The following is a 71795-nucleotide window of genomic DNA, read 5'->3' as shown; positions in this document are numbered from 1 at the left end:
ACCTCTCATTTTGAGACTGCTCCCGAGTGAGTACAGTGTTAGCTGTGGTACTCTGAGAAGCAGACACCAAGACAGGAAGAAAACATTTGTTAGAAGAAAGACCTGTGAGAGAAAATGGGGGAGGGAGCTGAAGAAAGCTGAAGAATTGTCAGACTGCCATGCAGATCTGACTGTGAGTGAAGAAGAGATGGGAGGAAGCAACATGGCATGGAGGCATCTTTGAGGCCAGTTCATTTCTAAGCAAGCCTATTGCAGAGTCCCCTAGCCACTGTCACCATCTCCCTGCAGATTGTGCACCCTCTTCCATTGCAGGCAGATTCTTTATCGCTGAGCCACCAGACCCACATTGATGTAGGGGGTGGTTAAAGCCTCCTTTCTCTTGGTTCTCTCTGCCTCTCTGTCTGATATAAACCTTCTGTTGGCTCCTTGTGCTTGGCAGGTATTCAGATGCTGCTGGTTTGTTATAAATATCCTTGTTATGAGAGAAATCTACACGCATACAGTCTTTGCTTAATAGTGTAAGAATTTCAAGTTTGGCTACTTCCTTGGTGTCCACTCGGCTCTCAGGATGTCCCCTTATCCTCACCACCCTTGCAGGCAGCAATATCTGCTTCTAAGTGTCACATCCTAGCACTCTTTCTCTTCACCCTACATCTACCTTCTCCTTCCTCCAGACACTAACCGTGACAAGTGGTCTCGGTGATGTTAAGACAATCATCATACATGACTCATTGTGGGATGTGTTTGGAGGACCCTCAATCTTGTAGGAATAAACAGAGACAAGCCAAATTCTCTCCTTCTTTCATCCCTCTCTTATACTGTCTGGAGAATGAGGTGGGGTGTTGCTTTTATTGCTGGTTCTAATGAAATGGTACCTTTCTGCCAGCCTGGTGGGGCTCCATGGTTGGCTCCAGCGATCCAGTGGTTCTCTGAATTTGAAATGCAGATTTGGCAGATTACTGCTATGGCTCATTCAAACCTCTGTCCTCCAACATTCAGTTGGTGCCCCTGTGCTCCCATGACACGTGCTATTTATGGGAACCAGAGTTAAGTTCCAGGGAGGAACTCTGAGAAGGAGTTATGACATCTAACGGCAGGGATCCACTGAAGGGGGCCACCAGACTCCATTTCTTCAGGCAGAGATAATACCTGTTGGGAGCATCAGGTCATCCCCACTTCAAACCAGCTCCCTCTACTCTCAGAACAGAAAACTGCTCCCATCCAGGGATGGCTTCTTTTCAAGCATTTTAGTTTTAGAGTGCATAAAGATCACCTGGCGAGATTGTTAAAAATGCAGATATCAGGCATCATTCCAGAGGTTTGAATTTGACTGGGTCCCAGGAATCCGCATTTTTAATGAGCTTGTGAAGGATTCTGATGCGCTGATCTGGTCTGTAGTCTCTATAGACATCCCTTTCCTATTACAATGGTCTCAGGTCCAGTGAGAAATGGGTGGGGAACAGTGAGGGTGTGGGGGGTTTGAGAGATGCCAGTCCCCCACCTAAGGGGATTGTTATCATTATCACAAATATGGGAGAAATGTCTGTCCCAGCAAGACACAAGCTCTTACAGGAAAATGAAAGGAAATCACTTAGAAGAGGATAGAGAAATATAAATAAAACATGAAGCTTGTAAGGAATAGTTTAAGATGAAAATGCATTATGGCTGCGTGAATGACCCGTGAACCTCCCGTAATAAGACTGGGAGAAAAGATGAGGTCATGCCTGAAGCAGAGAGAAAGAACTCGGTGAAAAGAAATAAAAAAAAATCAGATCCTGAGGATTAAAAATTAAATTAAAATTAAAAATTAAAATACAGCTAGAGCCTCTTTTTCCAAACCAAAACGAATTCTCAGATGAAAGATGTGATGGGAGACTTTGGAAACCCACTGGCAATCTAGGGACAAATCAGCTGCTGGAAAGAGCTGAAGATAGCACCCCTGGGTGACATGTTCCCTGTCACTAACGATGTTAGAGGCAAAGTAATTTAGTAACTACAGTAGGTAAATGAAAGGATGCGGTTGATGAATTGACTCCATCAAGGGGAATAATAACACAGAACAGCCCATATGAAAGAACTAGCAGAAACAAACTGCTGCATAAACGACCCCACACGAAGACACACAAATGATTAGACAGACATAAGTTAGACCGTGTTACAGGAAAATGCAGACGCTGTATGAGAAAGGTGGGAGCAAATGTGCTCAAAATATTGGATCAGATAAATTTTACTAATCACCTTTAAAACATTCTATTAACATTAAAAAAATATATAAGACGAACAAGGAAGTCTTCATAGCCTTGCTCTAAAACATCAATTGGTGGCTTTTACAAGAATTTATCACTAATAAGGAATTTTAGGAAAAGTTCAGGGAAAGTGAACAGCAAAGCCCGGATGAAATCTATCTATGAAACCTAGTATAATAGTGTATATAATGGGAAAGGATTTTAACTTGTTTAATTATAGATTTTTGGGGGTGGGGGGTTGGGGGGTGGGGTTGTGCCTCATGGCTTGAAGAAATCTTAGTTTCCTGACCAGGGATTGAACCTAGACCCATGGCAGTGAAAGCACTGAGTCCCCTGGACCTCCAGGGCATGCCATAGAATTTTCTACTAAGGAAGAGAGTTTCCAAAAAAGATAAAGGATAAGTTTCCAGCAGATATAAACAACTGGAATCTACTACAGGGATTCAGCAGTGATAAAATTATTATCTAAGATTTTAATTCAGTGACTTATGCTAGCCCATGTACACTAGGATGACTAGGCTGCAGAACTTGGAGCAGTTCAAACTAGTTTAAACTGACAAAAAAGGAGACATTTATTAAAAGGAGATAGGGGTCTATACAAAAAATTGATGAACAACAGAGCTTAATGTATAGCACAGGGAACTATATTCAATATCTTATAATAACCTATAACAAAAATATCTGAAAGACAAAGCTGAATCAATTTGCTGTACATCTGAAATTAATGCAATGTGGTAAGTCAACTACACTTCATAAAAATGAGGGAAAAAAAGAGACAGTGTTTCTCCTAGATTCAAAAGGAAGGGGATACAACTAGGCCAACAGTAAGACAGCAAATGTCATCAGGCCTTATGCCTATCTCTCACTTCTTCCTGCATTTCTCTGTATTTCTTTTCTCCCTGTTGTGTTGTGTCACTTCCTTATGGATATGTGAAGGCTTTTTGTTTGGTTTATTCTCTCTCTGAAGACCAGCTAAGCTGGTGTCAGCACCATTTTGTCTTCACTGCCTAGACCTTGAAGTGAATTTGGGTCCGTGAACTGTTTCCTTTGTCAGCTGGCATGATGTTAGGCTTTGTCAGTAGAGGGCGCAAGAGAGGCACTCCAAAAGGTAAAGGGGTTTCCTTTCTGGTACATCTGTGCAGGTTTTGTTGTCGTTCAGTGACTGTCATGTCGGACTCTGCGGTCCCATGGATTGCAGCACGCCAGCCTTCCGTGTCCTTCACTATTGCCTTGCGCAGGCTCGGCGAGCTCTTAGACCTCACTTGGAAAACCCTTGGAGCAGAGACACAGGCACTAGCTCCAGGCCATTTGAGGTTTTTCCTCATGAGGAGTTAACTGCTTGAAATAGAAAACTGGAATTCTGGCCATTCTCCTCAGAGAATCCCTGTCGGAGGGGAGAATCGGCAATTGGGCACTTTCCTCTGAGAGCTCTGTTTGAAAAAGGAGCTGGCATCTGGAAATTGATTCAGAGCGCCTTGTGTCTGAAGAAGCCTGGCTCTCCAGCACTTGACGTCCTACAGCGCTGTCTCTGACTAGATGGTAGGTCTCAGCCTCCTGCATTTCTCCTCAGAGAGCTACTTCTCCGTGTGAACCTCAAGGCTGCCTATTGAGCGTTTCTCCTATTTTTGTGGTTTGCTAAAGAAAATCAACCACCAAGCATTTCTCCTCTATCAGAGTTGCTCAAGCTGTGGAGGGGGGAGGGCAGAGCCTCTGGCACTTCACCCCAGAGAGAGCTGTCTCCCTGTACAAATAAAGGAGCTAGACATCTGTATTTTCTCCTCAGAGCAGTTTGTCTGTCTGAGAATTTGAGATTTCACCTCAGAAAGAGTTGTGTCCTTTTCTGAGGCAGAGTGCTGGCAATCTAGCGTTTCTCCTCAGATTATGGTCTGTCTGAGGTGGAGGACCAGTCACAGGCATTATCTCCTCAGAGAGGTCTGTCTCTCTGTTTGAAAAAACCTGCTGACTCTTCTGAATTTCATCTCATAGAGACCTGTCTCTGCCTGAAGTCTTACCGGTCAGCCCTTCACCTTCTGGAGGGCTGTCTCTGACTGTATGGTAGTTCTGAGCTTCCTGCCTTTCTCCTCAGAGAGCTGTGTTTCTGTGTCAGCTGGAAGGTTGACCATGGGGCTTTTTTCTTCCTGAAGGACTGTCTTGCTGTTTGATTAACAATACTGACCAACTAGCATATCTCCTCTGATGGGATGTCTGTCTATTCAAGGGGTAGGGCTGAGCCTCAGGATTTCACCTCAGAGCAGTCTCCCTGGCTGAATCAGAGAGCTGGACATCTTTCTTTCTGTCACAGAGCTCTTTATCCTTTTCGAATTAGAAGGCCAGCTATTTGAATAAATATGGTACTGCTGCTGCTGCTGCTGCTAAGTTGCTTCAGTCGTGTCTGACTCTGTGCGACCCTGTAGACGGCAGCCCACTAGGCTCCCCCGTCCCTGGGATTCTCCAGGAAAGAATACTGAAGTGGGTTGCCATTTCCTTCTCCAATGCATGAAAGTGAAAAGTGAAAGTAAAGTCGCTCAGTTGTGTCCGACTCTTCACGACCCCGTGGACTGCAGCCCACCAGGCTCCTCCGTCCATGGGATTTTCCAGGCAAGAGTACTGGAGTGGGGTGCCCTCGCCTTCTCTGAAATATGGTACAGATTATGTCAATATGCAGCACTCCCTTTTCCTAGAAGCTGTTTTCTCCCCTCTTTCTTCTATTAAAACACTACAAGAGAAAAGTAAAAGAATTGACAACAACAAAAGAGAAGGCCAGCTATTCCAGATTTCTCCTCAGAAAAGCTGTTGCCCTTTCTGAGGTAGTGTTGGCAATCTGGTGTTTCTTCTCAGAGTTCAGTCTCTCTTCGTGAGGTGGGGAATCAGCCATCAGGCCAGTTTCATCACAGAGCTCGGTCCCTCTGTTTGAAAGAATGAGGTGGCCATCCTGAATTTCTCTTCTCAGTGTGCTATGTATTTCTGAAGCCAAAGCCTGGCTCTTCCCGTTCTCTTATGTGTGCTCGACAAGCTCTCAAGCCTCACTGGGCAAACACTTGCTGCGCATGCGTTGGCTCCAGGTTTGGCTGCCCGAGTGCCGGCTGCTGTCTCGGCAGCGGATCCAGGCCTTGCCCGCAGTTTCTCTAGTGCCTGGGCCCGCGATGTGCCATGTCCAGGAGCACCCCTTTCCTACACCTGCTGCTTCGTCCCCTCAGGAGTTTCCCGTGAAGTGTGAAACTGGCACTGTCTACATGGAGCATGGGGAGAGATGGAAGAAAGAGGCAGACCTCTCCAGACTGGTAGGTGCAGGTTTAATATGCAAGGAAACTTAGGACGGTTATCTTGAGTGACCGCTAGAGAAGATCTCTGCACCCACCTGCTGGAACCTCAAAAGTGTATTGTTCTTGTTGTTGTTTAGTCGCTAAGTTGTGCTGGACTCTTTTGTGACCCCGTGGACGGTATGTGACCGCCATGTGACTCCATGCCAGGCTTCTCTGTCCCTGGAGTTTCCCAGGCAAGAATATGGCAGTGGGTAGTCACTTCCTTCTGTGGGGGTCTTCCCAACCCAGGAACTCAAACCTCTGTCTCCTGCCTTGGCTGGCATATTCTTTACCTCTGAACCATCAGGGAAGCTTAAAAGTGTATACAGAGGTCAGTTCAGTTCAGTTCAGTTGCTCAGTCATGTCCAACTCTTTGGGACCCAATGAATCGCAGCATGCCAGGCCTCCCTGTCCATTACCAACTCCTGGAGTTTACCCAAACTCATGTCCATAGAGTTGGTGATGCCATCCAGCCATCTCATCCTCTGTCGTCCCCTTCTTCTCCTGCCCCCAATCCCTCCCAGCATCAGGGGCCTTTCCAGTGAGTCAACTCTTCGCATGAGGTGGCCAAAGTACTGGAGTTTCAGCTTCAGCATCAGTCCTTCCAATGAACACCCAGGACTGATCACCTTTAGATGGACTGGTTGGATCTCCTTGCAGTCCAAGGGACTCTCAAGAGTCTTCTCCAACACCACAGGTCAAAAGCATCAGTTCTTTGGCACTCAGCTTTCTTTATAGTCCAACTCTCACATCCATACATGACTACTGGAAAAACCGTAGCCTTGACTAGACGGACCTCTGTTGGAAATGTAATGTCTCTGCTTTTGAATATGCTGTCTAGGTTGGTCATCACTTTTCTTCTAAGGAGTAAGTGTCTTTTAATTTCATGGCTGAAATCACCATCTGCAGTGATTTTGGAGCCCCTCCAAATTTAGCCTGACACTTGTTTCCACCGTTTCCCCATCTATTTGCCATGAAGTGATGGGACCAGATGCCATAACAGGTCAGATCTTTACTTTTACTTCTTTCCTTCTTTTTTCCCCGTATACTCAAACACAACACCTTCTATACACAAATATGCCTTTCTTCCAGTTACCTTACTGAATTCTTTAGTTTTTAGTGGATTTTTCTGGTTTTTCAAGTGTAAATCATTTTACCTGACCTAATTAATCATAGTTTCTTTTTTCTTGCCACTTAACTGCCCTGCCCTGTCTAAAGTCTTATAGCTTGGTCAGGCTCTTCTAAAACATTATACAAAATTGATGAGAGTAGGGGTATTAATATCCATTTAGACTTTAGCACGGAGAAGGTGATGGCACCCCACTCCAGTACTCTTTTCTGGAAACTCCCATGGACAGAGGAGCCTGGTAGGCTGCCGTCCATGCGGTCTCGAAGAGTCGGACACGACTGAGCGACTTCACTTTCACTTTTCACTTTCATGTATTGGAGAAGGAAATGGCAACCCACTCCAGTGTTCTCACTTGGAGAATCCCAGGGACGGGGATGGGGCCGTTTATGGGGTCACACAGAGTTGGACACGGCTGAAGTGACTTAGCAGCAGCAATAGCAGACTTTAGCAGGAATGCTTCTGGAGTATCATATCGTTTGTGATTCACTGTTGTCTTCTAAGTCTTTATTAAATTAATTAAGGTTTCTTTGAATCCCTAATTTGCTGAGAATTTTTTGTTTTTAAACTCAGTGATCAATGTTAAATTTTATCAAATGCCTTTGCTTAACTATCTGATTGTTGTCATTACACGTTGTTTAAAAAAATGTAATCTTAGACTTAGTCTGTTCATATTTCATTTAGAAACTTTGCATCAAATTTCTCGACAAAAGACAGAGCCAGGGCAGCGGGAGTGGGTGCTTGGTGCTGGTAGGAAAGAATTATTAGTTTCCTTGTGTGCTAAGTTCGTGTCCTACTTGTGTCAGACTGTTTGCAACCCTATGAACTGTAGCCTGCCAGGCTCCTCTGTCTGTGGAATTCTCCAGGCAAGAATACTGGAACGGGTTGCATGCCCTCCTCCAGGGGATCTTCCTGACCCAGGAGCAAACCTGGGTCTCCTCTGTCTCCTGCATGGGCAGGCAGGTTGTTTACCTCTAGTGCCACTTGGGAAGCCCATTCCTTAGTTTAAGGAAGGGTAAAAGGATCCAGGACTGTTTTGCTCCCCAGTGGACCTGGAGGGTTGGCAGGGACATCCTCTCCTCTGACTTGACCGAATACTATGCAAGAGTCGGACGTGGTTTAGTGACTACACCACCATGACCACAACGACCACTACAGAGATGGGAAACTAGATTTAAGTTTCTACAATGACACTTGCAGAGACATTACTTTGCTAACAAAGGTCCGTATAGTCAAAGCTATGGTTTTTCCAGTAGTCATGTATGGATGTGAAAGTTGGACCGTAAATAAGGCTGAGGGCTGAAGAATTGATGATTTTGAACTGTGCTGTTGGAGAAGACTTGAGAGTCCCTTGGACTGCCAGTCAATCCTAAAGGAAATCATCCCTGAATATTCATTGGAAGGACTGATGCTGAAGCCCCAATACTTTGTCCTCCTGATGGCGAAGAGACAGCTCACTAGAAAAGTCCCTTCTGTTGGGAAAGATTGAAGGCAGGAGAAGGGGACGACAAAGGATAAGATGGTTGGATGGCATCACCGACTCAATGGACATGAGTCTGAGCAAGCTCCGGGAGATGGTGAAGGACAGGGAAGCCGGGAGTGCTGCAGTCCATGGGGTCGCAAAGAGTCGGACACGACTGAGCGACTGAACAACGGTAATGACGCTGGAGATCTCTGCCCAGCCGCCACTGGAGGGCGCGCGCAACCAGCGGAACCAGCAGGCGTCGCTCCGCGGCGGTTGGGAAAGAACAGAGCGCCGACTTTTCGCGGCTTTTCATTAGCTGGTTCTGCGGGAGTCCCGCTTTTCTGACCTCTTCATTGGCTGTTGGCCGGGTGTCTTTGGTCAGCCCCTCCTGGGGGTTTGAAAGGGGTGGTTTACAAGGACCAATCAGTCAGGGCCTCCCATTGGTCTATCAAACAGGAGGCTCAACCCCTCCTCTGAAGACTTTCCAGTGGATGCTGCCTTACTCTGGCGGCTCTCGCTTTGGGGTGGCCAAGGTTCTCCTCGGCGCTTTAGCCGGCTTCTGTGGCCGAGCCGATGCACTCCGAGTGGCTGTCATCCTCTTTAGCGTTGTTTGCCTCAGATCCACGGCACGCAGGGCTGGATGAGCTTTGAGAGACAGGTGTTACCGGGGTGGATTTGGGGGGCTCAGCAGTGTCAACCCTATAGAAAACGGCTGGAGCATGGGAAGGGATGTCTTACCTTGAGCTAGAGATCTGGAGTGTGGGGTAGAATCCTGAATGGGGAAGGAGATCACTGTAGACAGCCCTTACCCTTTCCTGCCAGAGCTGGGCAGGAGGTATTCCCTTCAGCTGGGATCTCCCAAGGGGAGCATCATACCTTTGAGGGCCCCTTAGACATTTGTATTTGTAGACACTGAAAAAAAAAATTTAGTAATTTTAACTTTGAAGTTTTAGTATTTTGGCGTCAATAATACATTATATATATATGTGTGTGTATGTATGTATGTATGCTGCTACTGCTGCTGCTAAGTCGCCTCAGTCGTGTCCTACTCTGTGCGACCCCATAGACGGCAGCCCGCCAGGCTCCCCCGTCCCTGGGATTCTCCAGGCAAGAACACTGGAGTGGGTTGCCATTTCCTTCTCCATATGTATATATATATGCATATTAGGATTCAGTCATATTATTAGTCCTTGGAAAACTTGTAGGCCCAAGGCAGCATGCCTATAGTGGGTAGTGGAAAAATAATGGTGCTGTCCCACCTCCTCCAACACACACACAAACACACACACAAACACACACATGGTTTTCAGAGAAAAACTGGCTCCCCAGCTCTCTGCAGCCCAGGGCTTGGTGCTGCTGAATAGACGTTTGTAGATAAAAGGCTGAAGGAGCACACTAGAATGGGAACTGGGAGGATCCTTGCCAAACAATAAAATTGAATATGGAAAATGCTCTACAAGCCAGTCTGGCACTGATACTATGGCTTCCCTGATAGCTCAGTTGGTAAAGAATTTGCCTGCAAGGCAGGAGACCCCGGTTTGATTCCTGGGTTGGGAGGATCCACTGGATAAAGGATGGGCTACCCACTCCAGTATTCTTGGGCTTCCCTTGTGGCTCAGCTGGTAAAGAATCCGCCTGCAATATGGGAGACCTGGGTTTGATCCCTGCATTGGGAAGATCCCCTGGAGAATGGAAAGGCCACCCACTCCAGTATTCTGGCCTGGAGAATTCCATGGACTGTATAGTCCATGGGGTTGCAGAGTCGGACACTTAACGACTTTCACTTTCACAGAGTTAGTGGTCTAATCATGTGGGCTTGGGTCAGGAGGTAAGATGCTTATTGTAGTGGGCACTGCCACACTGGCAACCTGGCAAAAACCACTCCAGCAGCATTGGTCACTACCCGTCTGGGTCTCTCTTCTATTGCTCTAAACTTTGAACTACGAAGATAACACAGAGTCTTATTGCTGTGTCTAGGTAATTTTAAGTAGTTTGTTCCTATGTAGACATAGACAATTGTTGGATCAGCAAAATCTATGGAGGAAAGGATTAACTGTGGGTTACTCTTTGGATATCAAAGAAGATATGGGGGTGTGGAAGGAAGATTGCAGACTTATTTTTCATTTACTCTTGACAGTGTTTTTTTTTTAAAGTAACATAAACATGATAAAAAATAAAGCTGCAGAAACTAATAATTAGTGAAAAGTTTCTTTCTTACTCTGATGTCGCTATTTCCCTATCCAGAGGGAACTTCTAAGTTACCTGAATGTCCTTCACAACAGTTTGTGCAAAGAGGCATTTATGTATACAGAATAAAACCTGAACTTTCTAACTAGCTATAGGTGGCTGTCGAAGACAATGCCTCTGCATTGAAAAAATGGAGCTGTGCTTCCCAGATCCCCCTTCAGTGACACGCTTGCTTTCTAGCTGTGGAAAATGCAGCAGTCAGCAGAGAGCCTAGCTGTCAGCTCCTCAAGGGTTTTCTTCAGCTGCACATACCCTCCTTGTTTGCAGCTGCGTCCTTCCCAGGGTAGTCCACACCTGGTGGTTATAAAGCCTATCCATTTTGGCTTGCTGTGAGACAACTCTGATGGTCAGTGTTCACTCCAGATCTCCGTGCTGGGTTGGTCAACTCTTTGTGGCTTGCTTGTAATTTGATTTCCTCCTCTGCCTGATTGAGCTTCTTCACTTGTTCCTTCACGTACATCTATTCCTAACAAACACCTTGTACTCCAAACTCCATCTCAGCACCTGCTTCTGGAGAACCCAGGCTGTGATACTGTCTTGTGGCATCGTCGTCCACCACTCTCATTATTTCAGATTGATTAAATTCTTTGCATATACCCTCCCTGGCAGTGCATCTGGTAAGGGGCAGTTTGGCCTATGACACCTGTAGTGGGGCTAACACAAATCATTGTCTATAAATGGCTTGCAAGCCATTCTCCTAAGAGAAGGTCAGAGCTCAGAAATTTCAGTGAATGTATGTTAGCATGAGTGTATGAATGTATGTTAGCATTAGGCTATAACTGAATATATCTGGATGAGGCTTGGACTGTGGTCTTGTCTGACAAGTTGAAAGATTTCTTTGAGATTTCTTTGAATTTCTTCTGCTATTGATTAAAAGCAGACTCCTTCTGTTAGTCTTGCTGCTGCTGCTGCTAAGTCGCTTCAGTCATGTCCGACTCTGTGCAACCCCATAGACGGCAGCCCACCAGGCTTCCCCATCCCTGGGATTCTCCAGGCAAGAACACTGGAGTGGGTTGCCATTTCCTTCTCCAATGCATGAAAGTGAAAGTGAAGTCACTCAGTCGTGTCCGACTCTTAGTGACCCCGTGGACTGCAGCACACCAGGCTCCTCCATCCATGGGATTTTCCAGGCAAGAGTACTGGAGTTGGGTGCCATTGCCTTCTCCTCTGTTAGTCTTAAGTGTGCCCTTATATATTGCCAAGGCTGGTAAAGTCTAAGGGTCATTGGGTTACACATACATGTCTTTTCTTTACTATAAAGTAAAAAATTCATTCTGGACTGGATTTGTGTCTTAATTAACTCCTGTATCTCATACAGGATAATGCCTTGCACATGATGGAGGCAATTCCCAGACTCCACTTCCGTGCCTCAGTTTCCTTCCTGTCAACCTCTGGAAGGCTTTTCCTAAGAGGAGTCTTCCCAGTGCCCCATGCATGGCCTTGTTCCTCAGGCTGTAGATGAAAGGGTTCATCATGGGGGTCACCACAGCATACATCACTGTGGCTACTGAGTCCTTCATGGAGTAGGTGTCGAGAGGCTTCAGATATACCATACAAAGGGTCCCATAGAAGAGGGAGACCACAGCCAAGTGGGAGCCACAGGTGGAGAAAGCTTTGTGTTTGCTGGAGGCTGATGGCATTCGGAGGATGGCTCTGACAATCCAGACATAGGACATAATCATGATCCCTAAGGGGGTGAAGAAGATGAAGCAGCCTGTGGTAATCTGCACGGTGTGGATCACCTGGGTACTGGAACAGGCCAGCCTCAGCAGGACGGACATCTCACAGAAGATGTACTGGATTCTCCGGGACCCACAGAAGGTCACCTTGGTCATGAGGAGGGTGAGAAAGAGACCGTACAGGACAGAGAGTGCCCAACACAAGGTGAGGAGCAAAATGCAGAACCCAGGGCTCATGGCTGTGATGTAGTGGAGAGGGCGGCAGATGGCCACATAGCGGTCATATGCCATCGTGGCCAGGATGAGGTTGTCCAGGGTCACCAAGCAGATCAGGAAGTAGAGCTGGGTCAGACACCCTGCGTATGAGATGGCTTTGTTCTGGGACTGAAGGTTCACCAATGTCTTGGGGATCGTATTGGTGACAAAGAAGAGGTCGGTGAAGGAGAGGTTGGCCAAGAATAAGTACATGGGAGTGTGCAAGTGGGAATCAAAGCCGATGGCCAAGATGATGAGCATGTTTCCCATTACTGTGACCAGATACATGGACAGGAACATCCAAAACAGGATCTGCTGCTCTTCCGGACTCTCCGAGATCCCCAGGAGTAGGAAGTCAGAGACCCCACTTTGGTTGCCTCCATGCATTTTCCCAGCTGTCTGCAACATCAGCACCAACATATATTTACTAATTGCCTTTGATTGAGTAAGGACATTCAGATAAGCAAAATCAACTATTTTCTTAACAATAGAAATACTTCAGGCTGGATTTCAGAATTTTTTTTCCATAAGCAGCAAAGTAATACCAGAGAAAAAAACATAATGTAGAAAATCTTTATGCAGCCTAATCATTCCAGCAACTTCTAATCTGACATATTCAATATTATGGAAATAATGTCTATGTCTTATTTTAAGTCCTGTCATCTTACAATATCCTTGAAGTGCCTAAAGATTTAGTATGCTGTATTTTGATATTGCATACATTTGAAAATGATATTTGAAGCAGGTATATGCATTATAGCAAATGGATACTGTACAATTAGACAAAGAGGGGAAAAGTAAAAATATTGGAAGGGAAAAGAAAAATGTATTACTGTTTACTGATAAAATGATCTGGGAGGCCTAAAATAGTCAACCAAAATGCCATTGAAAATAAACAAAGGGATATGAGGTTGTGCAGTAAAAAGTACCCAGATCATGCTAGCCTTGTTAAGATTTTAAAAATTTTATACTGTGTAAAGAGTTCTAAGCAGAATGACCAATATAAACGGATTTAAGCAGCGATGTATGTATATATTAACAACTATCTTTCTTTGTGTTTTACCAATAGTGTTTCAAAAATCAGGTGTAGCTGTTGCGTTTTTAACCAGATACTTTTCAGTGCCTATCATGAGACACTATGTTAATAGCTTTTCTAATATTTAAAAATACTGCCAAGGGGCAACTAAGCCCACGCACCACAAACAGCACATGTACTACAATGAAGACCTAGAACAGTCAAAGAGCAGAAACAGAAAAATATGTTAACACTCCTGGTTTAAATTATTTATCATGTTTTATTTAGGCTTTTGTAGTTGTATTTATTAATATAAATGAGGTTTGTCTATAGTTTCTTTTTTTACATGTCATCTTTATCATCTTTTTGGTATGATTTGGTGTACATTAGATTTCAAATTAAACTTGATTTCATTTATTATCAATTCTAGTGTTAAAATTTGTTGGAATTTCTTCAACAGCTTAAGATATGAATTTTAAAATATATTACATGGAATTATTTTTCTAAATAAAAATAGCTTCTATACTCTGTTGGAATCTATTGATTAAAAGGAAAAAAATTCCAGTATGACTCATTCAAGCAATACAGAAAAATTAAAACTAAAATGAAAAATTAATTTAGCCAAGATGATTATTCAAGAAAAATGATTAAAAGTCATCTAAATTGGAAATGAGGAATTATAGTATCTATCTTCACAGATGACATGATCTTGCATATAGTAAACCTTAATAAATATTCCTACTAAAAAACTACAATAATAATGAAGTCAGAAAGATTGCAGGAGCAAGATCAATATAGAAAAATTGATTGCATTTTTTATACTTGCAATAAATAATCAGAAAATGAAATTAAGAAAATGGTTTTATTCATAATTGCACCAAACAGAAAATGATCTTTAGGAATAAATTTAACAAAAATTCAAAATTTATACTCTGAAAACTACAAATATTGTTGAAAGAAATTAAAGATCTAGATAATCAGAAAAAAAAAAAAACATGCTCATGGATTGGAAGACTTAATATTAAGATGGCATAGTCCCCAGCTAGATCTATAGACTAAATACAGCCTCTATCAGAATCCCAGCTGACTTCTTTTTCTAATTTAAATTTATTTATTTTAATTGGAGGCTAATTACTTTACAATATTGTATTGGTTTTGCCATACATCAACATGAATCTGCCACGAGGGTACATGTGTTCCCAATCCTGACCAGCTGACTTCTTTGTAGAACTTCATGTAAATTGATTCAAAAATCCATGTGACATTGCATGAGACCCAGAATAGCCAAAACCATTTTGAAAAACAAAAACAGATTTGGAGGATTGCACTTCCCAATTTCAAAACTTACTACAAAGCAATAAAGGTAGACTTATAGATCAATGGGATAGAATTGAGATTCCAGAAATAAACTCATATGTCTATGGTCAACTGATTTTCAACAAAGATGTCAAGATCAGTGGGGAAAAGATGTTTTCAACAAATAGTTCTGGGCCATTCTGGGCCACCAGGATAGCCATGTGCCAAAAAGGTGAATTCTTACCTTGCACTGTATGCAAAATTTAACTCAAAATTGATGAATGACACAGATATGAGAGCTAACATTATGAAAGGCTCAGAAAAAAATATAGGCAAATCTTCAAACCTTAGATTTGGCAAAGAGTTCTTAGATATGACACCAAAAGCAACAGAAGAAACAATAAATTCAATTTAACCAAAATTAAAAACGTTTGTTCTTCCAATGACAGTATCAAGAAAGTACAAATAATTCCACAGTGGTAGACAATATTTGTAAATTATATATCTGATAGGGTATTTACATGTAGAATATATAAAAAACTCTAATAACCAAATAACGAAAAGAAAAATGACCCAATTAAAAGCAGGCAAATATTCTGAAGGCATTTCTCCAAGGAAGATATACAAATGGCCAATAGGCACCCAGCAAGATGCTGAACATCATTAGTCATCAGGGAAATGCAAATGAAGGCCACCACTTCACACCCTCTAAGAACAATTCAGATAATAAACAGTTCAGAAAATAACAAGCCTTTGCAAGGAGGTGAAGAAATCAGAACACTTCTATACTGCCAATGGGAATGAAAAATGGTGCAGCCATTTTGGAAACAGTTTAGCAGTTCCTCAAAAGGCTAATCACAGAGTTACCAAAAGACTCAGCAGTTCCCCTCTAGGTATCTCCCAAGAGAAATGAAAACATAGGTCCACATACAAACTTGTACATGTTTATAGTAGCATTATAAGTTCAAACGATAAGGAATCTGCCTGCAATGCGGGAGACCATGGTTCCATCCCTGGGTCAGGAAGATCCTTGGAGGTCATGGCAACCCACCCCAGTATTCTTGCCTGGAGAATGGACAGAGGAGCCTGGTGGGGTACAGTCCATGGGGTCACAAAGAGTTGGACATGACTGAGCAACTAATACACATATAATGCTCCAAAGGCGGAAATAATCTATATGTCTGTTTCCTGGGCATGGATAAACAAAATGTGGCACGTCTGTACAACAGAACATTATTCAGCCCTAGAAAGGAATGAAGTACTAGTACATGCCGCAACATGGATGAACCTTGAAAGCATGAAAGAAGCCAGTCACCAAAGACCACATATGACATTATTCCATTCATATGGAAGGCCAGAATAGGGAAATCTATAGAGACAGGAAGTAAGTTCGTGATTGCTTACACGTGAGAGAAGGGTGAGGGTAAGAAGCAGACAGCTGAAGAATACAGGGATTTTTTTGGAGCTGATGGAAACATTCTAAATTTTTTTCTTCTTAATTATTTTATTAAATTTTTTTATTAGAGTAATTATATGATTTACAGTGTTGTGTTAATTTCAAGTACACAGCAAAGTGAATCAGTTATACATATACATATATCCACTCTCTTTTAGATTCTTTTTTCATCTTTTTCCTCAGCCTCCTATTGTCTTCATAAAAGGCACCCATGGGATTGAAGTTGTAGTCAGTGCCTTTTTGCTCTGAGCCCAGGGCAGTTGCTGACATATTTTAGGGTGTATTTCTTCGTGTCCCACTGACTGCTTCGTCCCCAGTCCTTGCTGTTCCTTACTTACTGATTTTTCAGGACCGCATTGAAGAGAATCACCACCCATTTGGCAAAAACTTTGCACTGAATCTGCTGGGTCTTTTGACACCTTACAGCTTGTCCCTCAATCCAAGCCCGTTGCTCCACCTCATGCAATGATTCCTCTTAAGTTCTTGATTTATGATGTCACCTGTTCTCCAGAGTGGTTTTCAATTTTTAAATTATTTTTTAAATTTGTTTATTTTGAAGTGGGATATTTGCAAAGGAGGGAAGTGAATATCGTTTCTATTTTTCTCTATTATGTTGTTTCATTAGAAAAAAAAAAGCTTTGATACGGGAACTGTCCTCACAAGAGTGGCATTGAAGGAGAAAAAATACAATGAAAAATTATGTCATATTTTATTTCATAAAAGTAAAAGACCTCCTTCACCAAAACACCATAATATAACAACAAAATGCGAACAAACAAGAATGTCAGAAAGGAAAAATTCTTGCCATGAATGTGATATGCAGAGGCTTTAAATGCTAAAAAGAGAAAGATCTAGTTAAGTCAGTAATAAAATTACCACACCCCTCCCCCACTGGAACAGACAGGAACATGCAATTCACAAAAGAAGAAATTCCAAGTCATTAAACACATGAACAAACATTACTTATCAAAAGATGGGATGAACAGGCAGTTTTATATCTGATGAAGTGAAGTGAAGTGAAGTCGCTCAGTTGTGTCCGACTCTTTGTGACCCTGTGAACTGTAGCCCACCAGGCTCCTCCGTCCTTGGGATTCTCCAGGCAAGAATACTGGAGTGGGTTGCCAGTTCCTTCTCCAGGGGAACTTCCCGACCCAGGGATCGAACCCAGGTCTCCCGCATTGCAGGCAGACGCTTTAACCTCTGAGCCACCAGGGAAGGATGAAAGGAAATAAGAACAATGTTCTAGAAGGAAACTTGGCATTCCATGTCATAGGTTCTTAAATAGGGTATCCCTTTGACCAGTCCCAGTAGTGGTAAAGAACCTGCTTGCCAGTGCAAGAGATACCAGAGATGTAGGTTCGATCCCTGGGTTGGGAAGAGCCCCTGGAGTAGGAAATGACAGCCCACTCCAGTATTCTTGCCTGGAAAATTCCATGGACAGAGGAGCCTGTGTGTGTTAGTCACTCAGTCATGTCCAACTCTTTGCGATCCCATGAACTGTAGTCATTCCCTTCTCCAAGGGATCCTCCCGATTGTTCAGACCCAGGGATTGAATCTGGGTTTTCTGCATTGCAGGCAGATTCTTTACCGTCTGAGCCACCAGGAAAACCCTTGCAACCTGTGCATGCGTGCTAAGTCACTTCAGTTGTGTCTAACTCTTTGTGACCTTGTGGACTGTAGTCTGCCAGGGCCTTCTGTTTGTGGGATTCTCCAGGCAAGAATACCGGATTGGGTTGCCATGCCCTCCTCCAGGGGATCTTCCCAACCCAGGGATGGAACCCCCATCTCTTACATCTCCTGCATTGAGTTACACATTGGAGGGATGATCATTTTTCTTTGACAGGTACACACCACTTTATTTTTCAGTTTATGAGTCTTCATTGCTGTATGTGGACTTTCTCTAGTTGGGCTACTCGCTAGTTGCTGTGTGTGGACTCTGGACTTCAGTGGTTGTGGTGCACAGCCTCGGTAGTTGCAGCTTGAGGATTCTAGAGCCCAGGCTCAGTAGTTGCAGTGCACTGGCCTAGCTGCCTCTTGGCATGTAGAATCTTCTTGGACCAGGGATCGAACCCATGTCCCCTGCATTGGCAGGCGGATCCTTAACCACTGGACCACCAGAGAAGTCCTGGAGGGATGATTACATTACCTTTAAATATGAAGTGGTGAGATTATATGAACACTTTCAAGTATGTGAGCATGTTTGTGTGAGAGAGAACATGGAGAAGAGAGATACAATAAGAAAGGGAGAAAAGAGAGAGCGTAAGCCAGAAATGACCAGGTCTTACCCACGGCTCTCTGCTGGTTTCAGAGTTCCCTGGTGCTGCCACTTACACTTTCACCCTATGTAGGGTGCAGTTTCAGTCAGGATGGATATAAAGGACCTAAGACATTGCTTTCTGGATAGCACTTGATGACTCTTCCTTTTGCCTAAAGGTGGGAAGCAGGGCAGTTGGTGTCTGGATAATCAGCCCATGCAAACGAGGAGAAAACAGGTAAGCAGTTCATGCCTTGATGAAGATGGGGAACCTAAAAACTGATGGTTGGATCCTTAGTTTATAAGTGAAGGGGCTGAACTGAGACCACATCAGTCTTATTTATCAGCTTTGGTGAGGCCTTGGGGAGGTAGTCCCAAGACGGCTTGTTGAGATGAAACTGGATAATTGCTTCAGTGTTAATATCTATAAGCAGAGATCTTGGGAAATGAATCTTATTTACAAAGAGTAAACCAATTCCACCTTGGGCAGAAATCTTAAAAGTTTTCTAGGATTGGATTAAGCCAGGAATAAAGAAGACTTCACATAGAGTGCAGCCTGGTTTTGAATCATCAGAGGTTCAGAAAGTCTCAAGAACTATATTTGGATTAAGATGATCCCAGATTGCTAGTGACTCCCAAGTATTGCATCAAAGAAATTTTAAAAAGTTGTATTTGGAGGAAAATAACATCACCTTAGACCTCAAATATTTCTCTTCATCACATTTTCAATCATAACATCAAGCACAAAACCAAAGATAAGCAGACACACAAAGAAATAAGATTCCTAAAGCAAGAACTAACAGCCGAAAGGCATACAGAGGCTCCTCTGTCCATGGAGTTCTCCAGACAGGAATACTGGAGTGGGTAGCCATTCCCTTTTCCAAGGAATCTTCCTGACTCAAGGACTGAATCCGGGTCTGCAGCATTGCAGGTGGATTCTTTACCATCTGAGTCAGCAGGGAAGCCCACAGAGACTCTAGATAATCTAGTAGTCAGACACAGAATGAGAAACAATGATGTTTATGATGTTTTAACATATAGAACCAAGAATGGGAAATTAGGCAGGGCTTTTTACAGACTGGACCAACATGAATAACCAGCAGTCAGACCACACACACATTACCAGCTCTGCAGGAATCCTGTCAAGCCCTCTGCTGGTCGCTGTTCCTACAGGGGCAATCACCTCCTTGACTCCTAAAAGGATGAGTTTTACCCATTTTTGCACCTATTTAAGCGAGTGCACCTTTTTAACTTTCTTGTCTACTTCTTTCACTCAACGTTATGTATGTGAGGTTCATCCACTTTGCGGTACGTGGTTGTAGACTTTTCATTTTCATTGCTGTATAGAGTTCTATTGTGTGAATAAAGCCATTAAAAAATCTATTCTACCATTGATGGGGATTTGTGGTTTCCAGTTTTGGCTGTTGTGAATAGTGAAGCTGCATATTCCTCTTGGGCATCCCTATGGAGGAGTGGGATTTGTGGATGATACTGTAGGTGTTTGTTTAGAAGACAGAGCTAACCAGGTTTCCATCACACTTGTAATGATTACCCTCCTAGTAGCAATGGATTCCTCCTGTTCCACATTAAAAATTTTTATTTATTAATTATTTTTTAAATTGGAATACAATTGCTTTACAATGTTGTATTAGTTTCTGCTGGAGAGCAGAGTGACTCAGCTATATGTATACGTATCTGTGTAGCTGCCAAGTTGTGTCCGACTCTTTGCAACCCCATGGACTGTATAACCTGCCAGGCTTCCCTGTCTATGGGATTCTCCAGGCAAGAATACTGGAGTGGGTTGCCATTTCCTCCTCCAGTGTATACGTATAGCCCTTCTTTTTTGGATTTCGTTCCCCTTTAGGAACTTTCAGTCTCGCTGTCCTCACCCCAATCTCTGGAAAAGGGTGAGGGGCTGAAGGTCGAATCAATAACCACTGGCGGGTGATTTAATGAGTCATGCCTATGTAATAAAGTCTGTGTAAATCCTGCAGAGGACAGGGTTCGGCCAGCTTCCGGGTTGGTGACACATGGAGGTTTAGGTAGAGTGCTGCACCCGGAGATGGTGTAGAAGCTCCCTGCCCCTTCCCACATACCTTGCCCTGTGAGTCTCTTCCACCTGACTGTTTCTGAGTTATGACTTTTTATAACAAACTGGTAGTCTGGTAAGTGAAATGTTTTCTCTGAGTTCTGTAAGCATCTCTAGCAAATTAATTGAGCCCAAAGAAGGCGTCTTAGGAACCTCCTGGCTGTAGCTGGTCAGAAGCACAGGTGACAGCCTGGACTTGAGATTGTCATCTGAAGTGGTGGGGTGGGGGTGGGGAGGTGAGCCCTTAACTTGTGGAATCCGATGACATCTCTGGGTAGATACTGTTTTAATTGAGGAACTATAGGACCCCTATCTGGTGTCAGAGAATTGCTTAGTGGTATGGACAGAACACACACACATTAGAACTGGCATCCGAATCATGGAAGCTAAACAGAGATTGGATCTCACAATGACCTCCTCCCTTTCTGCTCCCTCCACCACCACTCCTGTTTGTGAGCATGTGTTGAAATGTTTGAGAGTTTTGTTTTGAGGTAATGAAGAAGAGGTGGAAGGTGAAGAGCCGCAGAAATAAGGGGCAGGATGGGCTTCCTGAGGACAAAGTCTGATTTCTCTCAGAAGGAAAAAAAGTGCAGGAAAAAGGCAAGTGATGTAGTATGGCTTTGGAGTCCAAGGGATAAAAATCAGCCCAGAGCAAAACACAGAAATCTCTTTCTATTTCTGCCTGAACACCAGGGGCTGTGTCCAGAGGGACTGTGGGTCAGAACTGCAGCAGTGGGAGCTGTGTCTGACAGAGAGAGCATCAGGAAGGGGGCGGCCCCACTCAGAGTACCTACAGTGCGTATATTCTCAGGTGTATTCTATAAATGGCTGGAAGGGAGCAGGCTCCTTAAAGAAGTTCAGAGTTCAGAAGAACATGAGTGAATGCATGTTAGTGAACAGGTGAGATCCACTAAGCCGTAACTGGGTGTATCTGGATAAGGCTGGGACTGTAATCCTAGGTTAGCGCAAGTTGAAGGATTTGATCCTGCAAACTTCTACTATTGTTGTTGTTGTGTGTGTGTGTGTGTGTTAGTCACTCAGTTATGTCTGACTCTGTGCAACCTCATGGCCTGTAGCCCACCAGAATCCTCTGTCTCTGGAAGTTTTCAGGCAAGAATAATGGAGTAGGTTACCATTTTCAATGTCAGGGGAATCTTCCCAGCGATCGAACCTGCACTTTTTGTTAGTGGTACTTTATTTATTGTCAAAGCTGGTCAGGTTTGGTGGACACTGGGTTGTACTTTGTCTATTTTTTCATTATAGACATATGAGATTATATTGAGCTAAATCTATCCTATACCCCACATAGGATAATGCCTTGGACATGGTGAAGGAAATTTCTAATCTCCACTGTAATGCCCTTTCCAAATTTATGCTCAAGTCAACCTCTGAAAGACTTTCCTAAGAAGAATCTTCCCAGAGCTCCGTGTATGTCCTTGTTCCTCAGGCTGTAGATGAAAGGGTTCATCATGGGGGTCACCACAGCATACATCACTGTGGCTACTGAGTCCTTCATGGAGTAGGTGTCGAGAGGCTTCAGATATACCATACAAAGGGTCCCATAGAAGAGGGAAACCACAGCCAAATGGGAGGCACACGTGGAGAAGGCTTTGTACTTGCTAGAGGCTGAGGGTATTTGGAGGATGGCTCTGACAATCCAGACATAGGACATGGCCATGAACCCAAAGGGGGTGAGGAAGATAAAGGATCCTGTGGCAATCAGCACTGTGTGATTGATCTGGGTGTTGGAACATGCAAGTCTCAATAAGACATACATCTCACAAAAGATATAGTGAATCTTCCGGGACCCACAGAAGGTCACGTTGGTCATGAGGAGGGTGTGAATGAGGCCGTAGAGGACAGAGAGTGCCCAGCACAGGGCAAGTAGTGAAATACAGAGCCTGGGGCTCATGGCCGTGGTGTAGTGGAGTGGGCGGCATATGGCCACATAGCGGTCATATGCCATTGTGGCCAGGATGAGGTTGTCCAGAGCCACCAAGGAGACCAGGAAGTAGAGCTGGGTCAGACACCCTGCATATGAGATGGCTTTGTTCTGGGACTGAAGGTTCACCAGCATCTTGGGGATTGTGTTGGTGACGAAGAAGAGGTCAGTGAAGGAGAGGTTGGCCAGGAAGAAGTACATGGGAGTGTGCAGGCGGGAGTCAGAGCCAATGGCCAAGATGATGAGCACATTTCCCACCACTGTGACCAGGTACATGGACAGAAACATCCAGAACAGGACCCGCTGCTGCTCAGGACTCTCCGACAGCCCAAGGAGCAGGAACTCAGAGACTGTACTATGGTTGCTTCCATCCATTTCCCCAACTTACTGCAACACAACACAGATGTTTACTATATGCCCTCAATTGAATAAAAGCATTAAAATAAGCAAAATCAACTGTTTTCCTAACATGAACAGTATCTTAAGCTAAATTTTATACATTTTTTTGGGTATCAGAGACAATGTAACACACAAAAACAAGACATGGAAAATCTTCATGCAATTTAGTCATTCTGGCAAGTTCTAGCCTGGCATACTCAATATAATAGGAATAATGCCTACATCTTATTTTAAACCACATCTTGTTACAACTCTCTTGATGTCCTTAAAGATCAGTATGTTATGATATTCTGTAGATTTAATGATATTTAAAACAAGTATCTTCAGTAAAAAAAAGAAAACTGATGTTACACAATTGGAAAAAGGTAAAAATATTAGAAAGGAAATGTAAAAATTACCATTATTTGCTGATAAGATGATATATTCAGGAAATCTAAAATGATCAACTGAAATGCTACTAGAAATAAAAAGAGATTTTGAAACACTTGAAATTAAGTCTGGGCTCTGACACTTTCTAACTCTGAAACGTGAGGCAAGTTACCTGGCTCTTTAAGATCCCATTTCTTCATGTGAAAAATGGGTTAAGGTGAGAATAAAATGAATAAAGTGCTTAACATAGATAGCTGGCCTGCAGTGAATGCTCAAGAACTATTCCTTATTATTGTTGTACAATAACAATACTCATGAATAAAAAGATTAAAATATAATGTGAAATAATCCCATCCGCATCAACAACTGAAAAAAACCTGTGTGTTAAAATGTTAACAAGAATCAGGGCTTCCTTAGTGACTCAGTGGTAAAGAATCCGCCTGCCAATGCAGGAGACGGGTTTGATCCCTGACCCGGGAAGATCTCACATGCCACTGAGCAGCTCAGCCGGTGCACCGCAACTAGAGCCAGCACTCTGGAGTCTGGGAACCGCAACTACTGAAGCCCGCACAGCTGGAGCCGGTGCTCCACAGCAAGAGAAGCCCCCGCAAAGAGAAGTCTGTACACTGCAGCTAGAGAGTAGCCCCCACTCACCTCAACTCGAGGAAAGCCTGTGTAGCAACGAAGACCCTTCACTACCCCCCCAAATGTTAGCAAGGATCAGTCAAGGATCAGTCTTTAAATCCTCCAAAGAAGCATATGATAAAAATTCAATAAATGGGTAAGCATATTAAGATTCCAAAGATACATATTCTACTGAATTAATGTCAATTTTAACTCATTTGAAGTCAAAATTCTAACAGGTTTTTTGAGAAAGAAAATTCTCATCTAACTTTAATCTAAAAATAAGTGTGAGAATAAGGAAAATGCTGGGAAAGAGAATAATAAGGAGATTCTTCCTCTGCCAAATATGAAAGATTCTGAAATAGTGTGATACTGGTGGAATAAACAGGTTGATAGAATTGGACAGAAACTCAAATGCAGGCCAAATAACATGGAGGGTTTAGTTGATTATTATGGGAGCATTTTTACCAGGAGATACGTTTTGTATTAGTTAGTAAATGGCATTGAGACAACTGTCTATTTAGGGGGAAATGTGAGAGCAATGGACTTCCCAGGTGGTGCAGTGGTAAAGAATCTGCCTGTCAGTGCAGCAGATGCAAGTAATGTGGGTTTGATCCCTGGATTGGGAAGGTACCCTGGAGAAGGAAATGGCAACCACTCCAGTATTCTGGGAAATGGACAGTGGAGCCTGGTGGGCGACACTACAGTTCATGGGATTGCAAAAGGGTCGATCACAACTGAGTGAGCATACACACATGGGATCAATGTTTTGCTTCTTACCAAATACCTTTCAGGCATACAAATAGGATGAAAATAGCATAATGTGTATTTTTTCCTTTTGAAAACTTAATATGTAAGAAATAAAAATTTTTTAAATTCAAAAAATAAAAGAGTATGTAAATAAGATACATTGAATTATACTTTATGCTGATAGATAACAACTATTTATGTTTGATTATTTTTATTATTTGATATGTGAAGGGTGAAAAAAAGTCAGTCTATGAAATATTGAGAGCATTGCAGAAAGAGAGTTCTATGTGCAAAGGACCCAGGCTGTACTTTTGTTGTATTTAAGGAATTAAATATAGTTGGGGCTGGCTGGAGAGCAGCATGGTGAGATATGGGATTGTACAGGTAAGCAGGGAGTCAGGTCATTCAGAGCCTTATTATAAGTTTAAAAATTTATTCTAAGTGCAGTGAGGATCATTAAAATGTTTAAGCACAGGAGGATGTATATATCTGGTGACTGTTTTGGCTTGTGGGATCTTAGTTCCCTGACTAAGGATTGAACCCGTACCCATGCCCCTGCATTGGGAGTGGGGAGTCTTAACTGATGGCCCACCAGGGAAGTCCCTCACAACTGTTCTTTTATTTGTGTTTTGGTAACATTATTTTAATAATTATCTATGTATTTTCATTTCTGATCAAATGATTTTTCAGTGTCTGTTACATTAATAGCTCTGATACTATTGAAACACTTCCAATCCTGGTATAAAATACTGAAATTGATTTCCAGTTGTTTAATTTAGACTGTTGTAGCCACATTTATAAATGAGGTTTATCTGTTATTCTGTTATTTTTTTATATGCCATCCTTGTATGATTTGGGTTTTTTTGATATGATTTGTTTGCATTATCCTCCACCTTAAACTTATATTCACTTATTGTCTATTTCTGTTATCTGGAATTTGTTGAAATTTCTTCAATAATTTCAGATGTAAATTTTAAAAGAAGTCCCATGGGATTCATTTTCCCAAAATAGTTTCTAATACATTGCAGTCTATTGATTATAAACAAAAAATTCCAGTGTGAGTGAGTCAAGCAATACAGAAAAATTTAAATCAAAAGAAAGTAAACATCATCCCAAATTCTGCCATGCAACTACTGTTAATATTTTTAGTGAGCATACTTTTTTTTCTAGTCATCTTTATTCAGTCAACAATGAGATGAAGAGCTTTCTCCAATTCAGAATTGTAATTTGTTACCTATTTTTCCTCCTTAAATAAACTATATTTCTACCTGCATAATTTTTTCTTTATTCTTAAAGTTAAAATTAACCAACTCTGTTTAGGAACTACAGTGTATTCCACTATGGGAAGATAGATAACAACTATTCATATTTTGCTATTTTTAAAATTTGAAACGTGAAGGATGTTTCTCCTTCGTTGATTTATCTGACTTGTAATGTCTTTTCCAATTTAAAAATTATGTCTCACCTCATTTAGTGAGAACCTACTTTCATTTTATTTTTTTCTGCTGCACTTCTTGGAATTTATCCTACAAGTTCAGTTCAGTTCAGTTCAGTCGCTCAGTCGTGTCCGACTCTTTGCGTCCCCATGAATCGCAGCACGCCAGGCCTCCCTGTCCATCACCATCTCCCGGAGTTCACTCAGACTCATGTCCATCGAGTCCATGATGCCATCCAGCCATCTCATCCTCGGTCGTCCCTTTCTCCTCCTGCCCCCAATCCCTCCCAGCATCAGAGTCTTTTCAAATGAGTCAACTCTTCTCATGAGGTGGCCAAAATACTGGAGTTTCAGCTTCAGCATCATTCCTTCCAAAGAAATCCCAGGGCTGATCTCCTTCAGAATGGACTGGTTGGATCTCCTTGCAGTCCAAGGGACTCTCAAGAGTCTTCTCCAACACCACAGTTCAAAAACATCAATTCTTCCGTGCTCAGCCTTCTTCACAGTCCAACTTTCACATCCACACATGACCACAGGAAAAACCATAGCCTTGACTAGACGGACCTTAGTTGGCAAAGTAACGTCTCTGCTTTTGAATATGCTATCTAGGTTGACATAACTTTTCTTCCAAGGAGTAAGCGTCTTTTAATTTCATGGCTGCAGTCACCATCTGCAGTGATTTTGGAGCCCCCCCAAATAAAGTCTGACACTGTTTCCACTGTTTCCCCATCTATTTCCCATGAAGTGATGGGACCGGATGCCATGATCTTCATTTTCTGAATGTTGAGCTTTAAGCCAACTTTTTCGCTCTCCTCTTTCAGTGTCATAATTAGCATTTCATTTTGAGATTTTTTTAAATTTATTTTTTAATCGGAGGGAAATTGCTTTACAATGTTGCGATGGCTTCTGCCATACAGCAATGCAAATCAACACACACGTCACCTCCCTCTTGAGCCTCCCTCCCCTCCCCCACCCCACCCCTCTAGATCATCACAGAGCCCCTGGCTGGGCTTTCTGTGTTATATAGTAACTTCTCACCAGCTATCTATAAAATGGTATTTTTGAACCTATTTTCAGGGAAAGAAAGGAGACGCAGATCTAGAGAATGAACTTGCGGACACAGCGGGGGAAGGAGAGAAAATGGGCAAATGAAAAAATGAGACAAATGGAGAAAGTAGCATAGGCATACATACACTGTCATTTTGAGATGTTGAGTCAGAAGTTTATGTCTAAACCCCAAGTAACACGGACAACCTTTCTTTTTTAAAAAAACAAACAAACAAACCACTACCCTGTTTGCTCAGATAATGTGTTGTGACTATCTATCCATCCGTCTCTTCTATTTAGTCTGCACAACAATACTATTTGTTTTTACTACCCCATTTTGTGGATGAGGTGACTGAGACTTAGAAGGTTAATGAATTTCCCAAATTCCTTCTACTAGTCAGTGACAGAGTTGGGATTTGAGTCCCATTCTGTGTCTCTGGAGTCCACACCCTAGCCACTCTACCACACATTAAACAAGAGTAAAGATGCCTACCTCAGACTTTCCTGGTGGTCCAGTGGTTAAGAATCTGCCTGACAATGCAGGGGACACAGGTTCGATCCCTAATCCAGGAAGATCCCACATGCCAGGGAGCTACTAAGCCCTTGTGCCACAACTACTGAGCCAGCACTCTGGAGCTCGTGAGGCACAGCTACTGAGCTCACATACTGCAACTGCTGAAGCCTGTGTGCCTAGAGCCTGTGCTCTGCAACAAGAGCCCCAGCGATGACAAGCCTGCGCACTGCATCTAGAGAGTACCCCCTGCCTGCCTCAACTAGAGAAAGCCCACGTGCAGCGACAAAGGCTCAGAACAGCCAAAACAAAAAATGCTTACCTCTCTGTGCGTTTAGAAAAGATCTGAAATGCTAGATGTTGAAACATTCCGCCATCCTTAAAGCCCTGTGTAAGTGGATGGAGAGATGATGTTATTGGCGGGGGGTGGCGCTCAAAAGGAGTCCTATCCTTTACCATTTCTCAATGTTTCTGAGTAACACCTCCCATCCCCGCCCCGGCTCAGTAGGAAACCCTGCTCTCAGAACCAAGAAGAATCAGTGGCCCCAGTCTTGACTCTATCCTGGACATGGCTTTTCTCCCCACTCACCTAGGTACAGCCTCAGCCCACCTTGTCTGCAGGAAATGACCCAGAATGTCAAGGTGGAGACTCATGTGGAGCTGTCCTCTTGGTGCTATCTACATGGAGGAGAGAAAAGTAAAGAAGGTATTATTGTGGCCTTCACGTGCAAAGGGTTGTGGATTGTTCAGTTCAGAAAATAGAAAAGAGGCAGAAAGGTCAGGTTACATTCCAGAAGACTAAAGTGCTGTGCCTGCAAAGGGGTTGGCAGAGGGAAAGTAATTCACAGAAAGCTTTTGAACAGGCTGCATGATAGAGTGAGCTCAGTGATCATTTCAGAGGTGATTCAAACATTTGGTGGAGGTTCATTTCTCTTTTACCATTAAGATTCCAAATTATAGAGTAGTCATGTGGTGGTCCTTTGGTGTTTGAGTAAGGTGGGAGTAATCCTTAGGACATTCTCTAGAGACTTTTTTGCACGTACAGCTTCCCACATCTGCTGTTTGATACTCATGTCCTGCACCCATGGTTCTAAACTGTGAATAAGCTTATTTATCTTTCACAGTATGTAAGTGAGGCTTCAAGTTGAAGAGGATGCTTGTCTATCAGAAAACAGAGTTTTAGTGAGAAGGTGGGGGACTGATGGGCTCATCCCAAGACCCCCCAAATTGACGTGAGGATGAAAGGTGCACCATGGTGACTTCTCGGTGACCCCAACCCTAAGCACATCTGGCCACCACCTGTTTCTGCCATGAAGACAGAGGTCTTCCACCTCCTTAGACCTCATCAGAAACTGTTTCCTTTCGCAACCTGTTGCTTGGATTCAGGATCCTTTGGGGCATCTGCCTGATAGGAGAGAGGGAAGAAGGCAAGAATGAGGGCTGGGAAAGCTCAGAGGACCTGAGGAATTGCTACCTCTGCTTCAGCCCTCAACACAGGAGTCTCCTACACTTCAGTGTCCATTAGAGTCACCTGTGATGCTTTAAAACTAAATAAAAGCCTATTTTCTGGCTCCCTTCCTTGAAATACTGGCTTTTACTCTGTGAACAAAGTCCTTTTTGATGGTTCTGGTTGTACACTTTGGGAAACACTGTTCTTTTTGTAAAAGCCAGTGGATTTGGAGCATATGTGGGGTCAGCTGACTTTGGAGACATAAACTCCTCTGCAGTGTGGCCGGGTGGAGAGGGGAGATAGTTTGAGGTGTTACGGAAGAGGGCTCCAAACTCAAAGCTGTCCTTCTGTCCCTCCAGTGCTGCTTTTCAGCAGAAGTACCCCAAGGAGGGCATGAAACCTCCTTGAGCTCTTCATCTCACCTGTAAAGCCTTTCTTATACATTTCAGAATCATGTGCCACAGGGCTAGTGATAGCACTTTGAAAACTAGAGCGCTAGCAAGATAGGAGGGATTGTTAATTACCTTAAATACTAAGGAGTTAGACGATAATGAAGATTTTCAAAATATGTGAGTATATTTGTGAGAGAGACAGAGTAAATGGAGAAGAGAAGATAAGAAAGGGATGAGAGAGGCAGGGGATATGAATATTTCTGAAATGTGCAGACCTTTCCCACTGTTCTGTGTTGGTCACAGGGCTGCCTAGTCCTGCCGCTTCCACTTTCCTGCTAGGCAGATGAAAATTCAGTCAGGACGTGGCGGACACTAAGGCACTGTTTCTGAATAGAACTTGGTGATTCACTCCATTCGCTGAAGTTAGGAAGAATGGAATCAGTGCCTGGAACTTCAGTGCCTGCAGAAAAAGAGAAGGAGACTGTGGTTGTTCTGATGAGCTTGGGGAATCTGAGAGCCGACCCTTGGATACCGGGCTCATGAAGAGAGGAGCTGAACTGGAGCCACGTCAGATCTATTTATCAGTTTTGGAGACGGCTTGGGGAGGCAATCCCGAGACAGCTTGTAGAGATGAACCTGGATAATTGCTTCCAAAGTTGGTATCCATAAGCAAAGGTCTTGGGAAATGGGTCTTGTTTACAAGAAGTAAATCAACTTCACACCAGGCACTATAGGTGCCCTAGGTGTAAGAATAAACCATAATTGAAGAGAACAACACACATATGCTCTAGCCTGGGTTAGAGTCAGCAGAGGCCCACAGAATCTCAAGAACTAATTTGGATTGGGATGATTCCAGATTGCTGCTGACTCCAAGTACTAAGGAAAAACAATTGAAAAAAAATATTTGGAGAAAAATAATACCATCTTAGACTTCAAGTGCTTTCCTTTCAATACCCAGTATCTGGCATAAACCCAAAGATAAACAAACACATCAGGGAATAAGATTGTTAAAGCAGGAACCAGTAGCTGAAAGCCTACAGGAAGTCTCTGTGTGTGTGTGTGTGCTCAGTTGCTTCAGTCATGCTTGACCCTTTGTGACCCTATGGCCTGTAGCCTGCCAGGCTCCTCTGTCTATGGGATTTTCCCGACAGAAATAATGGATTGGTTTTCATGCCCTCCTCCAGAAGATCTTCCTGACCCAGGGGTTGAACCTGTGTCTCCTGCATTGCAGGCAGATTCTTTATCTGCTAAGTCATTGAGGACTCTAGATAGCATAATAATCAGACATGAACTGAAAAACCAAGGATGCTTAGGATGTTTTTGGATATAGAACCAAAGGTGAAGATTTTGGCAGGGCTTTTTATGAACTGAACAAACATGAGTAACCAGCAGTCAGATCAAAAACTTTACTAGCCCTGCAGGAATCTCTGCTAGTTGCTGTTCCTGCAGGGGTAGTCAGTCTCTTGCTATTAAATTAATAGCATTAATTTAATTTATGCCATTAAATAAGTTAATTTAATAATAATAATAAATATATTAGCTATCTAAATACTCATTTCAGTTTAGTTCAGTCGCTCAGTTGTGTCCGACTCTTTGTGACCCCATCAATTGCAGCACGCCAGGCCTCCCTGTCCATCACCATCTCCCGGAGTTCACTCAAACTCACGTCCATCGAGTCGGTGATGCCATCCAGCCATCTCATCCTCTGTTGTCCCCTTCTGCTCCTGCCCCCAATTCCCCACCCAGCATCAGAGTCTTCTGCAATGAGTCAACTCTTCGCATGACGTGGCCAAAGTACTGGAGTTTCAGCTTTAGCATCATTCCTTCCAAAGAACACCCAGGGCTGATCTCCTTTAGAATGGACTAGTTGGATCTCCTTGCAGTCCAAGGGACTCTCAAGAGTCTTCTCCAACACCACAGTTCAAAAGCATCAATTCTTCGGCACTCAGCTTTCTTCACAGTCCAACTCTCACATCCATACATGACCAATGGAAAAACCATAGCCTTGACTAGACGGACCTTTGTTGGCAAAGTAATGTCTCTGCTTTTCAATATGCTATCTAGGTTGGTCATAACTTTCCTTCCAAGGAGTAAGCGTCTTTTAATTTCATGGCTGCAATCACCATCTGCAGTGATTTTGAAGCCCAGAAAAATAAAGTCTGACACTGTTTCCACTGTTTCCCCATCTATTTTCCATGAAGTGATGGGCCCAGATGCCATGATCTTCATTTTCTGAATGTTGAGCTTTAAGTCAACTTTTTCACTCTCCTCTTTCACTGTCACCAAGAGGCTTTTTGGTTCCTCTTCACTTTCTGCCATAGGGTAGTCATCTGCATATCTGAGGTTATTGATGTTTCTCCTGGCAATCTTGATTCCAGTTTGTGCTTCATCCAGCCCAGCGTTTCTCATGATGTACTCTGCCTATAAGTTAAATAAGCAGGGTGACAATAAATAGCCTCAACGCACTCCTTTTCCTATTTGGAACCAGTCTGTTGTTCCATGTCCAGTTCTAACTGTTGCTTCCTGATCTGCATACAGATTTCTCAAGAGGCAGGTCAGGTGGTCTGGTATTCCCATCTCTTTCAGAATTTTCCACAGTTCATTGTGATCCACACAGTCAAAGGCTTTGGCATAGTCAATAAAGCAGAAATAGATGTTTTTCTGGAACTCTCTTGCTTTTTCCATGATCCAGAGAATGTTTGCAATTTGATCTGTGGTTCCTCTGGCTTTTCTAAAACCAGCTTGAACATCTGAAAGTTCACGGTTCCCGTATTGCTAAAGGCTGACTTGGAGAATTTTGAACATGACTACTAGTGTGTGAGATGAGTGCAATTGTGCAGTAGTTTGAGCCTTCTTTGGCATTGCCTTTCTTTGGAATTAGAATGAAAACTGACCTTGTCCAGTCCTGTGGCCACTGCTGAGCTTTCCAAATTTGCTGGCATATTGAGTGCAGCACTTTCACAGCATCATCTTTCAGGATTTGAAATAGCTCCACTGGAATTCCATCATCTCCACTAGCTTTGTTCGTAGTGATGCTTTCTAAGGCCCACTTGACTAAGTATTAGTTGTTAATAATTAATAATTAATTTACAGCATACATTAATTTTACCCATGTTTGGACCTATGCGAATGGAAGTGCACCTTTTGTTCTCTTTCTTGTCTCCCTCTTTCAGACAGTGACATTCATCCACATTGCTGTGTGCAGTGGTAGGTGGTCCACTTTCATTGCTGTGTAGAGTTCTATTGTGTGAATAAGCCATTAACAACATCCATTCTACCACTGATGAACAGTTTTGGGCTGTTATGAATCCTGAAGCTCCCTGTTCTTCCTGGGCATCTCTACAGAAGAATGGGATTTCTGGATTATAGGGCAGGTGCTTGTTTAGTTTAGAAGACAGAACTAAGCAGTTGCCAGTCACACTTACCCTCCTTGTAACAATGGAATCCTCTTGTTCCACATTCTTAACATGGTTTGGTATTTTCCCCATCCTTTTCCTATGAGCTTTTTGGTAAGTGTATAGTAGTATCACGTTGTGGTTTTCATCTCTATTTCCCTGCTGACTAACAAAGTTAAGCACCCTTGCATATGGTTATTCTCCAGAGCTGTATCCTCTTTGTACATTATCTTGTGCCCATTTTTCTATTGGGTTATCTATCTCTTTCATTTGATTTGTAGGAGATCTTTATAGGTTCTGGTTACAAGTCCTTTGTCAGATGTATGTAGTCTTCAACTTGGTAGTTGACTTTCATTCAATTAATGGTGGGCATTTAGAAATATGAGAGAGAAAGAGGAAAGTGAAAAAGCTGCTTTGAAATACATCATTAAAAAAACTAAGATCATGGCATCCGGTCCCATCACTTTATGGCAAATAGAAGGGGAAAATGTGAAAGTATTGATATATTTTTTTCTTTGCCTCCAAAATCACTGTGGATATGACTGTAGTCATGAATTAAAAGATGCTTACTCCTTGGAAGGAAAGCTATGATGAACCTGGGCAGCATATTAAAAATCAGAGGCATCACTTTGTTGACAGAGGTCTATATAGTCAAAGGTATGGTTTTCCCAGTAGTCATGTACAGATGTAAGAGTTGGACTGTAAAGAAGGCTGAGCGCTGAAGAACTGATGCTTTTGAATTGTGCTGAAGAAGACTCTTGAGAGTCCTTTGGACTGCAAGGAGATCAAACCACTCAATCCTAAAAGAAATCAACCCTTAATATTTATTGGAAGGACTGATGCTGAAGCTCTAATACTTTAGTTACCTGATGCAAAGAGTCGACTGATTGGAAAAGACCCTGATTCTGGGAAAGATTGGAGACAAAAGGAGAAGGAGGTGATGGAGGATAAGATGGTTAGATAGCATCACCAACTCAGTGGCCATGAAAACTCGGGGAGATAGCAGAGGTCAGAGAAGCCTGGTGTACTACAGTCCATGGGGTTGCAAAGAGTCAGACATGACCTAGGGACTGAATAACAACAACAAATTGCAAAACAGTCCAATTTAGCAATATTTATTTTATAATTAGTGTCTAAGGATATTTGCTATATCTTCGTCAATGTTCTCCTATATTTCCCTCTAAAAGAGGAAGGCAAATACTTCAGCAGTGAAAATAATATAGAACCTAGAGAAGAAAGAGCTCTTTTGGGCGATGGTAGCCAGAGGAGTGGGCTTCCCAGGTGGCACTAGTGGTAAAGAACCCGCTGGCCAATATAGGAGAGGTAAGAGAGACGGGTTCGATCCCTGGGTCGGGAAGATCCCTTGGAGAAGGAAATGCAACCCACTCCAGTATTCTTGCCTGGAGAATCCCATGGACAGAGGCCTGGTGGGCTACGGTCCATAGGGTCACAAAGAGTCGGATGCAACTGAAGCGACTTAGCACAGCCAGAGGAGTATTCCTGTGGGATTAAGGCATGAGCTTGCATCCTCTGTTGCCTGTTCCCCTACCCAAAGATGATTAATAATTAAGAAATATCTGCCTTAGACCTCCTAGGGGATTTGTCCCAGAGAAGCAATAAAATTTACTTTGTTATTAATGAGTTTTTCCAAGTCCTAGTATCCGTTGGGACCCAATGTCCCTCAGGCCCAGGAAGACAGAATGACTAAAGGGATGTTGTAGAATCAGGTGATGACTGCAGAGTCTATCTCCATATGCCTATAATGAATAAAAGGTGAATACCCCCAGGTTAAAGCTCTGAAGTCATCCTCAGACATACTTGGTAAGTTAGGCTGGAGAGTCCATGCCTTTGCTCAGTTACTCAGTCATGTCTGACTCTTTTGCAACTCCATGGACTTGTAGCCCACCAGGCTCCTCTGTCCATGGGATTCTCGAGGCAAGAATACTGGAGTGGGTTGCCATTTCTTCCTCCAGGCCTTAGGGATTTTGCAGCCTGAGTATCCAGACTACTGAGATTCTATGATACGATTCTATGGGGTTTTTCTTCAGGGTGTCTAAAAAACCCCTGCTCAACATTCTAGAAATATTATGGAAGGTAGAAACATCCACTGACAGCCTTTCCAAATCACAGCTCCCTTATCTAAATCATTTCATTTCCAAATACTGTACTGTAGACTGTCTAGAATTTCTCTCCCCAAGTTAGAAACCCATCTCAAGCTATCTTATTATGTGGCTTAACACTAATGTACCCAAGCAAGGCTTGGTACATTGTCAGTCTACCTTCTGATTAGCATCTACCATATTTAACCTCTCTGTCAATATAGTAATTGTAAGTATTTCATAATAGAGTCCTCTATATTTTGCAAGAGATTTTCAAAAGAGATTTCAAGTTTACAGACGCTTTGAAAGATAGGCAGGAACATGTCAGCATTATCATCTTAAAACTGAAGGAGGTAATATGTAGAGAAGTGTAAGGAATAGGTAATTAGGAGTGGGTTTCTTAAAGGGCAGCATTTTTAGATGATATCTGACTGATTTGGACTCTGTAATCAGGCATTTTATACAATAGATGGATCCCACCTAGTTCCCAGGAATGGAAGTTCTTGAGGAGTCAGAAATTCACCCTTTAGTTCACTAATATATAAAAAACATCTTTCTTCTAAGTTGAAACACAAATTTGCCTAATTTAAACCCTATGATCTTGGTGAGTATTGGTCAAATCCTGATTCACACTGTGGGGAAATGTATCAGGAGTAGACCAGGCACTGGGTCCAAGAGATTTTAAGTTATTTTTATTAGTATTTGCTTTTTCATGACATTTGTCTCAGCTATAAAGAATCCGCCTGCAATGCAAGACTTGCAAGTTCAGTCCCTGGGTCGAGAAGATCCCCTGGAGGAGGGCATGGCAACCCACTCCAGTATTCTTGCCTGGAGAATTCCACGGACAGAGGAGCTTGGCAGGTTATAGTCCATGGGGTTGCAAAGAGTCAGACACAACTGAAGCAACTTAGCATGGATGCACGCATGACCTCTAAACTTCAACATGAATCTCACATCAATATTGACATTGTGTGGGCTGAATTATAAGGAAAAAATGGCAGCCTTGCTTGGGTACATTAGTGTTAAGCCACATAATAAGATAGCTTGAGATGGGTTTTCTAACCTGGGGAGAGAAATTCTAGACAGTCTACAGTACAGGGTTTGGAAATCAACACAAATGATTTAGATAAGGGAGCTGTGATTTGGAAAGGCTGTCAGTGGATGTTTCTACCTTCCATATTTTTGGTGTCTGTTGAAACAATTCAGTGATCTTTTGGATGGCTTGAAAGTTTTCTTTTTGTACTTCTCATTGTCCTAGATGTTAAGGTTCATCAGTGAACAAAGTAGAACTTTTTTTTATCTTTAACATCTAGCAAAGAGCAAATAATCCATGTTTAATGATCTGGAAGATGAGTTCCTAGGAGAAGGAATGGAGTGGGATGGGGATAGCATGCATTCAGGTAATGAAAGCATGATGTGCTATGATGGGTGACAGTAGTCTGCCTTTGAGAAAATGAGAGATACCTGGTCTACTTGCAGTAGAGAGAGGGTTAGCCATGAGCTCAAAGGGTCTTGTGGACCATGTCAACCCTGATAAAATAAGGTCTTTGTGTTAGTGGAAAGGGGAAACTCTTCAGTTAGAATAGTGACATGGAAACATTTGAGTTATAAAAAGAATGATTCTGGGTAATGTCAAGGCATTGTAGGGAAGTGAAAGTAGAGAGAGTCCAAATTCGTTGACATTGTTTAGGTGAGAATAGTAACTGAGCTAAATGGTGGCTGTAGGATGTCAAGAAGGGCATATATGAGAGATGTTCAGAAAGTAGGACTGGAAACAGAGTAAATGAACAAGGAGAGATGATGAGAGGGAGGAGTCAAGGACGGCTCTCAGGTCTGGCTTGTATATATTGTAGGTGGTATTGTCAATCACTGAGGTAGAGAACATTAGGAGTGAAGCAAATATGGGACTGAAGAAACAACAAGCCTAATATCGGGAAGATTTGTCTTGGAGTGAAGGTGAAACATGCAAATAAGATGGTCATCAGGTAGCTGAACATCCAGGTCTGTAGCTCAGAAGAATGGTGTGGGCTGAATAAGAGCAGGACAATATGCTGAGGATCACCAATATTCAAATGATGTCTTGGCATGAAGACCTCTAATGACTGTGTGAAGAAGACATTGTTATGGAGGCCAGAATAGAAAAGGAACATGAGGAACATGAGGTATCACCATGGCCAAGAGATGAGAGAGTCCTACAAAGGAAAAAGTGATCATTAGTACTAAATGGGATATGTTATTGAATTTAGAGACATGAATGTTATTGCAGACTTTAAAGGGGGAGTTTCAGTAGCGTCACCTGCTGCCTGTGCCTAAATTCTCACTCATCCACCATTTGACAATAAGCCACATGCTATACGCATTACTTATTTTTTATATTTGGATTTAAGGTCTGTGATTATTTATAAATAATAGAGTTATCGAATGACAAAGAGGAACCAAACCATCATCTCAGAGTTCCTCCTTCTGGGCCTGCCTATCCAGCCAGAGCATCAAAACCTGTTCTTTGCTCTGTTCCTGGCCATGTACGTTACCACCGTCCTGGGGAACCTTCTCATCCCCGTCCTCATTTGCCTGGACCCCCACCTCCACACACCCATATATTTGTTTCTCAGCAACCTGTCTTTCTCTGACCTCTGCTTCTCCTCTGTCACAATGCCTAAGCTGTTGCAGAATATGAAGAGCCAAGTCCCATCCATCCCTACACAGGCTGTCTGGCCCAGATGTATTTTTACTTGTTTTTTGGAGTTCTTGAGAGCTTCCTCCTTGTGGCCATGGCCTATGACTGCTACGTGGCCATCTGCTTTCCCCTGCACTACACTGCCGTCATGAGCCCCAGGCTGTGTCTCTCCCTGCTGGCGCTGTCCTGGGTGCTGACCACTGCCCATGCCATGTTGCACACCCTACTCATGGCCAGGCTGTCCTTCTGCGCTGACAATGTGATTCCTCACTTTTCCTGTGACACATCTACTTTGTTGAAGGTGTCCTGCTCTGACACTTGAGTCAACGGGTTGGTGATACTTTTCATGGGAGGACTCATTCTTGTGATCCCATTTCTATTCATCGTCATGTCCTATGCACGAATTGTCTTCTCCATCCTCAAAGTTCCTTCTGCCAGAGGTATCCGCAAGGCCTTCTCTACCTGTGGCTCCCACCTCTCCATGGTGTCTCTCTTCTATGGGACAATTATTGGTCTCTACTTGTGCCCATCAACTAATAATTCTGCTGTTAAGGAGACTGTGATGGCCGTGATGTACACTGTGGCGACCCCCATGCTGAACCCCTTCATATACAGCCTGAGGAACAGAGACATGAAAAGTGCCCTGGGAAGAGTCTTTTGGAAAAAGAAAATATCTTTCTCTCTAAAATGGTAACAATTTGGATTTTTACACTATTAATTCAGTGGCTATGGTAATGTTGCCAGTGGAGTATTACTCTAAATCAGTGGCTTTCTTTTTTCAGTTTTAAAGCCATTAACCTTTTTATTCAAGCAAAACCCCACAATAAAGGCTGTTATGAAAATATGATGACCATGAAGCTGTGTTTGAAGTGGAACTGAGGTCAGGAAACCATCTGCTCTGCATCTTTATTTTCCTCTTCCCAGGTGGAATTCATGTTTGAAAATAAGATTTATATATTTTGTGTGCAGAATGTCTACCATCCATGTCAATTCAGGAATTAGCTTTTCAAGCATCACTGGAATCATTGCTTTCTTCCTGCTCAAAAATCATTAATGATGCTCACAAATGAAGAATGAAATGTATGCTTTCTGGCTCACAGAAGCACAGAGACTCCTGGAGTTCTGAACTCAGGTAGTTTGGCTTCACAGCTCTAGATCTCCATGACCATACAACACTGCATCTTCAGACTATAGAATCTTACTCCTTTCCATTATAATGGTGGAATCTGTCCAGTTCCAATCACTTGTCAATCAATCATGTCAATTTTTATGTCCTCTTCATATTTCTTATTGAGGCATTGAATTATTATTCATACACAATCAGAAATTATAGAACAGAAGATGTAAAATGTATTCCTGGGGAGCCAAGCAAGAAATGTAATGAGTATAAAGTGCATCAGGCTTAAGAAAACTCAACTGCAGGGATATGGTCAAAGATATTTTATTTTATGAATACATGGAGTATATATACCTCTACCATAACTCAAAAATCTATTCTACTAGAGATCATGTAACTTTCATATTGAATAAATTCTAATTGAAAATATAAATATTTAATTATGAAATATATTATTGTATCTTGTTACTCCTTTGATTTAGAAACAAAATCTGGCAGTTTTCTTTCTGACTAGTATGACATCTTTTGTTTTCACTTGAATTACCTAGTAGAAAAGTCAGACGTGGGTCTAATAACCAGGAGTGATATTTAGAGGTTTTTTTCCTGTTTAATAATAGATAAGAACTGTTTGCAAATGCATGTACTTTGAATATAGGTCAAATTTTTGCATAAGCATTTTTATATTTAGAGTTACTTTTCTGATGATATAAATAGAATTTCAATATTCTGAGGTTGCTATATATTTTTCAATATTACATTGCACTGTATCATTAATTTTTTTTTTGCTCTTTATTTATACCATCATATTGGGAGAGGTGAGCTAAAGTGTTCATATAACACATAATATTATTTTATTGTCATATAATTGGTAATAAAGAAATCTGTTAAAATAATTCATGCTTCAACTCTATAATTTTAGATATCTAGACAGGTTATTACTTTCATTTCTATAAATGCATTTTAGCAATTGTGAGTAGCTTGCATTATTCTTTGCCAAATTAAGTTTGCAAAGACAGTTTTTAAAAAAGGAATCAGTCAATTTAATTATTATTTGCTTAATTATTTGTGGATGCCTTTGCAGAGAAATATTCAGAGTGGTTACATGATTTTCAGTGTCAAACCAAGGCCATGTATTTAATCAAAGCTTTGCAAATATTAGAGTTAAAATATTTTCTTTTGCCTCACATGAGTAACTCATCTTCTTTAAACATTTCCAAAGCCTTTTTGGTCCCATGATGCCTAACTTCCGTGTAGTACCAAAGACCACCATCTTGTGTATCCAAGTTATTAAGTAGAGTGTTGGATGACCAGTTAAATTTTGGGGAACACATTGAATTAATGATATTAATCACTGTTCTGTGATGGGCTTCATTTTTTACTTTTTAGCACTGAAAAATTACTTCAAAAAGTAAGCTCATATTCAGTGTCATGAAAAATATTGCCACTTTGGATTTTATTTAAAAAAATGTTTGATATTATTACCAATATGGTCACAGTACAATTTGTAGCCAGTAATTTCAACCATCTCACATTAAAAATTTGAAGCTTTTCTTTCCCCCGACATATTTTCAACTAATATCTTGATATTGAACCTGTTAGGAGAGTCTTAGCCAAAATTTCTGAGGAATGATCAAACTTTTCATCAACAACACAAACAAATATGGTGAATTTAGTGGTATTGTTTGCCTATATTCTCACGTGGCAACAGACATATGAAAGCTTGTCTCTGTTTGAAGCACAAAATTTTTGCTAAATCCTAAAGATCCTCAAAAATCTCTAAAAGATTTTATGGCCAATTATTTAATACAATAGCATTTCACAATATCACTGTTCATTTTATAATTAAATGGAAAAATAAACCATTAAAACATTTAATTTTAGTTTCTGCTTGTTAAATTTTTCATGTCATACTTTTCTGTACAGTGGTCATTATAAGATTTGCTTAGAGTAAAATAGTTTTGACACAGTTTCATTTTGCTTATTTACTAAACATGTTGGAATACTGTGTTTTTCCAGAAAGAGAAGACTAGTGCCCCCTGGGAAGCCCCAGTTTATCACGCAGATAGGCCGTTCTACATATTCCCAGAGCTACCTCATCTCGTCCATGAGGACTTTCTTGCAAGTTTGAGAAGCAGGTGCAGCAAGACATGTGACAGCATTTTATAGCATGCTATAAGAATTAGATGACATTTTATATTATCTTTAAATATGAAGGAATTGGATTGTATGAATGCTCTTTCAATGTTTGTGACTGTGTTTTTGAGACAGAGAAACTGGGGAAGAGAGAAGACAGGGAAAGGAGAAAAGAGACAACATGAGCTAGTGATGTCCATACCTTACTCTCTTCATGTGGCTCTCAGAGTCTCTTGGTTCTGCTGCCTCCAGTTTCCTCCTATATAGGATGAAAATTCAGTCAGGACACAGAGGACCCTAAGACACTGCTTTGTCAATAGGACTTAGTGACTTGTCCTACTGGCTAAAGATGGGAAGAAGGTATTAGTGCCTGGATCTTCTGTCCCTATGAGAGAGGAGACAGAATGGAAGGCTGTGGATGCCCTGATGAGGATGAGGAATCTGAGAAATGACGCTTCAATCTCACACTCATAAAGAAAAAGAAGTGTACCAGGAGCACGCCTACTATCAGTTTTGACGAGGCCTTGGGGAAGCAATCCCACTACAGTTTGTTGAGATGAACCTGGATAATTGCTTCAGTGTTAATATCTATAAGAAAAGGTCTTGGGAAATGAATTTTATTTACAAGGAATAAACGAGTTCCATATGAGGAAGTCTTCCTTTTAGGAAGCCTTCTTAAAAGGGTTCCTAGAAGTTTAAGAGTACACCAGAGTTCAAGAAGACATTCAGCATGTGCTCCTGCCTGGCTTCGAGTCATGAGGGGAATGGAAAGTCTCAAGCATGAAATTTGGATCAGAATGAGCCCATCTTTCCTGGTGGCTCAGATAGTAAAGAATTCGCCTGCAGTGCAGGAAGCCGGATTTGATCCCTGGGTTGGGAAGATCCCTTGGATCTGGCATGGCAACTCATTCCAGTATTCTTGCCTGGGGAATCCCATGGACAGAGGAGCCTGGCGGGCTTCAGTCCATAGCATCACGAATAGTCAGTCATGACTGAGCACACACTCACAAGCCCACATTGCTAGTGACTCCAAATACTAAGTAAAAGTAATTGGAAAAAAAACATGTTTAGAGGAAAATAAAGTCACTCTAGCCTTCAAATTATTTCTCTGAATTATTTCAAACACAATATCAAGCACAAGACCAAAGAGAAGCAGATATAAAAGGAAATAAGGTATCAAAAATAAGAACCAGCAGATGAAAGACGTAAAAGGTAGTATAATAATCAGACATAGTAAACATTGGTGTTTGCAAAGCTTATGAAATTAAACCAAATCTGAAAATTTTGGCAGGAATTTTTACAAACTGAAAAATATGAGTAACCAGTCCTCACATAACAAACACATTTTCCACACTCTGTAATTCCCCTCATATTATCTTGTCATTGTTCCTGCAAGAGTAATCACTCCTAGCAGTATAATTTAGTTTTACCCATTTTTATATTTATATCAATGAATGTATGTTGTTTATACTCTTTTGTCTGTCATATATCTAATTTTAGTAGATAGTTCTAGACAGTTTCCCCAAGTTCTTGTGCCAGTTTTCCTCCTCTTTCACAGCATATGAGAGTTTCAGTTGTTCCTAATTATTTGACATTTTTCCATCCTTTTCATTTAAGCAGTTTTGGTCTGTGTGTACTATGTTTTAAATTTGCATTTCCTTGATGACTACTGAAGTCAAGTGTCTTTTCATATGTTACTGTTTTAATATGTATATTTTGTTGTATAAATTCTCTTTTCAGGCCTTTAGCCCATTTTTCTATTGATATTTTCAGGTTGATTTGTAATTATATGTTGCAGCTATGAATTCATGAGATGTTGTAATAAGAATACAACTGGTTTTTACTCAATTAATGATGGAGAGAGATTTTAATATCAGTATAGGTCAATTTATCATTTTATCATTATTCCTTTTTGTATCTTTTCTAAGAAATTTTTGCTAAATCTTTCATAATGGTCTCCTATATTTTACTCCTGAACTATTTATTGCTTTCCCTTTAACCTTTAGATCTACTATTAATCTAGTGTTAATTATGATATTGGGTGAGGTAGAGATCAAGAAGATATGTTCCCCCCACAAATATTGATATCTAACTAGTCCAGCCCCATTTATTGAAATGACCATCTTTTTCCTGCTGTATTTCCCATTAGTCAGATGACTGCACCTCTGTGAATCTGTTTCTGGACTGTATTCTCTTTAATTTCTCAGTTGTTGATCCTTGTGTCAATACTCCACTCATTAATTACTGTATCTTTTAATGGCATTGTTATATGGTTTAAATTCTTTAGTTTTCTTTAGTATTTCTTTGCCTATTTTTAACTCTCAATTTCCATTTCCATTTCGGCTGGTTAATTTCTCTAAAAAATGACTGGCTAGAATTTTGAGTTGTATTGCATTGAAACTAATTAGGAAGAGAATGGGTTTCTTCGCAATATTGAGTCCTCTAAGTCTTAGCTGCTGCTGCTGCTGCTAAGTCGCTTCAGTCGTGTCCGACTCTGTGCGACCCTGTAGACAGCAGCCCACCAGGCTCCCCCATCCCTGGGATTCTCTAGGCAAGAATACTGGAGTGGGTTGCCATTTCCTTCTCCAATGCATGAAAGTGAAAAGTCAAAGTGAAGTCGTTCAGTCTTGTCTGACTCTTCGTGACCCCATGGACTGCAGCCTACCAGGCTCCTCCGTCCATGGGATTTTCCAGGCAAGAGTACTGGAGTGGGGTGCCATTGTCTTCTCCCTAAGTCTTAGACATGGTGTATTTCTCCACTTTTTTGTTATTTATCTCAATAACACTTTGCATTCTTCTGACTAAACATCTCCCAAATCTTTTGCTAGATTTATTTTTGTGTATTCATTGCCTTTTATTAAATTTAAATTGTATATATTTAAGATGTACAACATGATGTTTTGATATACATGTATATACTAAAATGATTACTATAATCAAGCTAATTAACATCTCCATCTCCAGCATTTTCTTTCATGATGAGAGCACTTGACGTCTACTCTTTTAGTAAAGTTCTAGTATATAATACAGTATTATTAACTATGCTGTAATTAAATCTCTAGACCTTACTAATCCTACATAACTACAACTTTGGGCTCTTTGAAAACATGTCCCCTTACCTGCATCTCCCCACCCTGGTAGCGATGATTCTGCTTTCTACTTTTATGAATTTAACTTTTTTAGAGTCTATGTGTAAGTGAGATCATGCCGTATTTTTATTTCTGTGTCTGGCTTATTTCATCCAGTATAATATCCTTCAGGTTGATCCATGTTTTGTCTCAATGACAGGAGCTCCTTCTTTAAAGCCAACTAATATTCCGTTGTGTGTTTATACCACAATATCTAAATCCATTCATGCATCAACAGACACAGGTTGTTTTCACACCTTACTGAACCAGATTTGTTTGCATGATTTCAGCTCAGTTCAGTTCAGTGCAGTCACTCAGTCGTGTCTGACTCTTTGTGACCCCGTGAATCGCAGCACACCAGGCCTCCCTGTCCATCACCAACTCCTGGAACTGTGGTATTGTCTGATTTACAGCAAGCCAAATCCTGTGATTCCATGGTTTGCAGCAGAGAAATGGTTTATCCATGAGGCAGCCAAGTGAGAAGAACAAATCTCAAATCTGTATCCCCTAAAGCTAAAGGCTTGGGATATTTACATGATAAAGCTGAGGCATGGGGAGAGTGGGAAAAGGTAATAGGAGAAGAGAAAAAAGTAAGATAATCATTGTTCTGTGCAAACATAACTAGGCTACATGCTTCTCCATGGGACACAAATTCAGAAAATGGCCTTGAACTTTTGTGATGTCAAAAGGAACCATATGCTTCATTTACAAATGTCTACTTATTAAATATTTTTGTGGGTAAGAAGTGACAATACAGAAGATTTGCTGTAATCATAGATGATAGAAATAATTTTCTATTTTCAGTAACTCTACCAATAATTTTATTTTGCTGTAAGAGAAAGGGATAACAGAGGATGAGATGGTTGGATAGCATCACCAACTCAATGCGTGTGAGTTTAAGCAAACTCAGGGAGATGGTGACGGACAGGGAAGCCTGGGGTGCTGCAGTGCATGGGGTCACAAAGAATCTGATACGACTTAGCGACTGAACAACAATATTTATTAAGCTAGTAAAATGAATAACGATAGTGAAGCAGTATTGGTGAGATCTTGCAGAAACAGTTTTATTTGATAGCAATTTGGCAGTATAGAATATGAGCTTTAAAACAAGCAGTAGGTATATGTAGATGTATTTATTTTTAGGACTCTAGGCTAGGAGAATAAACCACACAATAAAGTAATGTTTGTTGAAATGATCTTTTTTCATATTCAAAGATGAGTTAATCTTCAAACAGCACAGTGAAACATCTTTGACAAAACTATTCAATCTTTGACAAAACTATGGTGTAAGGGTGTGTTGACACACCTCAAAAGATATAATTATGACAAACATGAAAACTGTTGTTACATGAAAATTCATAATACAAAATGTCAGTGTGAAAGAGTAACACATAATTTAAGTTAAAAGGTAGAACTAAAAATACTGGTAAATGTTAATTTAAACAGTGAAAGACGCACAACTGTCAATGAAGTAGGAGGGAATATGGGATGATGCAAACCTGTGTATTTAAGTAAGTAAATTTTCACCTTAAATTTAAGCACCCCGAGTGGGTAGCCATTCCCTTCTTGAGGGGATCTTCCTGACTCAGGGACTGAACCTAGGTCTCCTGCATTGCAGGCAAATTCTTAACCGTCTGAACCACCAGGACAAGCATGATTTCAAAGGTAGACAGAAATCTTCCCTGCATGTGAATCCCAGTAAGTGAGAAATCCTGCATTAAATCCCACGATGTTCTCCAAAAGAATAATAGGATGCCTTCTAGTTTCACAGTGCAGGCCATAGGCAGTCCTTAGCAGCAGTGCTTGAGAGTGAATTCACATAATCTGATGCTTGCTCACCTTTCATTTTAACAAGAGATACTACTACAATAGCTAACATTTATTGAAAATATACTATATTCTAGGAAGTACATGGTTACATTCATAGCTAATTCATTACAAACTATTCTTTACAGACAGTACCACATTCAAACTTCCTGACAACACAGTGAGGTAAGTTTTACTTGCTCTGAAAGGTTAAGGAATTTCCTAGGGCCACACAGCTTACAAGTGGCAAAACTAAGATTTGAACTTGCTTGTCTAACTCTGGAGCTAGTGCTGTTTACCACTTTGCTATACTATATTTTATTGACAGAAGATAGTGTGTGAACTTGCTCTCAGGTGAATAGGGAGTAGGTGAGCTATCAACAGGGGCTTCCCAGGTGGTGCTAGTGGTAAAGAACCCATCTGCCAATGCAGGAGATGTAAGGGACACAGTTCGATCCTTGGGTCAGGAAGATCCCCTGGAGAAGGGGATGGCTACCCACTTCAGTATTCTTGTCTGGAGAATCCCATGGACAGAGGAGTCAGGCGGGCTATAGTCCATAGGGTCACAAGGAGTCGGACATGACTGAAGTGACTTAGCACGCGTGCACAAGCTATCAACAACTGATTTCCACTGGAAAAGGTATTATCAACAGAAATCACAATCTATGTTATCGAAGCTTACAACCAGGTACCTAAAGAGAATGAAAAATATCACCCTGTAGTAACTTTTCATTTTCCTATAGAATCTAATTGGTCATGGGGCACCTTACTGTGTGTATATTTGCTCCAATGTTTGCTGACTTAGCTTTTTGGTACCCGTCAATAATAATCAGCATAACGCAGATATTGGCTTGAGCTGATGAATACAGAGCAATGAGGGCTTTCTGCGGGTCATATAAGTTATGAACTGGTGATGGTAGACCTAATGCTTGGGTAAATCATTTGAACTTTATTCTGTAGGCAGCATAAAACCATTTGAGTTTTCTAATAGGGCTGTGATGATAAAATCATATTCTATGAAGATTCAGCTGACTGTGGTGTACAGAATGGATGGAATGAGGGGAAACTGGGGACTGGAGAATATCTAGGAGGGGTTTCAATCATTCAGGTAAGAGATTTGAAATAGTCATAAAATCATTCTTTCCTAATCCCTAACGTTATGATTGCAGCTATGCCAGTGGGATTTAACACATCTTAACTGTGCCAGGCATTATGTCAAGTGATGCAAGGGTGAAATTTACTTGAAAAATTTTTCCCAAAGATAAAAATGAAGTTTTCAAGTGAAATTTAAGGTGTTAGGAGGGATGGGGATTTGGATGCCTGGTAAAATATCGTAGTAGGTCTAGCTAAAGATTCCATCCCATCAAACCCTTCCCAGTGTCTATTCTTTCAGCCTAGGGATGTCACAGACACGGGGAGTCTCAGAGTTAAAATGCTATTGGTAGGGGTCCAAGTCACCAAGGTCCCAGTGATGGCAGGAAAAAGTTATCTTTTCCTGGAGTTTATTCTTGGCTACATACAATAGTACAACCAAATATTACCTTATTTTGGCCGTGCACTATCTCATGTGGTTTCAAAAGATTCAAGCACATCCTTTATGATATTATACAACTGGATGGCTATAATTCTAGAACATTATGATTGTAAGAACTTAAGCTGATGATATTGCCCTGATAATGGGTTTGTTCTAATGTGTCCTCTAGCTTAGGCATGAATATTTCAATTTCAGATCACAGGTCTTAGAAGTGAGATTCCCCACTTTTTCTCCCTTTCTCATTCTTCCCTGCTTAATTGTGGTGAATGTAATTGGGTAGGGACCCCCATATTAGATGTGAAGTCATTCCCACTAAGAGGAATGAATTTTCTTAGCCCACATTAGCTTTTTCAGGGAAGACTTGATGTCTCTGTTCCTCAAACTATAGATAAAGGGATTTAGCATCGGGGTTACCACTGTGTACATCACTGATGCAACTGCACCCTTCTGTGCCGAGTGGTTGGAGAGGGGGCTGAAGTAAACACAAAAGGAACTCCCAAAGTATAGAGAGACCACGGAGAGGTGAGAGCTGCAGGTGGAAAAGGCTTTCCGCTTCCCCTGAGCTGAGGGGATCTTCAGGATTGTTGAGAAAATGTATGCATAAGAGATAACCAGGCAAAGCACACAAACCAGACCCATAAGACCCCCTACAGTGAAGATCACCAGTTCATTGATGAAGGGGTCTGTGCAGGACAGACTCAGAAGGGGGTTGATGTCACAGAAGAAGTGTACAATCTCTTGGTCTGCACAGAAGGACAGGCTGCTCATCAAGAGTGTGTGTAGGAGGGAGTGGAGGGCGTTCGTGACCCAGGATGCAGACACTAGGAGGACACAGAGGCCAGGGCTCATGACCATGATGTAATGGAGTGGGTAGCATATGGCCTCGTAGCGGTCATAGGCCATGACAGCCAAGAGGGATGCCTCCAGCATCCCAAATATCAAGAAAAAATACAGTTGTGATAGACACCCTGTGTAGGAGATGACCGGACTCTGGGCCCATATATTTGCCAGCATCTTGGGGACTGTGGTAGAAACAAAGCAGGTATCAGTGAGGGAGAGGTTGGCCAGGAAGAAGAACATGGGAGTGTGGAGTTGAGCATCGGCAGCGATGGCCAGAATGATGAGGAGGTTGCCCGTCACTGTGACCAGGTACATGGACAGGAACAGACCAAAGAGGGGCCACTGCTGCTCTGGCTGTTGGGAGAGTCCCAGAAGGAAAAATTCTGAGACACTGGTCAGGTTTTCCCATCCCATTTGTCTGTAAGCAGAAAGTAGAGTTAATTGAATGAGGTTTGTAAGCCCTGGACTGTGAGATCTAAAAATTATGAGATATTCCAATGTTGATATTCTAGGGTGGGGTTGAATCATATAAAATCTCCAATATTTAACTGCTTGTTGTTCAATCACCAAGTTGTGTCTGACTCTCTGCTACCCCATGGACCATAGCCTGCCAGGCCTCCCTGTCCCTCACTGTCTCCCGGAGTTTGCCCAAGTTCGTGTCCATTGAATTGGTGATGCCACCTGCAGAAATATCAGTTTCATCTAGTTCAGCTGACTGTTTGCAAATGCTTGTGCTTGGTGCCGTGGAAAACTGAAGATTTGTCTGCAGTGGGAGAAGAGGTTTTTGAAAAAACTTTATTATATAAGTGTTAATCCAATATGGGCTTTCCTGGTGGCTCAGACGGTAATGAATCTGCCGGCAATGCAGAGAGAGACCCTGGTTCGATCTGTGGGTTGAGAAGATCCCTTTGAGAAGGGCATAGCAATCTAATCCTGTACTTTTGTCTGGAGAATTCCATGGACAGAGGAGCCTGGCTGGCTACAGTCCATGGGTTTGCAAAGTTGGACATGACTGAACGATTAACACTTTCACTTTTCAATCCAGTACATATATCTGGGGGAGTAGGCTGGATATGTTTGTTTGCTTAACTCTTACGGTATTCGTGTGGACATTGTGATAATCCATCCTGGGATTTCACGAGTCAGAAAAGTATTTAACAGATTTTCCCAATGATTCAAAAAGAATAGCTGCTGGAGAAGGGGCTTGGGAATCGGTAAAACAGCACATCTAATGCTGAAAGCGACTAAACAACAATACTGAAATCATTATCACCACTATCCACATAGCTCATTTGGACAGAAACCTGGGTATCATTACTGACCCATTTTCCTTCCTCCCTGTCTGCATCCAAGTACCATCAAATCGTGGTAATTTTATTTTCTCAATATAGCTGAAATTTACCTGTTTATCTCTATTTACGCACTTCCCTCAGGCCCAGCTGCCATTACCATCATCGAGGACAGTAACATTTGTTATTTAGATTTTGGCAGTTGTTCTCCTTGCCTCCAGGCAAATCCACTGGCCATCTGTTCTCACAACAGAGAATGAGCTTTCAACACAAATCTGATTTTATTGCTCCAGCTGAGAAATCCTTCAGGGGCTCCTCTTTCCTCTCAGGATAGACTCTAAACTTCTTAACATGGCCTGAAGACCCTTGACTCTACTGGTATTTATTATAGATGTTTCCAGTTATCATGAACCTCCCTCCTGCATTCCACATCTTATGTACCAATTCCACTTTGAATTTTTTAAAAGACCCAGATGCAGTCTCACTTTGGACTTTTGCCCATCTTATTTTCTTGGGCTGGAATAGTCTTCTTGCTCTCATTCATCAGACATGCCAAACTTCAGATCTCGGCTTAAATGTTAGTTCTACTAGGAAGCTTTCCCTCCTTGGGTGGGTGGTTTAGATGCAAAGTTATGTCTGACTCTTGCGACCCCATGGACTGTAGCCCACCAGACTCCTCTGTCCATGGAATTTTCCAGGCAAGAATACTGGAGCGGGTTGCCATTTCCTTCTCCAGGGGCTCTTCCCAACCCAGGGATCAAGCCTGCATCTCCTGCATTGCAGGCAGATTCTTTACCGATTGAGCCACCAGGGAATCTTCCCTCCTTACCCTCACACAAAAAACTCAGGTTCATGTCCCCCTGCCCCGGTGTCTCCCCCATCACAGCATGTGTCACTCTGGATTGTGACCATCTATTTACCTCTCTATGTCTTTCATTCTACTGTGAGCACCATTGAGAGTAGGCAGAGATGTCTATCTTGTTCCTCTTTGGACTCTAACATTAGTCCTGAGCCTAGTACAACATAGGTACTTAGTAAGTACCCATCATGTGAATAAATAAACACCAAAGAGTAGAAAGAATGGAAAGGGAGATTGTAGAGAGGTAATATCAGTCATAGGGAGCAGCCTGAACCTTTCTGTTACTGGTTTCATCCTTAGCTTTGACTAAATAAAGTCCTGGCCATAGGAATATGTAGGAAACATTATGGTTACACAGACATAAAGATGTCAAACAAAGCAAAGGCACTCTTGGTGAATTTAACTTGAATGCTTTCTGGACTCAGGTTCATGTTTAAGAACGAAAATGAAATTTAAAGAGTCCAAGTTCCCCATTGATAAGTAAAGAAACATCCGGGGAGGACTTCCTTGGTGGTCCAGTGATTAGAAACCACTTGCTGGTACAGGGGGCTTGGGTTCCAGCCTTAATGTGGGAAGCAGCTAAGCCCACACGCCACAGCTACTGAGCCCGAACACCCTGGAGCCCATGCTCCCCAGCAAGAGAAGCCACTGTAATGAGAAGTCCATGTACTGCAACTAGAGAAAGCCCATGTGCAGCAACGAAGACTCAGAGCAGTCAAAAATAAATAATAAAAAATTTTAAAAGTATATGAAAAAAGAGAAGCATCCAGGGAGGAACAGAGAAAAAGCTATAAGGTTATAAATTGAGACAGTTGGGTGGTGGTGGTGGTGGGGGATTGGAGTGATTGGGACACACCTCAAACTCATTCTCATTGTGGTTCCAAATATAAACAGTTTCATCCCACTTCTAGAAATAATATGTAAATAGATAATAAATAAGCAGTAGTAAATGGTTGACTAGTATGTTCATTAAAAGTCTCTAGAAGAATAAGCAAGACACCAATAAGAGTAATTACTTGCTGGAGGTATGGGAATTGCATGAATAAGTCACAGGGGAGGGAGGGACTTTTCATGTGTATGTGTGTTAGTCACTCAGTCGTGTCCGACTCTTTGCGACCCCATGGACTGTAGCCCTCCAGGCTCCTCTGTCCAAGGGGTTCTCCAGGCAAGAATACTGGAGTGGGTTGCCATTTCCTTCTCCAGGTATCTTCCTGACTCAGGGATTGAACCTGGGTCTCCTGCATTGCAGGTGGAGTGAGTCTTTACCATCTGAGCCACCAGGGAAACCCTTTCATGTGTATATTTTATATTTTAGCATATTTTGAGGTTTGAACCACTCAGTGACCATACCACTTACTGAAAATTTAATTAATTAAAATTAACTGAAAAATAAATCAATTAATAAATTAATTTCCCTTAAAGCAAATCATAAAAATCTATAAAACGGAGACAATGTTATATATGCAGCCACTGTTTGATGGAGATTCCATGAATAGCAGAGAAACTTGTTTTACTGGAGCCATGTCCTTTTAATGCGTTAATGTGGTGTGTGAGCATGAGTGTGTATGTTTGTGTGTTTGTGCATATGTGTGGGTGGGTACATGTGTGTTTCCTGCAGAGGCTAGAGGTTAACGGGATCATCTTGAATTATTTGTGGAGAGAAGTTGCCATTGATTCCTGTGCTTTGTTCTTATAGCATGTTGACTTTCAGCTTGTAAGATTAAGGACCCAGGCATCTGCCCCTTTTGTCCACTAAAGCAGCACACCACTGTTGTTTCAGGACTGTTTGTGAGAGACAGGTTCCTGAATGACCATAGGGTAGGACAGACAGAGGAGAAAGGGGGAGAAAAAAGGAGCAACATGGAATCGTGTATACTTCCTTTTCTAATCCTTACCTGGCTGTTCTTGTCGATCACTGAGGGTATTACTGGCAGGCTTCTGTCTGCTTCATGCACATCTCTCCTACAGTAGACCATCAGAAGATGACAGAAACTGCTTTTAAAGGCACAAAAGGAAATTTGCTTCATGCTCTGGGTGTGTTAAATAATGATTGTTGCTATTGCTTCATCTGCTCAAATTTTCTCTTTGGTCTCACAGTATTAGAGAACTTTTAATTTTGTCCATTCTGAGAATGAAAGACAATAGCTCTGGGTTGAGGTTATAATCATACCAGTATATGACATCCCAGAAAGCTGCATTCACAGAATACCACATAGAGCCTAACAACCACATAGCATCCCTTTTCTATTTATTTCAGAATCTCCTGCTCACGTTTGCCCCTTTTAGTTGTTTATAGAACCCATGAGAAACGTGTTCTTGCAGTTTCATACTCCAGGGACAATGATGAAATTGTAAGTACACATTTCTTATGGTCTGTGGGCTTCCCTTGTGGCACAGCTGGTAAAGAATCCACCTGCAATGAGAGAGACCTGGGTTCGATCCCTGGGTTGGGAAGATACCCTGGAGAAGAGAAAGGCTATCCACTCCAGTATTCTGGCCTGGAGAATTCCATGGGCTGTATAGTCCATGGGATTGCAAAGAGCTGGACACGACTGAGCAACTTTCACATTCTTAGCTTAGGTTGGATTGATTAGGTTGGATGGCTTAGGTTGGACTGAGCAAATTTCACATTCAATTCTTAGGTTGGATTGATCTCAAGATCTGTTAAACTGAAGATAATTAATTCTGTGTGGTACTGAGAAGCCATGAGAACTGAGAACCCACTGATGTGTCCCTGCTGTATACTGCTTCAAGGGAGGCTAAGGCAGGACTTATCTGGCAGTCCCCAGTGAGATGCCAAGCTTCTAACGCAAGGACCATGGGTTCCATCTCATCCCTGGTTGGGGAACTGGGACCCCATGTGCTGTGCGGTACAGGCAGAATAAAAAAAGAGAGAGGGGGCTAAAGCATGAGGGACCTGTGTGTGATACCTCTGTGGGCCCAACAGGATCCTAGCATTCCTTTCAGTAGCAAAGAAACCAAGCATGTCTAGTGCTATGATTTTTTTCTGTAATCTTTCCTGGAGGTGCCGACAGAGGCCTTCTGCACCATGAAAAAGGCCCGATGAGTTGAACCACTCTTGACTCAGAGAGTACCTTACTATCTTGTCTTCTAGACTTGATCATCCTAGTCCAGGTGAGGCTAAGTTGATGTCGACCCACTTGTCCTGTTTATCCCTCCTTTGTGCTTAAGAGACCAGGGGTGAGAAGCTGGGATTCCTTATCATGGCAGTAACCAGCAGCCTGTTCATGCATACGTTACATAAACAGATCTATGGGGCACGTGGAAGCTGAAATGACATCCAGCAAATGACATCTATTCTTTCTTTTAGAAATGGTCACTTAATAGTCTTCTCCAAGTTCACCTAATTAAGGACACGGAGAATAAAACAACACCGAATATGGGTGACCTGGGAGTATGGGTTATTCTTGGAGTCTCTTTAGAAAGTGGAGCTTCCCTGGTGGTTCAGATGGTGAAGAATCTGACTGCAATGTAGGAGACTCAGGTTTGATCCCTGAGTGTAGAAGATCCCCTGGAGAAGGGAATGGCAGCCCATTTCAGTATTCTTGCCTGGAGAATCCCATGGACAGAGGAGCCTTGTGGGCTACAGTCTATGGGTTGCAAAATGTCAGACATGAACAAGCGACTAACTTAACTGGAGTCTCTTTAGAAAAGTGGACAACAAGTTCATGTGTGTGCTGCAAGTGCTGGCATGATACACCCTTAAATCAGTAATTTAATGGTTTAAACATATTATTCCATTGTGTTGAATAAAATAACCACATAATTCTATGCTGAAAAATCTGCTTTAATTTTTTTTTCTACCATGGGCAAAAGTTAATTAGTAAACTGATCCTTTAAGAAGGGCTGTAATGTGATTTGGAACATGTGGTCTTTGACGCTCAGACTTCATTGACCATGCAGGACTGGCAACTAGCACAGCTGAATGGACAGAAGCTGGAAAGACAGAGATGTAGGTGGTTCTGTGCTGGTTTCTGCTTTTTCCCCTGGTGAGGGTGCTTCGGAGATAGTGGGACTGAGCGGAGGGGTTGGAGCAGCACTACTGAGGTCTCTCTGCTCCATCCCTGGTGAGCACATGCACGTGCATTATCGTTATGGCGGTTTTCACCCTCGCTCAAGGATTGGCCAGGACCTGAGCTGGTTCTGCTTCTTGTGCACGCGCAGGTGCATGCTAACAACTGCTGTCTCCACGCTGGCTGGTGGCAGGGACTTGCTGAACCAGCTCCACTTTTTCCACGGTGCAGCATGCACAGGCAATTGCAGTCTCGTTCTGGCTAGAGGCATGGCTGGGTCCTGACCTGGCTCTGCTCCTTCCCTGGTGAATGCTCACGTGCGTGGGCAATGGTAGCCTCCTCTTTAGTGAGGAGCAGTGCTGGAACAGGAGTCTGGTATGGGCTGAGGGATGTGCTGGAGTCTTCCTGGCAGGTTGGCCAGAGCACCAAGAAGTTTCCTATCTGCTGCCTCCTCACTGGGATTGAGAATATCCAAATTTGTGCACAAGCTCTTTAAGAGCAGAGTCTCAGTTTCTCAAGCCCTCTGATAAGCCCCTCTTGTTTTTCAAGCCATATATGGGGGCTTGTCTTCCTGGTGTTGGATCCTAAGTCTGGGTTGCTTACTATGTGGCTTGAACCCCTCCATCCCCATGGAGGGTCACTGAGCCTGTGTCCCCCGCTTCTCTGGTTCACTCGTTATGGGTTTGGGTCCTGACTAGACTGCTTCCCTTCCCCTCCGACCAGACTCTGGGTAGTTTTCTGTACAGCCTTGGTTGTAGAAGAGCCATTCTGCTAGTCTTCAGGTCATTATTGGTAAGAGTTATGCTATATGTATTTGTAGTTTTGATGTGTATTTTTTGGGGGAAGTATGCTCAGGGTCTTCTTATTTTACAGTTTTGATTCCACTCCAGCACATAAGGATTTTAAAGCATCTATTATAACTATGTTCCATGAAGTAAAGGAAAATAGGCAACCAATAAATGCAATTATAATCTCAGCAGAAAAACTAAAACAAAACAAACAAAAAATAGACATTCTCCAACGCTGATGGCTGATTCACGTTGTTGTTTGGCAGAAACCAACACAAAATTGTAAAGCAATTTTCCTCCAATTAAAAATAATTAAAAAAAGAAACTCTAGAGCTGAAAATTGCAGTTATTTGAAATAAAAACATACGTTGCTGTTTTAATTTACACGGCTTAGTGACATCCTAGATGAAAACCCCATAGCACAGCACAGGACCTAATAGACTGCAGTATATATATATATATTAGTTAAGTGGAATTAATCATGAACCTGTCCTCTGGAGCTATACAGGATAAATGTAATACCTTTGATATTAGAAAGATTCTAGATATTAAAAATCACAACCATCAGTTATTCTAAGAGGAGTATTTTATATCTCCTCTGTGGGTTAGCTGTAGAGTCTAAAGAAGAGCATTAGGCATGAAGAAACTGGAGTCAGATTTTAGAGCAACATCGTACTAATTAAAAGGTATTTAGGGCTTCCTGGTGGTCCAGTGGATAAGAATTCACCTGCCAGTACAGGAGACACGAGTTCCATCCCTGGCCTGGGGAGATCCCACTCGCTGCAGAGCCACTAAGCACATGTGCCACAACTACTGAGCCTGTGCTTTAGAGCCGGAAAACTGCAACGACTGAAGCCCGGGTGCCCTAGAGGCCTTGCTCCACAACAAGAGAAGCCACCACAATGAGAAGGCCATGCACCACAACTAGAGGGTAGCCCCCACTGGGGGAGCTGGAGAAAAGGCTGCACAGCCTGCAAAGACCCAGCACAGCCAAAAATAAATAAATAACATTTAGTAAATAAGTCACTTCAACTTTCAGACATACAGCTTTTCTATCTGTAAAGGGGGACTATTTCCATCTATGTCCTAGGGCTGTTTTAACATTAAGAGACAATACTATATGTAATGTAGTAAATACACATGACCATGTATATATGCATATTCATATTTAATAAAATATCTACTTTCTCTAAACCTGATGGCACGTTTTGCATTTCCTTTGTAGATCTTACCATTTTCTACCTTGTGTTGGCTATTGTTTTTTTTTTTTTAAGTCCCACAGGAACCCTTGAAAACACACCCAAAATGGAACTAATTTTTCTTAAATTGCTCCGTTGTTAATTATTTTCATTAAAGGCATCGTTTTCCTTTTAGTGGCTCAACCTCAAAGTCTTCAAGACATCTGCTTACTTACTAGTTTCATAGAATTATGCATTTTGACTTCATTTCCACAGGGCCTTTGCATCTAGACCCTTTATCTTTGGCTTTACTGTCTCTCTAGATTGCTCTGTGCGCATGCTAAGTCGCTTTAGTTGTGTCTCACTCTTTGTGACCCGGTGGACTCTAGCCCACCTCAGGCTCCTGTGTCCACAAGATTCTCCAGGCAAGAATACTGGAGTAGGTTGCCATGCCCTCCTCCAGGGGATCTTTCTGACTCAGGTGTCGAATCTACATCTCCTGCATTGCAGGTAGATGCTTTACCGCTGAGCCACCGGAGAAGCCCCTAGGTTGCTCTAGGAGCTGCCTAATTAAACTTTGGTCTCACCACTCCTCCCTGCTTTCTTACTGTTATCCATTCAATCTTAATTAAACAAAAACATTCGCCATTACTTCTTGCAGATTTTGTTATCCATCTGTCTAGCATTGTAAATCTTCCTAGGACCACCTGGCAACTGAAGAGTTTGGACTTTAGTTGTAACTTCCATCTAACTACGTGGTACCCCCAGTTGCATTCTCCTGACCCTCCCCTCTTGAATTGCCTCCCATCTTGAATCCCATGCTTATCTTTGCCTTGCTTTTGTTTTTAATACACTTTTATTGCATATATGTCTATTCCCCAAAAGTTTATTATTTGATTTCTTTAACTGTTTATAATCTTACAGAAGGATATCGATAGTAATCTTTGGGGATATATATTTTGAAATATTACTAAGATCCAGCCAAATTGTAGCATGTCTCTGTGGGTCATCTAGAAAAGAAGAGATTTCTCTACTGGCTGGAGTGACTAATCCAATTACCAAGGACATTGTGTTGCTGCTACAATTTGCCTAGAACTCTGTCTGGAATGCCTTTTGTATTTACATACCCAGTAGCAGAGACTACTAGCAGCTGTGTCAACCAAAAAAGCAAAGAGCAGTTCTATTGAGGACTTAGACCCCTTAGGAACCAAAGTTCTGGTCACCTTATCAGGTGAGGACCAAGTGGCAGCTGTTCAGTACCTCCACTCAGATATCTGAGCATCAGATATGTGGTCATTCCATCTTGTGTGCTTCTAGGTTCTGAGAGCATTACCTTCCCCTTCTGTTCCCCTAGCCATACAAGAGTTAAATTTCTGAGTTAATAATTTCTGGGTTACCTTGGCATCCATCTTTTTTCTCCTTTAGTCTCTTTCAAGATATACCTGTGCATTTAATTCCTTGTTTTAAACCTTCTTGGCTCAAAAATACCTAGTGTGACTTTTGTTTTCTGAATGGACCCTAATTTGCCTGAATTGCCATATCTACTATGCAGTCTTTTCCGGACAGTCAACCTCAAGACACTGGAACTTGAAGTAATTTAAATTGCAATGTTAACATTACCCCAGGAAACCATGTTTGACAGAATCAAAGGGAGATGGGTAGGACACTGACTAGACATGTTGGTGCAATGATTTTTGTTTGCATTTAAAGTTACAAACATACATATAGATTCTTATGATTGTTGTAGGGAATTTAGTAGAGGAGATCAACTTGCCTTATCTAAATTCAAACAGAAGAATAACATGAGAAGGATGGGGCAATTAAGTGGTATGGGATTCTCCTAAGAGTCTACATCCATTTACCCATAACAGCAAAATTATGCAGTCATCAAAATTGTTGCATTCTTTATTTAAATATAATATTGCAGTAATCATTTATTCATTTAATATAAATTTATTAAGTAGTTACTGTATGTCTGCCCTAAGTGTTGAAGATACAAATCTTCACATTAGTATGGGAATAATAGGTAAAAAGATTATGTAATATTTTTACTGATCAATCTTGAAATTTCTCTACATTAAATACCTTCATTCCCTCCATGATTTAGTCATTCATTTGCACAGATTCATATGCATTTGTAATCAAATCTTTTTTTGATTAAAAAGAAGATAATTGGGGTAAATCTCATCCTTGGTGTTTTAGAGACCCAGAAAGCACTGAAAGGTGAATAAAGTCATTATCTAATCAAATTCTTGGTGATCTGAATGATCTACAGAAGATAATAATTTTGTATTTTTATTGGCAGATACAAAACAACTTGCACATTGTTCCAAGAGATACTCGATCTAACTATTCAAAATGTTATCCTGTGTGGACATACTATATTTGAGGACAATAATTTGTATGTTATTAATATTTTAAAAAGTTTTATAATTATATCATGAACAGAATCAAATCATAGAGAGTAGAGTTCCTTAGTGGTACTTAATGACCTGCTGGATTAACTATCTTTTTTTGAAGAATATTACTTACATGATGAGAACTGGTCATCCAGAATGAAAGCCTCATCCTTCCCAAGCCATGCTGGAAAGACATGGTCGCATCATTTTCAATACTGCTCTCTCTCTCTTTTTTTTCCATTTATTATTTGGCTTTCAGTTTTCTTGCCACTGTAACTTTATTTCACATTATAATTAAGTCAGCACTTTATTATATTAATGAAACCAGAATATTTATTACCTTTAGATGCAATGACTCTATTGATGAGTGTCATTTTAGTAAAATTTTAGAGAGAATCTTATACTCTTTTGAAATAGTCTAGTTTAATTAACAATACAGAAAGAACAAAAATATCCACTCAAGTAATTTCCTTTAAAGATTTCAAAGGTTGGATAAATAGTGTCTCTGGTGGTTCAGTGGTAAAGAATCTGCCTGCCAGTGCAGGAGATGTGGGTTCAGTCCCTAGGTTGGGAAGATCCCTTGGAGAGGGAAATGGCAACCCATTCCAGTATTCTTGCCTGGAAAATCCCACGGACAGAGGAGCCTCGCAGGCTACAGTCCCTGGACCGCAAAAGGTTCAGACATGACTGAGCAGCTAAACAACAAATAGTATCTAGTCTGATTATGTCTATCATTGTGTACATACATGCTAAGTCTCTTCAGCCATGTCTGACTCTTTGTGACCCTACCCTATAGACTGTAGTCCCCCGGGCTTTTCTGTCCGTGGGATCCTCCAGGCAAGAATATTGGAGAGCATTGCCATTCCCTCCTCCAGGGGGTCTTCCCGACCCAAGGATTGAACTGGCTTCTCTTACGTCTCTTGCATTGGCAGGCAGGTTCTTTACCACAAATGCCATCTGGGAAGCCCCATGTCTATCATTATTAGATTACAGTTCTGAGACTGATATTTTCATTTGTTCATCCTACTTTTTACCAAGAATTATTGGATACACTTTATATAACCGAGGTTGTAAAAGGTACAGTGATATAACAGCTCCTGCCTCAGAGATTTGCAAGCATAGTAGGGCTGATTAACATCATAGTCCAATTAAAATTGATGTTCAATAGTGATTTATATCCTTCAAACCATGGACTTCTGTGATCCTCACACCTGTGACAGCGGTGGGGCAGATACTATTATTCCTAATATGTAGATGTAGAAGCTGAGCTTCAACCCTTCTCAGATTTACTTTGAGAATCAGTATCTCTGCTGGGATAAGAACCTAATATTCCTGGGCTTCCACTCTGCTAAATGGACAATGATGAATACAAAATGATCTATCATAAATTGTTATAAGATTTCTGAGAAGAAGACTTTCTAGCTGGAAAGATCAAAGACAGCTTCTTGGAGAGGAATGACATTGGGGATGGATTTCCAAGTGCACCTGAAATCCTAAGGGCAGTCTCCAATGTAGGATGACCTCACATTGGTTGTGAGAAAATTCTCCTGCTGAAGAGTTTCCCCAGGGCAGCCTTCATGTCCCGATTCCTCAGACTATAGCTGAAAGGATTTAACATTGGGGTCACCGCCATGTACATCACAGTTATCACAGCGTCCTTTAGGCTGTAACTAGTCAGAGGGCGGAAGTACATGCCCATGACTGTCCCATAATACAGAGAAACAACTGTGAGGTGGGAACCACAGGTGGAGAAGGCTTTGAGCACACCTTTGGTGGATGGAACCCGTAAGACTGTGGAAAAGACCTGAACATAAGAGATGACGATGCATAGTAATGGCACAGAGAAAACACCAACTCCCAGGTACATCATCTTCACATTAAAGTGGATGTCAGAACAGGACAGCTTGAGCAAAGGGGTAATGTCACAGTAGAAGTTGGCCACTTCCTGGTTTCCACAGAAGGACAGGCTAGCTGTGAGCAGAGTGTGGGGGAGGGCATTGGCATTTCCAACCATCCAAGACCCAATGACTAGCAGGACACAGGTCCGTGGGCTCATAATTGTTGTGTAATGAAGTGGGCGGGTGATGGCCACAGCTCGATCATAGGCCATAGCAGCCAGGATGTAACTGTCTGTGTTACCCAAGGCAATCATGAAATACATCTGTGTTAGGCATCCTCCAAAGGAGATGACTTTGGTGCCCAGGAGGTGGTTGGCCAGCATCTTAGGGATAGTTACAGAGGAGAAGAAGATGTCAACAAAGGAGAGGTTGGCAAGGAGAAAATACATGGGGTTGTGGAGGCGAACATCGCAGTGAATGGCCAAGATGATAAGCAGGTTTCCAATCAATGTGATGGGGTAAATGAACAAGAAAAGGACGAAGAAGAAGTCTTCCTGATTTTGCTGGCCAGTAACTCCCAAGAGGAGGAAATTGAAGGTGGAGGACTGGTTGTCTTCTCTCATGGATCCTTCAGCAGGAAAGGGGAGAGGAATCCAGAATTATTAGTGTGGTTATTGTATGTAATGATCTTTCTTATCCACCATTTTTGACACACATGACCAGCCATCTCTACAACTGAGTTAACTAAATCTGGAGATAACCAATATTTTTGGGGAAATATATGGATTAGTAGGACTAGTCAAGAATTACCCCTGGACACTCATGAATAAAAACTGAGCAATCTGTGAATCAGAGGTGCTCATCCTCCTCCACCCCAGAACCATCACCCAACATCTAGGATTTAATCAGTTAACAAATACTAATTTTTATATTGCATGTGCTACTTTGTTAGACATGTGGAAAAAGTACAAAATGTGAAAAGTATAAGAATTTCATCCATGTATTCAATACAGAAGATGGAGTTAGATGCTAAGGTGCCATCGCAGATCACGGAGAGAGATGATTTCTGCTGAAATCTTGAAGGGAGAAGTAAAAGAACCATATGTCTCCGGGAGAGGAGCCAGGAGGTTCATCAGCATGAATGCTATTAACAGAGATTGTGAGTCAGAGTTCCAGGAAATGCTGGGCTGCTGAAATCCTTTTTCCTGGAAAGTGCTTATGTTCTAAGATACTTGTCTCATGAGTGTGAAGATGCTGAAGACAGTTTTTCAGAAGAAGCCAAATTCTTCCCTGTGGTATCAGGGGTTCAGGTGAAAGAAATGCCCTCTTAAGTGCTTTGACTTATTGTTGCTTTGTCAGAGAAATAGCTTATTTTTCTTAAGCGGTCTGTTAACATGCACTGTTGAATATGAGAGTGCAAGGTTTGAAGCTATTCTCAGAAGCAACAGGCTTTTGTGAGTTCATCTGCATGCATGCATATGTACACACACAGAGTATTATTTCAGGAAGTTGCTGAGGAAAGGCATAACCAAATCAAAACTACCCCTTCCTCACCCCATTTTCATGGATAAGGGCCTAGGAATAACCATTGTCAGAAGGGGAGTGTCTCTCTCCCTCTCTCCTCTCTGTCTCCCCTCTCTCCTCCCTTCCTCTTTTTCTGTTCATCCATTCAGGAGAATTTGGGTTCTGAATTCAGGCCAGGGTTTGGGTCCTTGTTTTGCCTCTATGTCTGTGAAGACAATTCAATTCACCATTTTTTTTCCATCGTGTAAAATGGCAATAATTCTGCTTACCTCTCCTGGTATTGTGAGGGTCAAAGGAGATTATGCATGTACTGCAGTTACTGGCTATTTAATCCGATGGTATTACTGTTGTAAAGTTTCTTCTCCAATATCCACAGCTTCTACTTGGGGAATCAGCTCAGATGTTTCCAAAAGGGACTTAGTCCTGTGGCCTTCACTCCTCTTCCATGAATGGAGAGTTTACAGGCAGCTGGTCTAATTAGTACTTGTTAGCCTTCCCTTCTGGAGCCAGGCATGCTGGAAAATGTGTTAGTAGTAGTCCTAGAGGAGGGTCTCTGGTCCTGTGTTTCTGAGGCAGAAGACACAGGACTGGAATGATTTGGAAAGAGGAGCCCTGAGTTTTCCCACTGTGGAGCAGAAGAGCCAGAAGGTGTTGGCCTGGATGGGGGCTAAAGATAAGGACTCTAGTTTCCTCCTCAAGGAAGCACAATGGGTCATAAGATAGAGAAAACGGTGAGTGGTTCACTAGGTTATAAAGTCTCTTGAAACATGACTCTCCTGTCTTAATTCGGGCCAAAGTCAGAGTAATTGTTGAGACTCATTACATGCTGTGCCTTGAGGGGATACAGTCGTTTTCATGAGTAATTTTGTCAGAGTTCTTTTCTAGAAGGAATGATGGGCAACAGTCTCCCAGAGAGTGTCTCCAGGGTCCAGGCTTTGGGTTCACTTATTCTGGCCTCTCTGTTGAAATGTGGACCCTTGTCCTCTGCTTTAGCACAAACTGGAACCATCCCTTGGGATACAAGGAGTGTGGTAAAATTGAACTCCTGGGTTTTATTCTAGGCTACACTAAAGCCTTTCTGGTGTTAAATGTGCAAAGAAGAGTAATTATATTTCATCTTTTACTTGTGATTTGTCTCAGGGGAGGCTATGAGGGAAATTAAACTCTTTTTTCTTGTGCTTTGATAGTAAGTCTCTGAATTTTTTAGATTCTTAGAGAAGAAAAGGTTCTAGATGTTATCTAGTCTACCTCATGTATGTATCACCTTTGTAACAGCCCTAATCAGTGGTCATTGTGCAATAACTTAGCCCCTTCTGTAGTAGCGGTCTGTAGAGGACCATGGTGAAGGCTGTGAGCTCTGACTGGGTTTCAGTCCAGGCTCTGCCTCTTTGGGCTGTAAGTGACTTTGCATAGTAATTAAATGTACTTACTCATTTCTGTGGGGCTTCTCAGGTGGTGCTGTGGTTAAAAATCTGCCTGACAATACAGGAGACATAAGAGACATGGGTTCGATCCCTGGGTTGGGGAGATCTGGAGAAGGGCATGGCAACCCACTCCAGTATTCTTGCCTGGAGAATCCCATGACAGAGGAACCTGGAGGGCTACAGTCCATGGGGTCGCAAAGAGTTGGACGTGACTGAAGCAACTTAGCATGCATGCGCTCATTTGTATAATTGGAATAACAAAGCAGCAGCAGCAGCAGCAACCTTCTCAGAAATTTGTTATAAGGATCACATGAACTGATATCTGAAAAGTCCTTAAACCGGAGCCTGGTATATAGTTAGCACTTAGCAAATTTTAGCTGTTATTTTATTATCACTGTGCTACTTTTTTCCTCCTATAATACTTCCTATCAACTACCTCTTTTACTACTGGCCATGTAGCTGTTGGATGACTCCTCAAAATCTTCTTCAGATTCTACTGATCTTGAAACATTTGCTGAATTACATTTTCCCTTGGAGTTATTTCAGGTTATGTCATCGTATTTGCTCTGTTATTACTGTTACTCAGATCACAGTCCACTGTCTAGGACTTGGGCTTCACAGATGTGCATAATATAACATCTCATGATAAATATTTTCATCCTAGTGATATTTTTCTCTTTATGTCCTTTTCAAAATATCTTACTAATTCCACTTTTTATTTTCTGAGGGCTCACTAAGGGCAAGGAATTGTGTAATGGCATTAGAGAGAACTATTAAGAAAACCATGTTTTAACCTCAAACATTACAACTGTTTCTATGTAAAGTGTCTACAGCTTTCCTTACCTTATAAAAGGAATCTCTTACCTCCCATGTGCTAAAGAGAAAATCCTGTGGATTGTTGCAGAGGCTAAAATTTACTGTCTGTTATAAAATCCCAAACTTTGTTAAATCTCTTCTAAAAATACTAAAAAATGACCTATGCAATATATTTGCAGAATAACAGAAGAGGAAAAACACCTTAAGTACTTGGATGAAAAATTGTATTAAAAAGTTCTCTAAAGAAGGGAACAAAAAAAGATTTTTTAAAATTTAAAATATTTTTAAGACCTTTAAAATAAGACATTATGAGACAAATAAATTTAGATGAAAGTGAAATTGACGTAGAGACAGCAAACAGAAGTGAATAAGGAACACTACATGATTGTACTTGGCGTTTTAGGCAGAATTGACAGCATTTCAGAAAATAAATGAGCAGTATTCAGGACAATCCAGAAATTGTCTAAATCTCTCCAGGCGGATTATTTGACAGCTCTCCTTGGAGATATGAGCATTAGATATGTGGTCTTCCTTCTTCTGAGCACCAATGTTCTGGTAACACCATCTTTTGCCTTTTGCTCCCTTGAGATAGTATAACTTCTTGCAGTTTTTACTCTGGGTTATTCAGCCTTTTTTACTCTGGTTAGCTCAGCATTTTCTTTTTTCATCTTTAGTCTCTCTAAAAGACACTTTCTAAAAGAGACTCTCTCTAAAAGAGAGATTAATATATCCTAAAGATATATTAATATATTAATACTATATATCTAATTGCAGTAGTCATGTACGGATGTGATAGTTGGACCATAAAGAAGGCTGAGTGCCAAAGAATTGATGCTTTCGAACTGCGGCGTTGGAGAAGACTCTTGAGAGTCCCTTGGACTGCAAGGAGATCAAACCAGTCAATCCTAAAGGAAATCAACCCTGAACACTCATTGGAAGGGCTAATGCTGAAGCAGAAGCTCCAATATTTTGGTCACCTGATGCAAACAGCCGACTAATGGGAAAAGACTTTAATGCTGGGAAAGATTGAGGGCAAAAGGAGAAGAGGGCAGCAGAGGATGAGATGGTAGGATAGGATCACTGACTAAATGGAAGTGAACTTGGGTAAACTCCAGGAGATAATGAGGGACAGGGAGGACTGGTGTGCTGCAGTTTATGGGGTTGCAAAGAGTCAGAAACAACTTAGTAGCTGAACAACAACAATCTGATTCCCGGTGGCTCAGAGGTTAAAGCGTCTGCCTGCAATGCGGGAGACCTGGGTTTGATCCCTGGGTTGGGAAGATCTCCTGGAGAAGGAAATAGCAACCCACTCCAGTACTCTTGCCTGGAGAATCCCATGGATGGAGGAGCCTGGTAGGCTACAGTCCATGGGGTCGCAAAGAGTTGGACACGACTGAGCGACTTCTCTTCTTCCTCTTCTCTTCATTCATTTTTTATTTAACTTTCTATTGGAGTATAGTTGATTTACAGTGTTGTATTAGTTTCAGCAAAATGAATCAGTTTTACATATACATACTCTTTTTTTTTTTTTAAGATTCTTTTTACATACAGGCCATTATAGAGTACTGACTAGAGTTCACTGTGCTATACAATAGGTTCTTAATAGTTAGCTGTTTTTAAAAAAAATGATTTCTTTGATTGTGCTGGGTCTTTTGTTTCTGTGCGGGCTTTGTTCTGGTTGCAGCGCATGTCACGCTCCAGGTTCGGTGTGTGGGCTTCTCATTGCAGTGGCTTCTCTTGTTGCAGAGCTCTAGAGCACTCAGTCTTCAGTAGGTGTGGTGTGTGGGCTCAATAGTTGTGGCTTCCGGGCTCTAGAGCACAGGCTCAAGAGTTATGGCCTACTGGTTTAGCTGTTCTGCAGCATGTGAGATCTCCCTGGATCAGGGATTGAACCCATACCTCCTGCATTGGCAAGTGGATTCTTTACTACTGAACCACCAGGGAAGCCCCTGGTTATCTATTGTATATGTAGTAGTATGTATATGCCAGTCCCAGTCTCCCAGTTTATCCCCCGTTCCTTATCCTCTGTTAACCATGTTTGTTTTCTACACCTGTGACTCTAGTTCTGTTTTGTAAATAAGTTCATTTGTATGATTTTTTTTAGATTCCACTTTGAAGTGATTCCATATCAACCATTTTGTGAGAGGTAAATCTTCTTATTTAAACATACTTGTTATGATTTCTGTTCCTAGAGTGAATCCTTTTTGACATTCAAGGTACATAATGGATGCAATATCCACTATGATTACATATAATCATGATTATATTACAGTTTAGAGACTAATAGCTTCATATATTTTGCTTTCCACCAGCATTCATTGGATGCACTTTATATGACCAAGACTGTGAAAGGTATGGTGATATGTTAAGACAGCTACTGCCTTAAGAGGCTTGCAAACAGTAGAGGTGATTAAAAGTAGTAATCTAATAATTAGCATAATTATTAAAAAATCTAATGACATTCGAATAGTGATTTATAGCCTTCATAGTCTGAACCATAGTGATCCTTGCATGTTATGACAGTGACTGCTGCTGCTGCTAAGTCACCTCAGACTCTGTGCGACCCCATAGGCGGCAGCCCACCAGGCTCCCCCATCCCTGGGATTCTCCAGGCAAGAACACTGGAGTGGGTTGCCATTTCCTTCTCCAATGCATGAAAGTGAAAAGTGAAAGTGAAGTCACTCAGTCGTGTCCGACTCTTAGTGACCCCACGGACTGCAGCCTACCAGGCTCCTCCATCCATAGGATTTTCCAGGTAAGAGGACTGGAGTGGGGTGCCATAGCCTTCTCCATGACAGTGACTAGGCAGGTATTATTATTCTTTACATGTGGATGTAGAGGCTGAACCTCAGTCTTTCTCACTTTTCCTCTCACAATCAGTTGTTTAACCTGGGACATGAACCCAATATTCCTGCCAAAGCAAAACAAAATATACAAAGTGGTGATTTGAGTAATGTGGTTCATAACTGTTACAAGATTTCTGAGAGGAGGAGTTTCTAGAAGGAAAGATCTAGGCAGCTTTTTGAAGGGGATGATGTTGGGGATGGGTCTGCAGGTATACCCTAACTGGTGACTGCAGTCTTCAGTGTCTGAGCTCATACTGGATGTGAGGACGTTCTCTTGCTGAAGAGTTTTTCCAGGGCATCTTTCATGACCCTATTTCTCAGAGTATAGATGAAAGGATGTAACATTGGGGTCACTGCGATGTACATCACGGTTATCACAGCGTCCTTTAGGTTGTAACTAGTCAGAGGGCGGAAGTACATGCCCATGACTGTCCCATAATACAGAGAAACAACTGTGAGGTGGGAACCACAGGTGGAGAAGGCCTTGAGCACACCTTTGGTGGATGGAACCCGTAAGACTGTGGAAAAGACCTGAACATAAGAGATGATGATGCATAGTAATGGCACAGAGAAAACACCAACTCCCAGGTACATCATCTTCACATTAAAGTGGATGTCAGAACAGGACAGCTTGAGCAAAGAGGCAATGTCACAGTAGAAATTGGCCACTTCCTGGTTTCCACAGAAGGACAGGCTAGCTGTGAGCAGAGTGTGGGGGAGGGCATTGGCATTTCCAACCACCCAAGACCCAATGACTAGCAGGACACAGGTCCGTGGGCTCTTAATTGTTGGGTAATGAAGTGGGCGGGTGATGGCCACAGCTCGATCATAGGCCATAGCAGCCAGGATGTAACTGTCTGTGTTAGCCAAGGCAATCATGAAATACATCTGTGTTAGGCATCCTCCAAAGGAGATGGCTCTGGTGCCCAGGAGGTGGTTGGCCAGTGCCTTAGGGATGGTTACATAGGAGAAGAAGATGTCAACATAGGAGAGGTTGGCAAGGAGAAAATACATGGGGTTGTGGAGGTGAATGTCAGAGCGAATGGCCAAGATGATAAGCAGGTTTCCAATCAATGTGATGGGGTAAATGAACAAGAAAAGGACGAAGAAGAAGTCTTCTTGTTCCTGATGACTAGTAACTCCTAGGAGGAAGATATCCAGGACAGAGGATTGGTTTTCATCTCTCATAGCTCCTTTGTTGGCAAGGGAAGAGAAGAAATCAGAATTTTTAGTGAAGTACTGTGTCTAATATATTCTTTATTCGCCACATTGGATTACCTGTGTTTATACTTGGGTATGCTAAATTCAGAGATAATTAACATTTGGGGAAAATTATCCCTTTTCATCAATCTAATTGTCAGAGAGCCTTTGACACATGCTAAGAAGATCAGTGATGCCCATTCTCCTGATTCAAAACCTTTGATTTAATCATTCAACAATTAAATTTAAATTTGTGTGTGCTAGATACTTTGCAAGGCCTTGTGGAAAAACCATGAGCATGTTGAAATTATGGTTGTCTGTTTATTTATTCGACATATATGACATAGTCTCTGTTCTACCTTATAACTTCATGGAGAATCCTAATTGTCACAGGAATTTTATTGTACATGATAGGAAAAGGACAGCATTTTAGAGTATTTGAAGAAAAAACTTCAGTACAAAGAATGTGTTGTACATGGAGCATCCTGGATAATTAGAAACTGTTCTATTGACTGATCCCAGAGCCCAGGTGGTATCAGGCGTCTGCACTGGTGTTCAGTCAGTTCAGTTCAGTCGCTCAGTCATGTCCAACTCTTTGCAACCCCATGAACCACAGCATGCCAGGCCTCCCTGTCCAGCACCAACTCCCGGAGTTTACCCAAACTCATGTCATTGAGTTGGTGATGTCATCCAACCATCTCATCCTCTGTCATCCTCTTCTCCTCCTGCCCTCAATCTTTGCCAGCATCAGGGTCTTTTCAAATGAGTCAGCTCTTTGCATCAGGTGGCCAAAGTACTGGAGTTTCAGCTTCAACATCAGTCTTTCCTAAGAACACCCAGGACTGATCTCCTTTAGGATGGACTGGTTGGATCTCCTTGCAGTCCAAGGAACTCTCAAGAGTCTTCTCCAACACCATAGTTCAAAAGCATCACTTCTTCAGCGCTCAGCTTTCTTTATAGTCCAACTCTCACATCCATACATGACCAATGGAAAAACCATAGCCTTGATGAGATAGACCTTTGTTGGCAAAGTAATGCCTCTGCTTTTTAATATGCTGTCTAGGTTGGTCATAACTTTCCTTCCAAGGAGTAAGCGTCTTTTAATTTCATGGCTGCAATCACCATCTGCAGTGATTTTGGAGCTCCCCAAAATAAAGTCAGCCACTGTTTCCACTGTTTCCCCATCTATTTGCCATGAAGTGACAGGACTGGATGCCATGATCTTCGTTTTCTGAATGTTGAGCTTTAAGCCAACTTTTTCACTCTCCTCTTTCACTTTCATCAAGAGGCTTTTTAGTTCCTCTTCACTTTCTGCCATAAGGGTGGTGTCACGTGCATTTCTGAGGTTATTGATATTTCTCTCGGCAATCTTGATTCCAGCTTGTGCTTCCTCCAGCCCAGCGTTTCTCATGATGTGATCTGCATATAAGTTGAATAAGCAGGGTGACAATATACAGCCTTGATGTACTCTTTTTCCTATTTGGAACCAGTCTGTTGTTCCATGTCCAGTTCTAACTGTTGCTTCCTGACCTGCATACAGGTTTCTCAAGAGGCAGGTCAGGTGGTCTGGTATTCCCCTCTCTTTCAGAATTTTCCACAGTTTATTGTGATCCACACAGTCAAAGGCTTTGGCATAGTCAATAAAGCAGAAATAGGTGTTTTTCTGGAACTCTCTGGTGTTAGAAGATTGTAAATCAAAAGACGGGCTTCCCAGGTGGCTCAGTGGTAAAGAATCCACCTGCCAATGCGGGAGACACAGGAGGTGCAGTTTCAGTCCCTGGGTGGGGAAGACCCCCCAGAGCAGGAAAAGGTGACCCATTCCACTATTCTTGCCTGGAAAATTCCATGCACAGGGAAGCCTGGTGGAGTACAGTTCATAGGGTTGCAAACAGTCAGACATGGCTGAGTGACTGAGCACACATGTACGCAGATCAGAAAGACAATGGGAATAGGTCCTAGCAAAGCAAGCCTAGTAAACTCCTCCTCAGATGTCCCCCTTTCAAAGTATATATTCTCTACTAGCTCTTGGTAGGTTTTACCTCTTTTCCAAACCCTTAATTATATATAAGCTCAACGCTTTCTGTGTTCTCTCCCTTTGCTATGTTATTTCTTTTGGTGACTCATTCAACCCCATTGTGGCTTCAGCCACTGCTTAGTAGACTGTCTGATCTACATCTGTACACTTGATCTCTCTTTCCTTTATTTCCACATTTGTCGTACTGTAACATGTCTAAGAATCCCTATACACTGCATATGCAACCTAAATAGTTGGCAAGGTTTTTTGAGAAGGAAAACCTTCTTTACTTTTATCTCTTCCAGAGAAATTCTTGTGAAATAGTGTTCGTTTTGTGTACCAATAAGTTTGCACTCAATATTTCTTGAATTATACCCAGGTTTATTATATGGGCTCCCCACATGTGGTGTACTCCTGGGCACACTCATCCAGTTTTCCCTCACCTCTACATCTGATCTTGTTGATTTAATTTCAAATAGTTGGTCTATAAACCAACTTTTCTATTTGTTGTCTCTGTACTTCAGTTTTTTAAAATTAATTTTTAATTGGGGTATAATTGCTTTACAGTGTGGTGTTAGGTTCTTCTGTACATCAAAGTCAATCAGCTATACATACATATATCCCCTCTTTTTTTAGATTTCTTTCCCATTTAGGTCGCCAAGGAGCATTGAGTAGATTTCCCTGTGCTATATAGTAAGTGAAGTCGCTCAGTCATGTCCGACTCTTTGCGGCCTCATGGACTGTATCCTACCAGGCTCCTCTGTCCATGGGATTTTCTAGGCAAGAATGCTGGAGTGGGTTGCCATTTCCTTCTCCAGGGGATCTTCCTGACCCAGGGATCGAACCCAGGTCTCCTGCATTGCAGGCAGATGCTTTACCCTCTAAGCCACCAGGGAAGTGCTATATAGTAAGTTCTCATTATGGCAACACACTCCAGTACTCTTGCCTGGCAAATCCCATGGATGGAGGAGCCTGGTAGGCTGCAGTCCATGGGGTCACTAAGGACTGAGTGACTTCACTTTCCCTTTTTACTTTTATGCATTGGAGAAGGAAATGGCAACCCACTCCAGTGTTCTTGCCTGGAGAATCCCAGGGACTGGGGAGCCTGGTGGGCTGCCATCTATGGGGTTGCACAGAGTTGGACACGACTGAAGCGACTTAGTAGTAGCAGCATTAATTATCTATCTTATACATAGTAGTGTGTGGATGTCAATCCTAGTCCCCCAATTTATCCCATCTCTCCTTCTCCCATTGGTATCCATAGTTTGTCTTTATATAGTGTAGTATCGCTTATATGTGGAATCTAGAAAAATGGTACAGATGAACTTATTGACAAAGCAGAAGTAGAGACTGAGTGCTTTAGTGTTGACAACCATCATTTTCTATCTGATATATTATAATTTATAAGTCTAAATTCTGAATGGGAGTATATTATCAACTCTAGAATTACAGTTATTGCTGGAATGAAAAGGAAAAATTTGAGATTTGGGATGGGAATAAATGGAGTT

The 71795-nt window shown here is 41.8% G+C and overlaps 6 protein-coding genes across 6 annotated transcripts; 1 reads left to right on the top strand and 5 right to left on the bottom strand.

Annotated features, from left to right (window-relative positions):
* Positions 1 to 11696: 11696 nt before the first annotated feature.
* On the bottom strand, positions 11697 to 12752 carry LOC120866657 (olfactory receptor 1D2-like). Its single transcript, XM_040244451.1, has one exon. The coding sequence runs from the start codon at positions 12738 to 12740 to the stop codon at positions 11697 to 11699; it is 1044 nt and encodes a 347-aa protein (XP_040100385.1). The 5' UTR covers positions 12741 to 12752.
* Positions 12753 to 21811: 9059 nt separating this feature from the next.
* LOC120866198 (olfactory receptor 1D2) lies at positions 21812 to 22790 on the bottom strand. The gene has a single exon (XM_040243757.1). It carries the CDS (start codon positions 22745 to 22747, stop codon positions 21812 to 21814), a length of 936 nt encoding a protein of 311 aa, XP_040099691.1. The 5' UTR covers positions 22748 to 22790.
* Positions 22791 to 37264: 14474 nt separating this feature from the next.
* Positions 37265 to 38214, top strand: LOC120866656 (olfactory receptor 1468). Its single transcript, XM_040244450.1, is given in 2 exon segments — positions 37265 to 37538; positions 37541 to 38214. Coding segments are annotated over 2 exon segments (948 nt in total).
* A 9336-nt stretch (positions 38215 to 47550) lies between these two features.
* On the bottom strand, positions 47551 to 48606 carry LOC120866655 (olfactory receptor 1G1). The gene has a single exon (XM_040244449.1). The coding sequence runs from the start codon at positions 48604 to 48606 to the stop codon at positions 47551 to 47553; it is 1056 nt and encodes a 351-aa protein (XP_040100383.1).
* An 11541-nt stretch (positions 48607 to 60147) lies between these two features.
* On the bottom strand, positions 60148 to 61086 carry LOC120866197 (olfactory receptor 1A1). The gene has a single exon (XM_040243756.1). It carries the CDS (start codon positions 61084 to 61086, stop codon positions 60148 to 60150), a length of 939 nt encoding a protein of 312 aa, XP_040099690.1.
* Positions 61087 to 67322: 6236 nt separating this feature from the next.
* On the bottom strand, positions 67323 to 68261 carry LOC120866196 (olfactory receptor 1A1-like). The gene has a single exon (XM_040243755.1). It carries the CDS (start codon positions 68259 to 68261, stop codon positions 67323 to 67325), a length of 939 nt encoding a protein of 312 aa, XP_040099689.1.
* Between the last annotated feature and the right edge of the window lie 3534 nt (positions 68262 to 71795).

The sequence above is a fragment of the Oryx dammah genome, unplaced genomic scaffold (genome assembly GCF_014754425.2).
Source record: "Oryx dammah isolate SB20612 unplaced genomic scaffold, SCBI_Odam_1.1 HiC_scaffold_8, whole genome shotgun sequence".
NCBI classification, from domain to species: domain Eukaryota; kingdom Metazoa; phylum Chordata; class Mammalia; order Artiodactyla; family Bovidae; genus Oryx; species Oryx dammah.
This window is presented reverse-complemented; position numbering and strand designations above follow the sequence as displayed.

Excerpts from the sequence above, each read along its gene's own strand:
- LOC120866657 (XM_040244451.1), bottom strand. The coding sequence starts at position 12,740 with ATGTTGGTGCTGATGTTGCAGACAGCTGGGAAAATGCATGGAGGCAAC.
- LOC120866198 (XM_040243757.1), bottom strand. The coding sequence starts at position 22,747 with ATGGATGGAAGCAACCATAGTACAGTCTCTGAGTTCCTGCTCCTTGGG.
- LOC120866655 (XM_040244449.1), bottom strand. The coding sequence starts at position 48,606 with ATGATTCAACCCCACCCTAGAATATCAACATTGGAATATCTCATAATT.
- LOC120866197 (XM_040243756.1), bottom strand. The coding sequence starts at position 61,086 with ATGAGAGAAGACAACCAGTCCTCCACCTTCAATTTCCTCCTCTTGGGA.
- LOC120866196 (XM_040243755.1), bottom strand. The coding sequence starts at position 68,261 with ATGAGAGATGAAAACCAATCCTCTGTCCTGGATATCTTCCTCCTAGGA.